Below are 72,089 nucleotides of genomic sequence, written 5' to 3' on the forward strand. Positions count from 1 at the left end.
TTGGCTCGCTCCTGAAAGGTTTCATCAGATATGATCGTGGATTAGAACTTGGATGATTGGGACTCCTTGTTCTTTAAATGGACACTCATCACTTGACAGTGTCTAAAAAGGTATTCCGTGCCAGAAAATCTGAAGGCTTTGGAAAGGAAAACAAGAAACACATTTATTCCTATTGTTCCAGTTTGTGCTCCACGCATAGGACAATGCTTGCTTGATATAGCCTGTATCTACAAGACGACGTTTGGAAACTGCGAGTACATGCTTTGGACATCGCGCATTTTGTATGTTTTCCTAGAGATTTAATTTCACAAACTTTAAGGGACAGGGGAAAGGCCAAAGGAAGTTTTAGTTCGACAAAGGAAGTTTAGATCCTGACTTCGACGTCATTGTAGCCAACCTACCATTATTCAACAAGGTTACACAAATTATCTGGAAAATAAAATTTCACTTAGCGTACTTCCATAACTGTTGGTCACTTTCAGACACGCTGTTTCTTATTTCCATTTTATTTTCTTCAATTACATTGTGCTAACATTTAGACTGAGGATAATACAAGTGTTTACATCAGCACCAAATGTTGAAAAGGATATATATATATCTGCGAAATAGAACGATGAAATCTGAGTGACGTTCAACTTATAACATATTGCAAAGTTTCTAGCAGAGTCATGGCGTTCCTAGCTCCGCCTAAAATAGAAATGCCTGCGATCGACTGGTAAGTGGATTTTGCGTTTTCAGAAGTGTGGATTTCTAGGATTGTGTCTGAATGTTTTCTACACATTTCTGAAATTCAAGAATAAATACATTTGACGCGGATTCAAAGAGGGATGAAATCCTCACAAATTGTTGGAAAAATATTGACCTGAACCGGTTACAAAGACGGTCAATCCCATATGAAGTACTGGTACTGTGTCTGAATGTTTTCTACACATTTCTGAAATTCAAGAATAAATATATCTGACGCGGATTCAAAGAGGGATGAAATCCTCAAGAAATATTGAAAAAAATATTGACCTGAACCTGTTACAAAGAAGGTCAATCCCATATGAAGTATTGCTACTGCTCCTACCGTGATTCCCCTCCTCTAAAAATTGAAATGATAACCAACTTGTGAAAAAATGGAGGAATGACAACCTTTTCTAAATGTCGCATTTACCAACTTTAAAATGGTTCCACCCAACACTTAAAATGCAGAATTCAGCTTTATGCAAGATTGCATATTAAATTTGGAAAAGATTGTCACTCCTCCAATCTTTCAAATATTCATTTAACATTTTAATTTTTGGAGTGTTCTTTCTTCAATTTCTCCGCCACTCCAAATATCTTAGGAACTACTCAATGAAATTACTTTTAAAAAATGGACTGAAAAATTGCTGTATCTAACAATCTTGGCCAGTATTGCATTCTAATAAAATTATGTAAAACTGTAAAACATTCACAACTTAGCTTTTGGGCTGCTGTGCAGTGTTGTTTCTAATAAAACCATGATTGATTTGAATTTAATTTTGATAAGTACGACCAGGGAGCCTAGTGCAACCCCCCCAAAAAAAGAAGAAGTTATTTTCAAGATGATAATCCTCACATGTCTGTGTGTAAAACATTTCTTGCTTTATTTGACAATCTTTTTTTTTCGGGATATTCATATCTGCACTTTAAAAACACAAACAGCGAAAAGGGTGGACAATGGCAGAGGAGTGACAAAGTTTTCCACCCTTATAAAACACTTTTACTCCTCGGCCCCTTTCAAAGGGTGATTCACCCATTTTCACCATTTCATTCTATAGAATGTAGCTGTAATATGTAAATGAAAACTCACAATCTGTTTAAATTTTTTTTTCATACTTCATTCTATCATTCAAGGAATATTGATGCTAATTTATTCATTTATTAAAAAACGAATCACAATGACCACATTTTTGTAAAATTTTCATATGAAAGCATGTCAAATATCCTTAACAAAATGTTGTTCTTGACAATTTTAATTCGAAGGTCGGATATAACGGGCGTAGCCAAATTAAGGGGAAGTTCAGCCTGATGAAAAGTTTGTTGTAAAAATGCCAGAAAAAATAACAAAACATATTGGTGAAGGTTGAGAAAAATCCATAAAATCAAATATTAAAAAGTTTTAAGTTTAGATTTGTGACGTCATATACGAGCAGCTGCCTTATGTATGTGTCACGTGCTATAAAATGCATGAAATCCAATTTTTAACGGTTCATGAAGACTAAAATATTTGTTCTTTCAGGAGCGGATGTGAAATGATTTTCTAACAAATACACATTTTTGGAGAAAATTACATTTCATATATATTTTTCATGATTGGTTGGGTAGGTCTATAAGAGCTGAATTTTCTTCTGCACACATCAACATGATCAAGAGTTTAAATAAATCTGCCCCATGACACTTTAGCCTACTACGTTACTGTAGATTTCTTGAGGCCTTTTTTTCGGATAATCAATCTGCTATAATGCCAAAATGTCATCTTCCGTCAATTCGAGTAGTCACCGTCATTCGGCATGTTCAGATTGTGCACAAGGCCAGTAAGTCAAGGCAAGGCCAATGCTGGGCCAGAATGTCAAAGCAAAGGGTCACAGGCCAAGCTACAAAGCGCCAAGTCTGATGCCAAGGACTAGGCAAAGGCGACATAATTGTCTTCGAGCCCGGCCGACCTCGGCCTCGAGACCGACGTCGAAGATCATAACACCACATATGGTATGTTCCCACAAAATATTGTTACCTTTTGATTTATGGAATTTTTCGTGGTCTAGAGGACCTACATGAGGCCATGGTCAAAGGACTCAATGTCAAAGACTATACATATTGGTCCAATTACAAGGCAAGGGTCACATTATTGCTGACAACACTGGACCTATGGTAGCGTATTAGTAAGTCCACATTCATGACATTGGGTGGGAGTATGAGTGCTAAGTTCACCTAAGCTTCTGTATTCATGGTATTCGAGTAGTTCCCTGTGTTAAATCTAGATGCATTTCGATGTCTCAGATGGACTTTGATGATTATTCGTGATGGATCTTAGCTGTTTGAGAACATGGTCACCAAAGATATATAAACATATAAAAGCTACACTGTAATACATCCATGTTTTGTTTTAAACACATTTTAAAGCAGTGTCTTCATGGCTATCGATGTCTTAAACATTTATTTTTCTTTGATGTATGATGGAAAGTAATGCTGATTTTTGTACCACGCTGGGAAACCGTAGAGTCGGGTGACTTAGACCGCTTGTGGATGTCGCGTTTTAAGTACATTTCTTTCCTCTTGATAATGTGACAATAATAACATGAGAACATAATTATGTTCAACATTAACCTTTGGTATAAGCACCCCCGCAACTTGACCATAACACCTGCGAACCTCGACATATCCGTATCATTTTCTTGTCAAGGGACACCATTGCGCCAGCCATTACTTCGCGTTAATGTAAAAATGTTTCTGAGGCCACCATTCAAAAGGATGATATTCATTAACTATTTTCTTAATCTCTGGTTACATTATGCAGCCCTAGATGTCCTTGCTGACATAATGGCAATCTTTGGTGTTCTATAATAAACCTGGAGCTTCGACAAAACGGATGTGTGTTTAGTGCATGAATGTCCCCATCGATTCCCGCCCAGACATGCTCATATTAATGACATGGTCTTTTTTCTGCTAGTCCTCCTGAATGACTGCTGCATTCATAGCGATCTCAAAGAAACGATTGAAATTATGAGAATGGTTATTGGATATGTCGAAATGTCTGCTGCCAACCCCTTCGTGATGGCTAACCAATTAAATGAATTTTAAAGACGTGCTTGCATTGTCCTCTCTTAATCCCTCATGGATGCTAAAGAAGGAACCCGCCTTTTGTGAAGAATTGATTTCACGATCTCGGTAGCTCGAGTATTGATCATATTGTAATCGGTAAGTTTTGAATATGGTTTGAAACGCGAACGAATGTTGGAGGATCGATTGTTACACAAAATAAATTTGGAATGACTTGTAGCCCAGTCCCCCTCGTGGATTTGGATATCACTGATGTAGCCCTGGTATCAATCATGCAAATGATCCCTGTAACAGTACTGTCTGATCAGTGGTTACACTCGTGGTAACATATTTCTCAAAAGCCCATTCGATAAAGGAGCAAATGGAAGTCGAAGTGGTCGGCAATGTATAGAGATAAAAGAAGAACAACAACATCATCAACAACAACAGCAGCAACAACAACAACAAAACACTTCTCTTTGGTTGGCCTATATTGTTTTCTGTCATTATCCTGTAATCAGGCAATGCCTCAATCTTATATAACCAGACCAACTTTATATCTTCATTACTTCTGGCTCGTCTCTTTGTTTTGTCTTGTCTTTGCTTCTTCACTATTCTTGCCTTCTGAGACCAATAATTTAAACTTTTATCTTTGACGAAACTAGCTCTAGATGGGTACATTATGCATGTTATGACAATAACTGCTACTTCGGGCAAGACAAACAAATGAAAATACGTCAAATTGAGTCTAACTGCACGAATTTGGCTAAGGATTCTGTATATAACACTAAAGAAAGTTGTCAGTTAGGTCCCGTTATTATGAAACTTAGCAATTGATTGTGAGATTGATTTTTATGATTGATTGCATTGGTAATTGTGTATAAAAATCGATAAATCTCTCCCATGATTAATCACTGTGCTTTATGTACGGGGTCTGGGAACTCTTTATTGTCATTGTGGGACTGGGTAACTTCTGTTCTAACAGGCATATGCCATTTTGTCACATATGTCACTTGAAAGGTGCGTTGAATTATTCATGCCATTAAGTGGGAAAATACAATGAAGTGGATTTTGAAAAAGAAACACAATAATTCTTTTCTGACTTTAAAACGCTGGCGAACATTTTGGCCTTGTAGTAATTGAAAACAGATGTAATTATCGGATTAAGTCTTGCTCAAGAACTAAACATGCTAAAAGGGGTGTTAAAATATTCATGCCATTTAGTAAGAAAAAATTGAACATACTGGACTTTGAGAAAAACACCTTAATTCTTTCCTGACTTTTAAATGGTGGAAGACATTCTGACCTTGTAATCATTGAAGACAGAAATAATTATAGGATCAAATCTTAGATGGGTCGTATCGGACCGGGATGAGATTGATTAGAATCCTCTAATCATACTTCGATTTGTGACGTATACTTCAACAGTCTTTAGAGTACACATCAAAGAGTTCCGCATCCCGTCTTTGTTGCTGAAGACATGGATAGGTCGTCACATCAACGAGTTTGAGACCTAATCGACAGCGAAAAAAGTCCACCATCTCTACGGGACATGTCGCTGTCAGGTTCAGTCGGTCGGGAGCCAGCTTTGGAAGTATGACTGTGGTCGGTCTGAATTTTCAAGTGTTTTCTTCAAAAGCACACATGGAACTGCTGAGTTGTTGACCATAGATGACGAAGAGGTTCATTTTGTTGGACACCTTAGTTCAGTTAGCACCCTATAATTATTACAGAAGTGCCTTTCAACGATATACTTGAATTTCATCGGAGATATTACGTTTGTCAGGCTTATAGACATAGAGACTATAAGTCTTGATGATGATGTTAGCTTATCATCAAATAATGTTTACCGCTGGGTAGCGAGCTAAGACAAGGACCCTTTCCTCCAACAACAAACCATGGATATCATTCAAAATATTACTTTCTTCGGGTAATGACTTGGTAATCGTGACATTTTGCATCATTATATGAATATAGTCATTATGGAAGTATTAAACTTTTATACCATAACTGTTAAATTCTTCCTTGGAGAAGAACTGTGAGTACAGTACAAAATTATGAACAGTGAACAGTTACGAGCTTAGCATTTTCTCGTCTTTTTGGATTATAAAGATGGAATCTTTTCTTGCCAAGAGAGTGGACTCTTATTTGTAAGTAGTCATTAGAATGTTTAATGTCACAATAATTTAAATATCAACTTGTGATTAGTTAAGGACCTCATGAAAGCAGGCATTACTGATGATAGGGGGAAGGGTTAGACGAATATGAATTATTTATTTTCTGTAAGTAAGAATTAAGGTCTTTAGCTTATAATATGGCCTTCATGAATTAATTGAAATTAACGAGTAATTTGAGATTTTACGGGCACATTCAGATAAAGATTTTATTTTCAACCGAACATAAATAATAACAAATATTCCTTTCATACATTCGTAACAATAACATTGTCATTATAATTATATTCAATAAACTCAATGATAACTAACATAAAAAGATATTTACATGATATGGTACATTTTATCGACAAATTATAAAACATAATTTAGATAGAAAAAAGTATCTGTGGAAATGGGAGATTCACTCAAAAGCATATAGCTTGTATAATTTGAACCTCTCTAAGCACATGTATTGACATGAAAATTATTTCTGAATGGAACCCATTAATAGATATAAGTGATTCGGCGGCCTTTTCAGATAGATGTAAATTAAACACATTACTATAACTTCATTAATAAATCAATAATATTTTTCTAATTAAAAACCCATAAAAATATATTTCAGGTGGTGATTCTTTGTATTAAAAAGTGGCATGCATGATGTTCCTTGGCACCCAACTGAAATAAACCGAAACATCTTCATTTTATTCCAAGTCAAAACATTTTTTGGATTTCAAGTGACTAGCTTTCAGAATGATCAAAATACATGGATGACAACAATACCAGTAGATTACAGTTTCAGTAAACTATTTGACCAGTTTACAAAAGTTAACAAAGATAAGTTTACAGTGGCAAATGAGACTCCATCCAGAAGTCAATTGGCCCATTTCGTCACACCAATGAGAAATCATTTCCTCCTCTTTTATTTTTAACTCGATGGACAAAAAGGACGCATTTATTTCTTTCTGTAAACTGCCCCCAAACCTGGTCGCACGATCGTGTGAAATTTACAAAAGCACTTGTTTAGCATGTAAGGGCACTCTTCTTTCTTCATTCGCTCTCTCAAGAGTTGTCAATTGATGATGGGGGTTAACTAGTAGAAAGGGGATATTCAAATTGATTGCACTCGTTCGGTCGCAAGAGTGGAAGAGGGGAGGGCAAATATTGGAGATAAAAGGCAAGCTGCTTTACGGCTTCAACTCAAGATCATCAACAAGCAACATATAATGAAGAGGACCTCCTTTCTGTTATTGGTAACCAATCTTGGAGATGGGAATTCAATAAACTTAATTCTTGCTTCATCTTAAAAAGAATTAATTGTAATGCAAATGACAGAATAATGGATCATAAATATTTATTACTCTGCCAGCTTATTTTCTGTTATATTACATTCCTATTTTAGTTTACTTTTTTTCGTTTAATTAGTTTATATGGATTCCTTCATATCCTTTCTTTCCTATTACCCCAACCTCTTCCGCGATTTTTATTTTCAAATGACGTTTTTCTACCCCCATTCCGTTTTTGTTTGACTGACATTTTGATGGAATTCATTTCGTACTTGTGGTGAAGGAAATCACCTTTGTGTCATATCCATCACCCCCCTCGCTCTCTCTCACTACCACTACTAAATGCCCCTTACATTTTCTTTAATTCTTATCTGGGGTTACGGGGAGCTCATGTACTTAAACAAATCAAGCCTGTGTATCATCAAACATCCCACTTCACCCCCTCACCTTTCCCCTTCCAACCCCTTCTCACAAACAACTTCAGTGGAGTTACATGTTTGTACTTTCACACATAAGTCAATAAAAGAACAATAATGACGAGAACGCATATTTATTTTGAGGTGAATCTACTTATTTACTTTGTAGGAGATGTAAAGAGCTAGAAAGTGCCTGTCTTATGGAGGCACTGGGAGCACATCCGTGTCTTCCTACATATCAAAGCCTAGTCCTGTTGGCTCGTTCCATAAACATAGGTGTACGGAGTAAACCCGGACGTACGAGATCGTCTGCTTGTGCATGACACCCAAAACGTGTATTATGGGTGGCGCCGCTGCACAGTTTTTGTACACTGCTGTTGCACTATCTTCTACAATCTTAGGTAGACGAGGCTCTTCTTGTTCTGTGAATGTTCAATTGATAAGAGAATATAGTGATAATTGGTTGATAGCTTCGTTGGCAATGAGTTGTAGTCGTGGACATGTTAGCAGATGCCATTTCATTGTCGACAATGAATGAAGTCATACAAGTAAGTGCATTTCTATGTAAGTCATTGCGTTCAAGTAGGCCTAAAAAGGCAAAAGGACGAAAATTAACATAATTTGTTTGTCAATTTTACGTATGAATCCCAGCATTGCTGAGATCACAGAACAGAAGGGTCCATTTCGATTTAAAAGATAACGATTATCATTAAGATTAGAAGGGTCGATTTGTTGTTGTTGTTGTAATATATATTCTTCAGTTCAGAAACTGAAACAGTATACAATTTTCTGTGAAACAAAATTACTTTTGAATATAGACGTTGCGACGTGAATTTCCTTAATACGTTTATTGTTTATATAATATTCATTAACTGACATTATCTATATGATTTTCAATGAAAGTATCCTTTATCTATTTCTTTTTTTATCTCATCTATTGTCATCTGTTTATCTGTTCTATTATTTTATCATACTTTTATATCATTTACAATTTTTGTCCTAAAATGTTTGATATAACTAAATGATATATGCGCAGCAGCTTCTCCATTATAGTATGCCAAATTTTTAGATGGGTTCATGCAACATGTACGATCACTCCTAGGCAAATCATAAACGAAGTTACTGTGAATACGTCACCACGTCATATGAATATGCTGTTAGTCGTGAATTTGTAATTTTTTATAACGCTTTGTCAAAGATTTATGTTATGACCCGGCCCAGAACTTTGGTATATTGACGTTGTTGAATAAAATTTAGAGTTGATAATCAAACACAAGTTTTAAAAAGGACATTGGTTTCACCGATGAATGAGACACCGGGGGTTGTCGTTATTAAACTCATACTTTTCGTAGAACGTTTATGCCTCCGATCGAAGGATGTTCTTTTTGTAGATGACTTGTTTACATTCGCACCTGGCATAATCGTGAATACAGTTTCCCCCATCCCCGAATTGAACTGAACTAAATATCAGTATTGGAACGTGCACAAAACACCATAGTTCATTTCCAAAGAGTATTGAATTTTATTACCAGGTACAATAGATATCTCCCCCCTGTGCGTTGATGACTCGGCTTTGAGAGGTGCTGGAGTTCAAACATAGAGTTGGGGTTGAACTTTAAGAAGTAGCCCTTTTTTCACAGAGAGACTTATCTTCTTGTTTTCAGCTGTGTTCCGCTATAAGATTTGGATGCATTTATGGGTTGCATTTTGAGCCTTTGATAGCGCGTCTATTCCTGCAATGTTTCGTAACCATGGTAACACAAAAAATAAAAACAATTGGTAAAAATACCTAATTACCAACCCTACCTGAAAGGCAAGCAAGCCTTCCTAAAAGAGGATGTGTTTCTATGGGGGGGGGGGGGGGGGTACCTGCCAATGTCCAATTTTGGCAATGGGTATTCAAAGGTCCGATTAAGTTGGGTCAATAGTACCCCTGTATGGGTTCGTATTGAATACGTTTTTTTTTCAATAGTATTAAATAGAACTATATAAAAAGTTACATTAATAGTTACTTTGCCATCTTTTGGTAACTTCTACGGACTCTTTACTGCCTTAGTGGCAATTAGATGCTGGCAATTCAACCATGCCAGATACAGAATTAGATGTCGAAATTGACCCATCATAATACCATGTTCATTCAATGGAGCCCAGAGCAAATTATTTCTCTTTCCAGGCTCTAATAATGGCATGGCGGATAACCTTTATGATGTTTTACTCACTTTATTCAAGATAATTCATTGTCATGTATGAAAATACAAAAAAAGGAAGATTGTTTGCGGGCTTATAAAAAGTGAGTACAACAGTATACATTGACATTCATATTATAGATTAATGTACATGCCTATACCTTCTCCTTCAAATTGACCATCTTTGCGTGGGGATATCACCTTTTGAAGACGAAAAAGATTGGTTATGGTTCTATGGGTGATGCACTCGTAAAGGCCAACCCCAAGGCTTACAACCACCATCATGACCATGATAATGAGTAACGAGTCTTACAAAAGATCCCCTTACTCTGGGGGTGATAACGTGTTCCACATCAGTGCCATAATCATTGTATTATGAGATTCGAAGATCTTTATCTCCTTAATTATCGACGAGATGGAATAAAAGATAGGTGATATAAAAAAATGAAATGAAAAGGAAAATCGATTAAAGTTGGTGTACCGCCTGTAAACAAGCTGATTTACAAAAGATGATCACAGTGAGAGAGGAAGGGTGTTCCTAGATACAAGGGCGGGGGGATATTATCAGTTACTAGTAGCTCATAGAACTTGTTATCATCAACATGTACATGTATGTTGACTTTGTGGCAGGTCTTGATCACAGGGGCATTCCCGCGCCTCCTTCAGCACCCCCCCCTGTTCAATTAAAGAGTGAACCACTTCAGGATGTAAAAATTGATATTGCTCGTCTAAAAATAAAGTAGGAATCGCCCCCTTTTAAGTGACTTCTTTCTCTCTTTGTCAAGATTTTTTTGTTACAAAAGGGTGTTGAAAGATTTTTAAAGATTTTGTATCCCCCTTATTTTTTCTGAAATCATGTATCCGTCCCTGGGTTGAGTATAGCATGAGGTGTATGTGCAAATTCTGCTGATTATTTATCAATTTTTTTTCTCCTTGTTTAGTAAGATAACTAGACTGTTTTCGTACACAGTATTTAGTTGTAAGATTATGGCAAGGGGGGGGGGGGGGTATATGCTCAGCACTGCTTAACCTAACCCATCAGCTATAAAAAAATATATTGAACAAAGACTCCTACTAAATGCATGTGAGGCCATTGTCTTACTTATGCTATATATACCTGTACCTATATTTGGAAAGTGAAACCATTGGCAGAAACAGAAACAGAAAATCAATCCATCGATTTTTAGCGCTATTCTTCCTCAAAATTCGCCTTGGGGTGTGTTGGTAAAATTCAGTTTATTCAGTGGGCTTATTATTTGTTGTCGTCTGAATGAGTTAAATCAATTAGCAATAAAAATATATATAATGTATAGTCACTGACGTTGGGAAAGACAAACCTAATTCGCATAATTTCATATCAATCTTTTATTATTGGGAGTAGCTGAAATGAGAAATTAGGTTGATTTTAGAGTATATCATGAGTATACAGAAAACAGTATTTTCAAGTTATCCGTTTAGGCATGATAAAGACATATATGCTTACCCCTTTCAATCACAATTCTTGTCATTATCATAATCTGTCAAGTTCAAATGCAACCTCCAATTTCTCAATTGGTTTATTTTTGGGGGTTTATGGAACATTCTTTTCTCGCAATTTTCCCACCATTGTCAGTTGAATGAATGAATATCTTCACTTGTACTTTATTTTAAAAAGCACAAACGATCGAAATCACGTCAAACGCTTGTAGTAAAAGGAAATTACACAAATATTTCTTTGAATTGTAATTAGCATTATATAGCTGAGTTTCAATGATATTTATCTACTTCCTGAGTTATATGTTTCACATGCCTTGAAGCGTGACATGTACCATTTTGAAAATTGCCCCGATTGATCGAAGGAACAGACAATTGGCTTTCGTTTGTTATGGTCTATTGTTCTTAGAAGGTCATAGTAATTACATTAAAATAGGTTTACGCGGCCATCATCGTGAGCAAAGTTCACACAAAAGACAATTTTCGTTTTATCCTTTCTTCAAGTATTCTATATTGTTCGAGGAAGCACCAACCAAACAATAAACATAGAAATAACATCAATACGACAGTAATTTTTAAACATTTCCTGTCTGATTTCTCAATTTGAATTCGTGAATGCAGCTGGCCCCATTTAATTATTAGTATGTCGATGTTTGAAGTTCGAAGTTTGCAGATTTGACACGAAGACAATCCCATGTGAACATAGCTTCCTTCATGTTATTTTCATCATGTGTATGATAGACCTCACCTTGCTCGTTGGTGCGATCATTTTGTTTGATGCCCAAGAAGCGTTTCAAACACCAATTTGGGAGTTCATTTTGTGCAAACTTCATCGGAAGAAGACAAAGGAGTGATGATTTATGTTTAGATTATTTTCAATTGTTATCGGCAGTTTAAGAGGTGAAACAGTCAAGTCGGAAGGCAGGGAGAATGTTCCATTTGTGATAATGAGTAGTTTGAACATTCATCAAATATCCCTGGCGTTCTTTTTTCTATGTCTGAACGGTTGAATACAAACTTGTGATACCTCACATTTTTAGACTGACATTCATCATGCACTATGTGTCACCACTAGTTTGTGAAAACTTTGCTGTTGGTTATGCATTTCTACTTTAAGCGTAACCCGTGAAAGATTTGCGATATGAATATCAGTCGAAAGGTAGAAAGAAATTAATTTTGTGAGTATGTATTTTCAACCTTAATGAATATTGAAATATTTTTTTATTTTATCTTATCGTATCTTATTATTATCTTATTATTTTGAGGGTATTTCGAACATTCTGTTTATACAGCATGTACAGTAAAATCGGTGGATCACGCCTGTGTTAAATAAATGCCATCTTGCTAGAAGTTTAGTATAACGTATCAAATACGACCCTTCGCACGATACAGAGTAGAAATAAGAGGACATTTAACAGGTTTCATAACATGGCTTAAAAACCTCCCTGGCGACGACGCGACGCTGAAGTGATGAGGAATGGATGTTGACTGGTATTTGAATGGGCGCCGGATGGATGAACCTGGACCCCGCGGGCCTGAATATGTTAATCAAAAGGGGTATTTTCTCCTGTACCCCTGTATGTGGATGAAGGTTGAGTTTTTGTGTGTGCATCGCGATCGGCTTCTTGGGAAGAAGTGGGTCAAGTAAGCTTGCCACGTCATCCTTGCCAACATCATCCTCATCATCGGTGGATGCAGTTCTCAATCTTTACGCCCTTATCTCGTTCATTCTTGATGCTGCCGTTATAGGTGACGATGTGAGAGAGATGCTAAATTGCGAAGGTTTCGGTGATGCATTCCTTGCAGTGAAAGATGATGTTGTTGTTGTGATCTGCTGGGAATGATTTTTGGCAACTGGTGTATTGGAGATGAATTATTGGTATCACTTTCAGACGTTGGAATGCGTGAGGATCTCTCTTTGTTTCTGTTTTTGATTACACAACAGGTGCGTCCGCATCTTGAATGTTGCGCGACGATGAATACTTCGTATTGATTCTGAAGAGCGAAACAATTTGATCATAAAACAGTACGAGCTTTGTTGGAAGAGTTATTGTTGAATTATAGTTTCAGTTCAATTTGGTTTTCCCAGATATTTAGCAGAATGGTTTAGATAAAGTGAGCTTCGTGGCCTGTGCGATCATCAAAGATGAGTTTTAAATAAGCCTGATACGTCTCGACAGGAAAAAAATATCATGATTATCGGATATCAAAGCGAAAGCGGAACACATACATTTCAGACTGTAGATGGCCGAATAATTTGGATCATTTCAATTGAATGCTTTGAATGATTATGTATAATGTTTGCTCTCGTGCCGAGGTAATATGGTGAATGACAACTGAAACCACAGATCTGCCATTCGATCCTTCGATCTCAATTGAAAATAAAATTCATTTACTCAACATTATAATCACCAAACCACATGAGGGGAAACCCGTTTGTAGTAACTGGGATATTCCATCCAACCCGCACGAATCAGGAAGAACGAGGAGCGTCAAATAAATTTGAAGTTTACAGTCTTTCTCAATTCAGCCACTGGCTGCGATGAAATGATAATAAAACCTTCAATTCAATTAATTGGTCATGCGTCAATTAGGAGAAACAAATTTGACTTGCTACTGGTAGAAGAGCGTTAATTATCAGACGATAAAGGCCCGCCCATTCGATGCGTTCAGACTTTTCGGTGAATTATAATACGTGATTCATTCTTCGATTGCACGCGCTTTGGAATATTGTGTACTCAGCGATGAAAATCAATCGGCGTTATGAAAGCAAACATGAAACACTAATGGAGCCGAAAGCATACAGACTTTCTTTATGAGACCATGCTCCCAGCAGAGAGATGGGGGAAATATGAGTCAGCCGAGTTCTTCTGTGGCCATTATACAGATTGCCTTGGATCAGAATAATTACCCCATCAGCGTCATGGATATAGATAATTGTCGTCATGATGATCATAACAATACTGGAAACATTTTGTAGAATATGTATGTCTTCTTTTCTTACTGACATGACTGAGAAATCAAGGACGATATTTCAATCTAGGAAGAAATTATCGAAATTGTGCCAAGCTGATGATTAGACGGTGAAAGTGGCATTCTTCTTTGGAATCATTGTTCTTCATCGATGGTGAAATTTCTTTTGTCAACGCGTGGACCTATTGTCAAAACTGTTTCCATGGTATTCAACAGTTATTAGTTCGTAGACGTCAGTGGCGTTTTTACATCTTCCATACGTACCTACCATAACTACATTCTTATGCCACGCCGGTCAACATTAACATCGTCGGCTCCAGATGAACTCATCTACTATTATTACAATTGTGAACTATTGCATATTTTGGGATTAAAGTAATATTAGCATCTCGGTGTGTTTTCACACGAAATGGAACCACTGCTTATATAGATGTTACACTGGGTTTAATTACCTGCAACGATTTTGGACAAGACTGATACTATGGAAAATTACCAAACGTGGTAATGAATAGATGATTATTTTTTTAATAAAAAGTGGCCAAGACTCTGCATGATATTAAGATGATTGGTGAAAATATGCATACTTAGCTTTGCTAAGAGTACGATGGTGTCTTATAGCTTTGCTACGAGTACGATGGTGTCTTATTACTGCAGAATTTATTTCTTTTGCCCAAGAGTGGTCGAATTAGTTTCGGATTAATGATACTTTGTTTGGGCTGAGGTGATCGCATGAACGAAAAGCAACACCGATTATGGTTACAACCGTGAAATAGAAATCTGGATGTACGAGATTCAGTTTCAACTTTGAACACCTCGACCACCTTGTTTGTGAAAACAAAGTGGAAAGACACATCGGAAACTAGTTTCCAAAAGACACTAGTGAAACGATCAGGCTGCGAGGAGATGTGGAAATACTGTATAGTTTTTTAGTTACGAATCGAACGATCTTGATCACTGTTGACGAAAGGAGGGTTAGTTTCTATCGTCTCAGCTCTGGAAGATCAAACGAATGCACATTTGGACAATGCAGCAGAACTGTGACTGTGCTTCTTTTTATGTTAGTAAAATGCAGATGAAACACAATATCTTTAGGTCATAATCTTGGATATCTCGAGATAAAACTATTTTGGAATATAGCTCTTGGAGAATCAAGCTGTACTTTTCTTACCATAGAGATCAAGCCTTCGTGTGAGATAAACATCGACCCGATGTAAAACTATCCCCTTTGTAACATTACAATAAAATCATTGTTTTTGTGCAATGTTTAGCATTTACGACTAATATTGATCTTCGAGTGCTCTGACCTGCATGAGGTTAACATAATCGTCAGGATGGTGCAGACTTCCTGTTCATGCTGGATGACCATTGATAGCCATACGTCATCTTGAATCAATGGGCGCCTGAAGTGTACCCTATTGTGAATCCACACCCCACGGATCGATTGATGAGTAGTCCATCTATCTAGCCGCGGGCTATTATTACCATCACCATCAGCGAGTGAAGTAAGAACTCAATAATAACCAATGACTCAACGGTCGTTGTCTCAAACGCAAACCAAAACAAGCATTCCACTTAAACTTGAGGAGGGAGGGAAGCGCTTTAGCGAGAATCTTTTTGTATTCGCAGAGGGTAACCTTAGCTGATGAGATGCGAGAAAGGCCATTCAGGACGTGTCGCCGTCTTGCAAGGCGTTGTTCTCTATTATAGTTTGTAGAACTGTTGGGTGAAAGAGTACTTTCAAATCGGTCAACCATCTAATAGGATAACGTCTTTGAGTATTGATTAAGAAGCCGCCGCATAACATTCACTTGTTTTCTCTACATAGTTTTGAATAAAGCAATTGAAGCGTTGCAAGAACAGTGCCGGCTACATGTGCTTTCGCCTGACGTTATGTTTCTCCTGGGAGCAATCTAGACATGAACTCTTTGGACATACTAGGATACCAATATTTTGCGCACCTGTGTCAGGAGTATCAGCAGACATTCATCAGGATATATACTTGGAGATTCATTATAGGACCTTCAATACCAAAAAACCCAATAGTTTGCACGGCATCTAGACTAATATAATTCGTTTCGGATCAATGTCTGTGGTGCATATGGCTTCTACATGAGTAACATGAACATTGTGAAGGAGTAACACATTCTTTAAACAAAAGGTTCAAGAATCATGAAGGAATTGCCAAAGATTGCAAAGTGCACTCAAGACTACATACCCACATGGTGTGGAGTTTGACATTTTAGAGTAAAGATCACAGGACAGCAGTAACTTACTAAGTGCATTGATTCTTTTCCATTTGGATCTGAGGACATATTTAATCAGCACCAGGACTTCGGAATATTCCACCAAAGACCAAGACTATCTTGGTTCCTTTGAACATTCGTTTTCCAAGATGCCATCGAGGTCAAGACGACTCGAAGAGGAAAAGAGAAGACAGCTTCTCTATGATTACCTTTCATGCTGTAGGAGTGGTTTCTACTCCGTACAACATGCTCAAGATCATCAGTACGTATTAAATTGTATTCATCATTTAAATATTGGAGTTACTATTTAACAACATAGTTTCATCATTATATATTACACGAGCTTTTAACGCACAGGGATAAAACAATTACACTCTCTGAGATAAAGTGCGGAGTTCTCTTGAACATGTGGGTGGTAGGTTACTAATGGGTTGTGCCTGAAATATGAGAATGTATATAAAATATGTCTACATCTTCAAAAGATAATCGCGCAACTATTACTTTTGGCAGTGAACAAACAAAAGTTACCAATCTGCTATTTCATCAGATTCAATATTCACAAAATTTATTTCTTTCCATCACAAATACACATTAAATACAAATACGAATCACATATAATTACAGATCAAGTACCTGTACAATATCATAATTATGAATTAACAAAAGCTTGGGTATAGGACTCTTTGGGAAAAAAATCCTACCTCAAACTTAGATAACAATAACAAAACTCTATTAGTTTGCTATAAGCATTAAGGGGACGAGGTGTTATTTTTCAATCAATTAATACGTATACGACCTCTTTGCGTTGGCCACCATGGCTTTGTTGAAATAATAGATATTGCTTTTCAATAGAAATTTGATTTTTTATATCATTCATTGTCTAGTACACAGATGTCGATGGATTATCCCACACTATGGCCATAAAATATGCAATATGTATTCTGAATTCATATACATGTCCGTGCTTAATTGTGGTTTACAGATGAGGGGCCCGTTTCATAAAGGACTTGGTACTGTTGTAACTTTGCCATTATGGCAACTACCATGGAAACCTTGATTAAGATTGGCTGCTGAGCCCTGTTATCATGGCAGTTGCCATAATGGCAAAGTTACAACAGTTGCAGGTCCTTGATGAAACGGGCCCCAGACTTGGTATAAAGCAGCACTTAGAGAATAAGTTTAATTTGTAACAAATTTATCTTATTTTTAATTTATTAATGAAAAGCAGATGATTACATACAATACAAGAATAAATAATGGGAAATCCCTTCTCAAGCATGGAATAGACATAAAAATTACAGGATATAATCTTGGCCTGTAGCTTCTCTGATATCACATTACTGACTTTGTAAAGTAAGTACTCAAAGAGCTACTAGTATTGGGCATAACAATAATTACATAAGCGAGAAAGGTCGCTAGATGCCAAATTTGAATTTTAATGGCTGAAAGAATTCCAAATTTAAATTCTTACGGCCCGAATGAATAATGAAAACTGAAATGACCATTACATATTTTTAATATTATGATACTCGAGTATAATAAGCTTTATATGGCTTTAAATTTTTATAATTCAGTGTATAGCATAGGGATGATAGCCTATACTAGATGCTGTATTAGACTTGAGGTAAATTGTTTTGCCCAACAAAACATTTCCATGTAATGTGATGTTTATTCGAGTGAAAATATGTATTAAAAAAATTACAGCTCTAAAGCGATTACCACCCAAGACTTGAACATATTTTCTACGTTATCATAATTATATAGTCGGATCGATCCTTCCTCAGAATATTATTGCATTTTTTACAATCATAATTGCAACGCCACGCCGCCTGTTTATGAGAAAGATGCAAGTTTGTGCGACAATCAACAATGCTCATTTTCAGATTTGTCTCCGGCTATTGAAACTAAACTTTTTTGTAAGATAATAGCGAAAAGTAACTTTCCAATAAAGAAATGCATGTTGCACCGTGAAGTGTCTTGCATGTGCATGGTCCCTACTTGGCCAACCCTGAGCAACAAATTCACCGATTCTGTAGGGTTGTCTGGGCCCCGTTGCATAAAATATCGTAACTTTGCCATCCAATGGTAATTACTTTGGTAACCCTGATCAACAGCCAATCAGAATCAAGGATTCCATGCAAGTTACCATTGGATGGCAAAGTTACCATAGTGGTAACTTTTATGCAACAGGGAGCTGCTGAACTGGTTGCAGAGTGCTCAGGCAAGGGATGGAAGATATGTTGCTTGACTTGCTTCCCCTTTGAGGTTGGCTGTCGTTGGTTTGTAGCACAGTCATTGCCAAGGTGGTTCCAGGAGTTAGTAGGGTTTCTCAAATAGAGAGAAGAAGCATGCTTGTATAGGACTGCTTCTTAGGCAGCAGAGAAGAGTTCTACTTGGATTTGGACCAAGTTTGTCCAAAGGAAGAGGGTAACCATAGCAGTTAAGCATTTCCCCTGTTAACAGAGGAGGTGGTGCTTTGCACTGCTGGCCCACCACCAAGAGGAAGTATTGTTCTTATCGGGCTGAAACTCCAAGTGACCGCGGTGAAAGAACAACAGTACTGTTGATTCCTCTGGTAGTGCACGAGGCTATACCTTCTCATGTCTGTTTCACCTAAGGTCGAAGACCCTACAACTGTCATTAGAATCTCCTTAGATTCTATTGATCTGAATTCATCAAGCCGTTAGAGGATTAACAAGTACAATGGAAAGGGGCGTCTTTAATTCTAAGTTTGCAAAGCTCTTGTATTAGAATTATCGACTAAATCTTTATCCTCATTTCATTCGGTCGAACTTGGTTGGCAAACTGCATGGCGTGGAAATAAAGGTAGAAAAGAAGATTAAAGAGACGGTTGATCTAACTCGTCTCTCCCGGGATGGTCCTTATATAACAGCCTTTTAGAGAGTGTAGGCCTTCATGGTCACGGACCTGTGGTTTTTAAGAATTCCCACTGATACAGTTGAAGTGCTTTTGAAGTATAAACGGTCAAAGTCAAGCTCCTTGAAAGTGTGAAGTCAGATTTTACAGATGAGAAGGTTTCAGAACATAATGGTGTTGGTGTTGACAAAACATGAGACCTAAAGACGGTAAGGTTTCTAACTTAAATCCGATTTGAGATCTGTAGGAGATTTGACGCTCCGAGTTCGGGGGGAAGCAGATCCCTAACACGATTCTTTAGGATTAACATTTGGAGTTCCACCATTGCAATTGGACATGTCGGTGATTTGAGAGTTCTTGATTCTTGAAGAATAAGAGAGTATCATCATGGATTTATTTTGCTGCATTAGCTGGTATCTGAACATCTCGGAATTAATATGGGATCTTTGGCACAAACATGGGCGCAGACGATGATGCAGAGTTAAGGATTTCAACTGGAAGTGAGTCCACGGTCTCTCCAAATATTTTAGACGGATTTTCGTATCGATGCTTAGAATTTACAGTTGCGTGTATTTGGACTGTTTTATATAAAGCACCGTATTTAACCCTAAAAGGACTGGGAGTATGATGCCCCCCCCTCAACGCTTCGCGCGATATTTCCGAAAGGCAATGAAATAACTTTTAATAATTTTTACGATTTTTTAAAAAGAAAATTTGAAGTGAAATTTTGTGTTTTATATGCAAATAATGTTTTTCACGAATAAATTTGCATATTTTATTCATAATAAATAAAAATAATAATTTTCAGATTTGTTGATACTGGCTAGTAGTTTATGTGGTAAAGAATGTGCGTGCCAAATGTCGGCGCGATCGCGCGAACGACGGCCGAGATCAGAAGGGGGGGGGGGGAGGCATCATGCCCCCCAGTCCTCAATACATCTCAAATAGGGTTAAACGGAATTATGTTTCCCTGTTTCATATTCAAGATGCTATTAATATTGTTTATGAGGTTACTCCCTAAGTTTTTCCTTGTAAAAAATTGTTTTTCAAACCAGCGCCCTCTCTTTAAAAATTGTTCCCAGGCTCCTGACTGCAAGGTTGTAAATACAGATTAATTTCGTGCAAAAGGATGTTTTATTCTATTTGTAGAGATTCGAAATCGAAATCGCAATCGTTTGTAACTCTTAGGTACCCTTTTTTGTAAAAAGACAGCGTCTAGGTGTCCTTTAAATCAATCATATAATTGTGATAAAATGTACAGTAAATGTAAATCTATGGCAAAAAATTAGATGCAATCAATAATTATAAATTTATATCATATCTAATGTGATGATCTTTGGACAATTCGTTGGTTATGATCATCAGAATATTTCATCATTATTTGGTTGCATAAACATGATAAAAGGAATGATTTTATTGGTTACTCCGTGTTGAAATTTAACTCGGTTGAAGAGAGAGGGGGGGGGGGGAAGTACACCCAAAGAGCAGGAATGAGAACAGACGTCGGGACGGCGCATAGGGCCAGAATCGTCTTTGGCCAGAATCTGTCAAAACCTATACGCATAAGATTGCACATTTTCACTAAAATACACCAAATAAAAGGCGTGGGTGAGCACCATTATCATTCTATTTTTGCAAAGTGCATGCAGAAAATGCCCTGTGATCAGCTCGGTCGCCTTGATCGCTCGTTGCATGTCGTGGGCGTGTTATTATTCTCGTTTCCAGTAATGACCCAAATTATTATGTCCACGCCAGGTTCGGGATTCGAAACAAAAATAATTTTCCCGCGCCCTGTCACCTACACTGCCCAACTTTGGCAAAAGGAAGCAAGTGACACATCAGTCAAATTTGAGTTATTGTTGTTTCTGAAACACCCTCTGTATGTTGCACGTTCAAAGCAAAATTTGGGTAAGAAATGATGATCGTTCTTTGGAAAGATCTTGAAGAAAATATGCTGTTAAATTGCATTGACGCCTATGTAAATGACGAACACACATTGCTCATTTACAACAAATGATACTTTTGTAGCTTCCTTTTGCCAAAGTACGGCAATACTAGTCCTTCAGTCTTGCTTGAGAAGGTGTAAACCTGCGTCATTCATTTTCTACCTTTTTTACAATCAGATTTTCAAAACAATTATTATGTAAGTCAAACATTTTTCGTTCAATGTTTTACTATCATGAATATCCTACACGCTATTGCATACGTCTGTTCTATTATACAATAATGTAATATCCGTGTTTGTAGATACGTCTGCATGACCAGATGACGTTAGTATATTGATCAATTTACATTTACACTGCACCATCTGTCAAGAAATTGACGAGAGAAATTAGTCTAGTTCCCTCTACGGCAGAAAATTAGTATTTTCTTGAATTGTCACGTTGACGATGTCAGAAATGACCGTTAATTCGGAACAAAAGAAAAGGGATAAACATGATATTCATTGCATGTAGGAGAGGAAAAAAGAGCGTAATGTAGAAATTAATGAATGGAGGCAGTGGCGTAATGAGCCAAAAATTTTGAAGGGGCTAGATGTATGGCTTATCGCGTTAAATCTATAAAAAGTTGCAAGCGAGCAAAAATTTCGAAACTTTTACTACAAAATTCAATTTTTTGTGATAGATTTTGACATAATATTCAGAAAATGGTATCATACTTCAGCCTTCTCTCTTTCTTTTATTTCCATCCCTCTTTATTTTTTCTTGGTCCTGATGTTTTTTGTTTGTTTTTTTTTTTGGGAGGGGGGGGGGGAGGGGGCAATTGCCCCCCCGCCCTTATCTGTACGCCACTGAACGAAGGAATTTATTGTCGATGGGGAGAAGGGAATTTTGAACGTGTGTAATTATGAACTTTGGGGACAACTTATTTTTTTAACTTGTGCGCGTTATGTAGGGGATTTCTCTCTCGCCCTCTCTTTTAATTTTTTTTTAGCAATGTTTAGGTAGGACTATAGTCTTCCCCTCTTGGTTTTTATTCTTCATTTTTTTACGATTAACACGACTGTCTCCCAGTTTCCATTATTCTGAATTCGGAAGAATCCACCGATCAGCCTCTTTGCTTTGACCAATCAGATACTCTTCTACCTTACTTATTTGACCAATCAAATCGTGCTTAATTACCATTTCTTTGAAACAAATGTCGAGAACCACGAACATGTTTAATGGCAACATCAACCGAAGGAAATGTCATCGATTTTGTATTGTGCTGCAATAAGAACCGAAGGGTATAATGTCAAGATTCTCTGAAACTTACGTAGCGTCTCTAATGTGTGGTGAAACCTGACCAAAATCAATAAAATCTGTGTGAGGTAGATGGATACAAATATAATATATTGTCTGATGTTTACTTAGTTTTGTCTCGGATTTGGATTAGACGGTTTCAAAGAGTGCTCTTATCAACTTACGAACTTCAAGCAGTTTTTATTTCCTTTTCAAGTACTCGAGTTTGCTGGAAATTTGTGGCATTTATAGTGTGCATCCATGGCCCAAAATCATTACGATTATTGAGCATTAAAAGCTCTGGACGGCATCTATCCATCCAATTGTGTCATCCATGTTTATTTTTCGTATGATAAACTAGTTGCGAAAATTATTTCAAAATAAAAATACCGTGAAGCAACACTGTCGTATTCTTTTCGGAAATGCCACCACAATCCTCTCCAAAAACTTCAAGGTATGGCGGTATTTGTGATTATTCGTTTGTTGTTTTGTTTTCCATTTTTTTCTTTCTTTATGATAACATAAGTACTTTGTTCAAGCCCGTCACTCTATCTACAAGTTGTTTAACCTTTACACAGCAATGCTTAGATTGTTTAAACTGTTTTAAACAACGTGTTTAAAACTGTAAAGAACTTGTTTTACACTTATACACAATATTCTTTACAGTGTCAGGCTTAAAAACAAATTATGCTAAAAGTTTAAACAGCGTTCTTACAGTGTATGTAACGTTGTATGTTGTTAAAATTAAGCAGTGTTGTCTTTGAGGACTGTCACGAATGGACATTTTTTTTATTGAAATTTTATTTATTGATTGAATAGTAGATGGTTTTTATTTTTTATAAATTGACTGTAACTATTATAGATTAGGGTAGTTCCTTAATAAGATTCAGGTGATGGTTGATTTCATTATTTCATAATAATTGTGTTTGTTACATTTGTTTGCTACTTACATGTAGTTTAGGCGAAAGTATAATTAACGAATAATTTTAATGATTGTGTAAAATTAGACAAATATGCATATTTTGTCACTTTCATCATTGACCTAGCTAAGTATACAGGTACGTGTTTTCGTCGTTAATTTCAAGGTACTATCAAGAACATTTTACTAGGCTAGATTAAATCAGTCGGTAAAAATCAAAAGTTGAACTTGTACCGTACACTGTAAAAAAGCCCTGATTTTACAGAAAAAAAAAAAATTGCAGAAAGCAATAACAGAATCATTCTGTGAATTCATAGAACATGAATTTTTCTGCAATTTAACAGAACAGGTCTGTTTAAAAAGGGGAAAAGGGTGTTTTATTAAAGGAAATTTGTAAGGTTCCATACACCAAATACCAATTTCCTGTAAGATTACGCAATCTGGTAAGATTACAGGTGTTCTCGAGACTCTGCTGCAGGAACTTCTTTTATTTTAAGGATAGATTTTCTAACAGTGTACGGTAAACAAACATAAAAAACAAACAAACAAACAAAAACACAATTTTAAAGAGGATTATTAATCAGCTTTAAGACCACAGTCCTGCCATTTTCCAATGTTTGCTTAGTACTTAGGGATCATCAATCTCCCGTCTCCAACTTAAAATCTATTATTCATTTACACCTCAGTTGTTTCGACCAACTTAAAATGCAAAAAGATCGATTTTCTTGAGTATCATTGGTCCTCATATTATGCTCATTAGAGTTAATTCCTTTGTCATACCATGTATGACTTCAGAGTATTAAAGCATGGATGTTGAAAAGAAGGGAGAACGAGAGGGGCGATGGTTGGTCGACCGGAACACGCGAGATGGGGGATGGGTATGGTTTTAATAGGATTAACAAGAAGTATGGATCGAACCTATAGCAGTGGAGGAGGTTTAACAGTCAAGAATCAATAAGATGTGGATCTCCGCTCGGGGTTAGATTTCCAAGGTTATTTCAGCACCTTACACATGCACAGTGTGAAACATAAGATCGTGCAAGGCCGGGCAAGCCATGCATACTTATCGTCATATCGAACAACACGTGTACGAAATTCTAACTGGCAGGGGTTGTCATGGGAGTTACTGAAGCCCGGGAAACTCTTATAGAGATTCGTTACCCCTGGGACCGAGCTTTTCCACTTTTCCTGCCGAGTGAAACAGACATCGTCACGCTCCAATTCCGGCCATTGATCTCAGTTTCAATAAAAACGATTTTTACCCCAAATCCTACAAACCCAAATCCTCATCCCTTAATTCCCCTGTTTCGATACAAGAATACTGAGAAGTTATCGGTGAAAGCTGGCAACAATAGTCCGACCTTATTATTTTTATTGGGTTGTACCAACCGCCATTGTTATGGTTCTGCACAACCCCCATGCCAAGCAGAAGGTACTTCAAGATTTTATCGATGGACAACTCATTGAGCCACCGTGTTAAAGATCCAGCGATTCTGAACTTCGAAGGGGATAATGAAGGAAACTTCCCAAGGGAAATTAATAAAAGAGGAAGGAATAACAATACAAAGAGGAGAAAGGAGATAACTGCATCCTTTTTGTCGATATTTATATTAACTTTTTCTCGGAGGATGCAGGTGCCGCAGTTGCAAAGTTACTGTTTCGAAGATTATGCAGTTATTATTCCTCGACCACTGCACATCATAAGATTGGTCTAAAATCGGTTTCTCTCTTGGAATTTGTCTTGTTGACTCTTTCAACAAATTCCAAGTGATTTTTCAGGTGTATTCGACAGGCTTTGTGTTTGATCGTTTATCTTCAGAGACGTGTTCGTAGTAGTAGTTCCGTGAACCTTGATAATAATTATCTTAAAATGTTAGATGCAAAAGCCACGATGATGGATACGCGATTCTACAACGGCTGCCTCTGGTTTTTTTCTCTCTCAAAGATGTTTGGTTATTGGAATGACGAATTATATCGACAATGAAGTTTTTGGGTGTACCAGATATATCTTCCACCGAAAGCAAAGGCAGCATGTTTTGCCGAGCGCCGCCGAAAAGTGAATTGATTCAGTAAGCGTTTACAATCGAAGACTATTTTTTGTTTACCCATTAACGTCAACATAATTAAGCTCTCATAACCATTAATAATATTACCGATAAACCTATCCCAATTAAGAGAAGATAACGGTTTCCAGTTTACGAATGACTGACGATTGTGACGAACGATTGGAAAATACAACGAAAGTGGCAAAATAACTGACTGAAAAATATAGCAGAAACAATCGCAAGGTTGAAAAAAAGCAAACATTTTGACTGAAAATGTATTGGGTGAGGTTTAAGCTTTCTTATGAACGACTACATTTAATTTTACACGACTTTTCACAAGGAATTTGCATTGCACCTGCTCTGACTTTCACTTTATGGCCTTGTCTGACTTTTTCTTGGCCGTCTCCACTTTTTTTTCTTCTCGACATTCCCTGTGAAAAAGGTGTTCTTAAAAAGGCGATGATATTACAAAATGAATTGATGTGAGACAACAGCGTTTCCTCATGATAAAAAAACCCCACAAACAAACGCCTTTACAACAAACTGCTGATGATTAAACTATATTTCATTTTTTTTAATGTTTCCCGCTTTTTCTGCAGGATGCCGATAATTCATGAAATAAATTGATGTGACACAATGATTTTCCTCCTCATCGAAATACTAATTTTACATCAAAATGATGATAATCATATTTTTAAAAGTTTTATTGTTTTCCCCGTTGTCTTGCAGCTTATATATTGAGGCAACAGTGGATGAAAAATGAGACCGTGATTTTCCATAATTATAAAACTACAAATTTTATACCAAAATGCTGATAATCATGCTAAATTGTTTTATGTTTCTTCTTTTTCTTTCAGGATGCCGATAGATCCGGCTTCACCCCAGTTCGGCATGTCATCCCCATCGGGGTCCAGTGTATCTAGTAAGTAGTGTTATATTTATTTGAACTTGGTTCACTTCTATTCACTTCAGTCCAATTTGGTTAAGTTCGTTTTAATTCTATTCATTTCACTTTAATTAGATTCAGTTCAGTGCAGTTGTATAAAATGAAATAAAATCATAAGATAAAATAAAATTATATAAAAAGAATAAAATTGAATAGAATAAAACAAAATTAGATTAAATGAGATGAAATTTCATTACATAAATTAAATAAAATTCAATTATATTGAATTGAATTGAATTCAATCAAATTAAATTAAATTAAATCATATTGAACTGGAATTTAATGGAATGAATGAAATTTAATAGAATTAAAATAAATCAAAATAAATTACATTAAAATAAATCGATTGAATTGAATTAAATTACATTAAATTAAATCAATGGAATTGAATTAAGCTTAGTTAAATTCACTTCCATAAATTTTAATTCAGATCAATTGAATTGAATTCAGTTTTATTCAGTTTTGTTCTATTCAATTAAATTGAATTCACTTCATCTTTAGTGAATTCATTGTAATTAGATTCGATTTAGTTTATTTATATAGACTCGTTAATGCACTTCAGTTCGATTTAGTGTAATACAAAATAATTTAGTTCAAATTTGAATCGGGTCTCTTTCAGTTCAATTATTTTTTTCTGCAGTAAAGTTTTCTTATACTAGAATCAAAGAAAGCTGATGCTGGTCTAGTGTTCAAATTGTCTCTGTGCAAATATGCGCTTTTTAAGTGTTTGATTCTATCATGATTATCTGTTTACTTTGGTCATTGTTATTAATCCGTAGAGCAGTGGCGTAATGAGCCAACATTTTGAGGGGGCCACCTAAGTATTTGGGGCAATAAAAAGAAACTGCGAGCGAGCGAAGTGACCGAGGAAAAGTTTGACCTTTAGATTAAAAAAAATATAATTTTGTTATAGATTTTTACAATCACCCTTTTTCGTCTCCTTTTCTTTATCTTTCTCCGATTTTTTTTGGTCGTGAATGTTTTTTTTTTGGTCCATGGCCCTCAAGCCCTCCCCAATCTGTACGTCAGTGCCGTAGAGCAATAATTAAGCCGATTTTAGCTTGTTCACTTCGATTCAAATTAATTAGTTATATTTACTATTTACTGTGTTACAATATTTAGTCATCAAAAATTAAACGAAATTAGACAACCTTCATTTCCTTTATATATCTTTCAGGTGATGAATCCAATGATGGAGACTTGACGAAGGATCCTTACGGAATCACACTCCACTTCGTCACCGATCCGGGAGAGAGCATCAAGTTACGGAAACTCATCCACCCTCTCGTGAAACACTTCGACCATTCCTTCAAGATGTTCAACATCGCGGAACGCAGCAGACCCAACGGGCAGTTCAACAAGGCCAATGGCGGCGCCAGAGACATTTTCCCGGCACTGTCCGTCATGTTGTTCCTGCACATCGACGAGGACGTTGACGATAGGAGGATATCCTCAGCGCAGGAATACCTTGCAAGGAAACCTTGGAAGTACCATCACAACTCACGGGTTCCGGGGAAGTTGTACCTCTGTGAACCCAACTTTCAGAACTTCTACACCACCGAACAGGACATGCCACTGTGGGCGGTGCGGCAAGTCCACTACGGCAAAGAACATCTCAGGTTTATGCTCTACGCGAGTCGGGAGAACTGGGAGGACATGATCCGGTTCTACACCTTAGTGCTAAATCGAAAAGTAGAATACCAAAAAGAGGACTTCTGTTACTTTGTAACGCACACAAGAGATTCTTCGGACATCCAGTTCGCGCTCAAGCGGATCCCTGAGGACTATTCGGTCAGACCGCTTTATACGTCGTTCCTGCAGTTCAAAGTGCGCGAGATTGGTGAGCTGGTGCCATTGCTTCCGAACTCGTGCTCGCCGATCAGTCCCCAGAGGTGGCAGACCACAGACCCCGACGGCAATGTGACCTTGATCCTGGTGACCAAGAAGGTTGGGACAAATAACAATAGCGCCCTCACCCCCAGAAGACAGTCTGTGGACGTCCTGCAGCAATTGATTGCCCCAAAGCCATTGAAACCTAAGGCCAAACAAGCCTTGCAGACTGTCCTAGACGAAGAAGAGGAAGACTCACAGTAGCCTAAAACATCCGCCAAACATCAAAGCCTATATAATAAAGTATGAATGGAATGTTATATGATTCAATAAAATGGAAATGTTTAAGTGCTAAAGACATCCTCTCATAGAGTTTGGTGCTTACTTGATGAAACGCTGATTTGCAAATAGGACTGTCATAAAATCTTCAGGAACATTACTTGGGTCCGATAAGTGCATGTGGCATGGAAATTATCCAAGCAAATGTCTTGATATAAGTAATCTTTTTTTTCTTATCCAAATTAAATATCCACTTGAATGTACTCACAAAACGTGGTTCATTGTATAATTTACGAGCAATAATGACTTTAAAAAACCATTTCCAGTAACATTTTAATTATGTATTTAAAGTAACATGATTTATTTTCATGTGAAATATACATGTAATCTGCATGCATGGGTGTCTATACTGCATGATAACTTACACTTTCTTTTATCTCGTGTTTGTCTAATGGGGGCATTTGATGTTTTGTGAATAATTTCGCATGCTTGTATTGATTCTGGTTGAATAGTATACATGTCGTTTCTGCTCTAATGCATGCCACTTGCCACTTTCTTGTTGTAAATCATCGATCCGGTTTGAACAAAGGGGAGAGCAGAAAAGTGCAGTACACCCTTAATGGATTATTCAAATTGGATTATGTCCGACCCAAAAATATGGGGGGGGGGAAACAAGATTGACAATTTGTTGTTTTAAAAGTACCAGCATTTAGATGAATGTCCTACTTGCTTTATACATCATCATTTCGTCACAAAACCAAATCATTAAAGAAATTTGGAGTCAAGCAAAAGGATATTTGACGAAACATAACTGGAGATACCAAATGAAGGCATATACATGAACAGCAACAACAATAGGCCTGTTCACCATACAATGGGAAATGATCGGGGAATGACAAATTGAAAGTTGTATTTTCCAGTTTTTTAAATGTTATTTTCGAGTAGTAAATCGATCGATGATGCCCGATAAGTTTAGTTTACTTCAAAATGGTTCGCATATAAAATAAGAAAATGACGAAATCAGGAAAACTGATGAAGTGAAAACCTTTGAATGATCAAGAACCTCACAATATTTCAAGTCACCATTTGCCTTGTAGAGTATTGCAAATGTTGCAAGAGTGATAGTTGTAAAACCAAGGTAGACCGAAAACATGGTTAAGAAGAACAAAATGAGCATGTCCTGTTTATTATATCTTTACAATGCTGGTCAGTTTATGTTGTGTGTGAAAACAATCTTACATTTTCCTGAGTTAGTCATGCATGTTTTCATATTCATAGAGGTATGTTTTAATATCTGATTAACGTGATGATGAACCAGGGGAGCATTTCAAGTCCCATTTTATCCGACAGTTACCATAGTAACAGTGGCTCTCAGCCAATCAGAATCAAGGAAAGATGTCAGATCTGACAACTTGTGGAACAAAATTGTTGATGAAACGCTCCCCAGGGCTCTGTTACACACAACTGCAAATTTTCAAACAACGATTATGATTGGTCGATAGTGGATGGTATGAACAGCATGCTAATGCAACAATGATCTTGATTGGCCAATGTCATTTTAGGATTGATCACAGACATTGGTGTAACATGGCCCAGATCTCGTTCAGAGAAGCCAAAAAGTAAAGTCATATGCTTTGAATTTACAAACGGAGATGTTTTTGTACGTATTTGATAATAAACGTATTATAACGAATATACTTGCAAATTGTTCCTATCTATTCTGCAGTGGTTTTATTTGTAGTTTGATATCATTTACCAAGCTCTAGTTTCGGTATAAGCAGGTCCTTATGATTATGCAATGAGTAAGCTGATGACGATCCCCACTTATTTTGTTTTGTTTTATAATATGGAATTATACATATTCAAATTTCGTCCTCCAAGAATGAAAATACTTGGATTGACAACTGATTTAATGCATTAGATATTCATTACTGCACCTTGTTCCACTACAAGGGAGACATAATTTATAACATATAAAACAATATTATTTCATGTAATAGCATGATAAAAAAGAAAGTAAAGATATGACATCATCAGCCCATTTCATGAATATTCGTGAGGACGTGTATATAGCTATATTTTCACAAAATATCGCCACACTTTAAGATTCAATTATCATTTTGATTAAATTCTGCTAGGTGATTTTTTAAATGTATTTTCAGTCCGGAGGACCATCTTGCCATCGATTATAGACGATTGTGTTTTTTTTTATTGGTTTCAAACCTTAGGCCTATCATGCATGGATCACAAACGACATGAACGATTCACTGGTTTGGATTATTATTACGATTGTTTTTGATTAATTTCACTTCAGTAACATAGGCAGATAGGTCTGTTCCTGAAGTTAAAAGAAAAGCCGAGGAAAAATTAAGAAAAAGAAAGATTAAGACAGAGACACGAAAATGATAAGAGAGATAATAAGAGAGCGAAATATTTTTTTGTGTATTTTGATAACGAATGTATACAAGTCTAAATATTATTCAACATAATCTGCAAACAATTTTGGTTGTTGTTGCTGAATTACGTAGCTAGGAGCTTGACTCTAATAGAGGTCTAGAAAGGAAAGGGGAGAGAAAACCAGACTGCAGTGCAATGAAAGAGAGGGAGAGAGAGAAGAACAGAAAGAGTGGAGAGACAGAGAGAGGGAGGGAGAGTGGGAGTGATATAGGGGGGGGGGGGGGGGGCAAGGGAGGAAATCTCTCCCCAAAGGTAGGGGGACCAGGGGCAGGAAAATTTGACAAGCAAAAAAAAAAGGTTATCAGGGGAGGCTGAAGGCAGGGAGGGAGGGGTACCCAACATGATCTAGATCCCTGAATGCCATGCCTACCAGAAATGAATTTCATGAACATAATATATTAGGGGAGGGGGCCTCGAATAAGAAAACCTAATAAGCTTTAATACAAGAAGTGTGATCCCCTCCACTGATCTGAGTGCAGTCTTTCAATGTTACAGCTCGGTATTCCAAAAGGTGGTTAATCCAAAAACGAATTAAAGTCCATTATTAAAAAATGTTGTTCATCCGGCCGAAAACGAGTTCGTTATTCTAAAGGTTTGATAAAAAAGTGCCATCGACTTGGCGAGATCTTGCAATGTCGACAAAATAACCTTATTATGTCGACAAGTCGACTTATAAAAAGTTATACGTCGACATGGCGAGATACGTTATCTCGCCAATTCGCCTTATTATAGAAAGTTATATGTCGACATGGCGAGATACGGTATCTTGCCAAGTTGACATATAAAACGTTATATGTCAACATAGCAAGATATTTTATCTTGCCAAGTCGACTTATAAAACATTATATGTCGACATGGCAAGATATGAAGTGTCCAAGGCCCGGCAAGAGTCCAAATATCTCGCCAAGTTGACATATAACTTTTTATAAGTCAACTTGGCAAGATAACGTATCTCACCATGTCGACATATAACCTTTTATAAGTCGACTTGGCGAGATAACGTATCTCGTCATGTCGACATAATTATAACTTCTTATAAGTCGACTTGGCGAGATAACGTATCTCGCCATGTCGACATAATAAGGTTATTATGTCGACATGACAAGATAAAGTATCTCTCCAAGTCGTCAAGTCGATGGCACTTTAAAGGCTCCGTAAAAAAAGAAGAAAAATCGTGATAGTTATTTTTGCTCACAGTTTTACTGAACCATATTTTATGTTCCGAAGATCGATCTATCGTTTGGAATAACGGAGCTTATGTAATCGTCAGATGAACGAATATTCGATGGATGCCACAGTATTCTGATAAACGAACCCTTTTCATTTTCGGAAAATAAACATCTGATTGACTTATTCAATATGCGTGTTTCGTTCTTTACATTGTTACTGCTCGTACAGGCATATAAATTGGGCGGGGAGCTCGGAGCACTTGCCTCCCAAAATTTCCATGAGAAATAAAAAAAAAAAAAAGGAAAGTGTAAAAAATGGTGGAATATGGTAAAATTAATCACAATTTACTTTGTTGAAAATATTGTTTATTTATTTTTTTTACCACTCGTGGAATGGAACACCCTATCAACAATACTGTTTTTCGTAGGGGTCCATAATATATGCCCGTGTTCGCGACTAAGTTGTAGAAATGTAGCCCATGATACGACCATGTTGCCGTCTCAAATATTTTGATCATTACTTTACACCACTGCGGAATGCCTCCTGCTATGCAAAGTGTGGGGGCGCTGCAACGAACATTACACAGCTTGTTACCCCATTTATTGCAACGCCCATCCACCTCTGTACCACATTCAGTGATTGATTGATCATTGATATCTATTACTCAGGGGCCGCGGAAGCGGGGGGGGGGGTTGCTGGGGGCTTCAGCCCCCCACTTTTTTCAAAAACCTTGTACAAAAACGTAAAAATTATCATATATGATTGTGATTTTTTTGCATGGTCAGTCCCCCACTTTTAGCTCAGCCCCCCCCCCCCCCACTTTGAAAACCCCTGTTATTCTGACTATTACATTTTTCTTAGTTCTCGGCTTCGTTATCAGTGTAAGGAAATATGAACATTCAATACCAATTTCTGCTTATCCAATACCAGGTATGTGTGTGGCTTATCCAGTACTGGGTGCCTCATTTCACTTCAGAGAGACCTACCCCTTTATCTTTCGATCCCAAGCCACCAGCAAGGCCATGAAGGCGGGAAGTAAAATAAGTAACAACAGGCAGAGTTTGACTAATGTTTCAGGAATTGAAAATGAAAGATCGCCATCTACGACAATGTGATGTTTACCTTTTTTTTTTTGCTCCGCTGCGATCGCGAGCTTGACGTCTGGCAGACTGTCAAGTCTATTCATAAATTAATGGGGATGTGTACCGGTACGGTATGGTCCTTGTGTACATAATATACCGAAATAGCTTGCATTCATCAACATCATATCATCACGTCGCATACGGTAGTACCGGCCGTGTAAACACGAGTTATCATCGAGATCGAAAGCAAAACCCGCGGCGCCGCATTACATATACAGCCATCGCCAGGCAAAGCCACCGGCCCAGCAGCCGCAGCCCCACAACACAAGTCACAACTTCACAAGGTCTCGTCTTGTTGTAGCTTGGCATAGTTCCAGACTCACGGTTAAAATTGATATCTCCAAATATTGAAATAAGATGGGTGTCTCTCGCTATGTTATCATCGGTGTCCTTATTTTAGGAGCTCTTTCTGGCTACCTCTTCCACCCTCCTGTTCCGAAGGGCCTCGCAGAACCATGGAAATACCGTCTGGTTCTTGGTGTGGCGAAAATTACACGAGTTTTGGTAAGAAAAAAAAAAACTCGTATTTACTGACACTGTTTATGATGACAAGATCAGAAGATGTTCGTGATGTTTGTAAATATTCAATATTGGTGTCAATGACATTTGATGACACTGTCTTGTGTATGTTGGCTGCTGGGCTAATGTGGTGTGCAGGTATTTATCGTTGCGCAATTAATAATCATGGCTAATCAGCTAATGAAGTATCACTGCCAATTTATGCTACATGTAGGACGCTGATGGTATTTGATACATCATGATCTTGTGATGTAAAGATGGGAGTCTAATCACAATTAACTCCACCATCTCCATTAAACATTAGTAAATGATGGTGGTATTAATTGTGATATTGTAGGAAATGATGATGTTCTTCTTCTGGAAACAGTAGGCCTACAGTCCACCGTCTGGTGTATTGTACTGGTGGTGACAATAATGATGATTGGTGTATTTGCTGATGATTGATGATGGTGATGATGATTGGTGATGACAAATAATGATGATGATGATGATAATTGATGAATATGATAATGATTAATGGTAATAATGATGATGCTGATGATGGTGATGATCGGAATGACGATGAAGATAATTATGATGATGATGTTAACATTGGCATTGGTGATGTATAAAGAAAAGATGACAAAATCGATGGTGTCAAAATTGTGATGATGACATTGTGATCGATATTGATGAAGATGATAGTGATATGTCAATGATGATGTTGATGATAATGATAATGTGATTAGTAGGATGTCTGATCATCATCATCATCACCATCACCATCATCACCATCATCATCATCATTATCATCATTATCATCGTCATCATCACCACCATCATCACCACCATCATCATCATCATCATCGTCATCACCACCATCATCATCATCATCACCACCATCATCATCATCATCACCATCATCACCATCATCACCATCATCATTATCATCACCATCATCATCATCATCACCATCATCACCATCATCATCATCATTATCATCATTATCATCATCATCGTCATCATCACCACCATCATCATCACCACCATCATCATCATCATTATCATCATCACCATCATCATCATCATCATCATCATCATCATCATCACGATCACCATCATCATCATCATCATCATAATCGTCATCATCACCACCATCATCATCACCATCATCATCATTATCATCATCACAATCATCATCACGATCACCATCATCATCATCATTATTATAATTAATAATTTAAGATATTATTGTTACTTTTATTGAGGATGATGTACTGTACATGTAGACTCTTGTTTTCATCATTTATTGTTACAGATGCACATGGTCATTATTTTGGTTTATCAAACTAATGTGCAGTACATGTACTATTATTCCTTGTTGTGTTTCTGATTCTTCTTGTCCTCTTCTTTGGCCTTTTCACCTTCCTATTCCATTACTTTGATTACTATCATCGTCATTAATATCCTTATTCTGTTATCAGTAATACATGTACAATTTTTTTATTTTCCAGGCTTTTGTCAAGTACCGGATTGCGAGCAGAAACCAGACATTTATGGATACATACCGGGGGATGTACAGAAAACACAGACCAAAGGAGCTCATCCCGGGGTCGAACATAGGGTCAAAGGTGATGAACTTTGATGGGGTCAGAGTTCGTGTGTACGAGCCGATTGAGAGAAAGGAGGAGGCTACCCCAGCCATGGTTTTCATGCATGGTGGCGGTTTGGCGTTAGCCAATATTGGTAAGTATTTGAAGTTTCTTATGAAGTGATTGTGACCTACATGTGGACTAAGTCAATAAAATGTAATCTAGGCCTAATATATGGTTATGGTATAAACAACAATGATGAGAATGTATAACAACAATATAATTGCATTTTATTTAAGTATTTGCAAGCCATGTGCATTTAGTAAAATAATAACTTTTTCACAGTTAAATATCAAATTAGAATACGTGTATGATCTATATTTGCCTAGAATCAGAAAAGTAATATCATATTCAATGTTTTCAGTAATAAACCTATTTGTTTTTGTATAGTCAAATTATCATTATTAGAAACTGATTAAAAGTAGCTTATTATTACAATTAATGGTACCGGTACATCATCTCTGTTCTATAGTCTCTAATAGTGCAAAATGTTATTTTTTCAAACAAGTAGAGAGGCTACATTAAAATATAACAAAATATGTTTTGAAATATATGATTGATTGATTAATCTAGAAGTTAAGTAATTTCTTGTTAGATTTTTCATGTTGAATATTTACTGCCATAATTATCATTAAAAAAAATTATTTTCTTTTATTCTCTCACCTCACCAATAGATGTGTATGATCGTCTTACTCGGCAGATGGCGGAGAAGTTAGACATTGTCTTGGTGTCAGTTGAGTAAGTTGAAATAATGAATGATATACTTAATCTGAGATAGTCAAAGGGATTATCATTCGATGTCCCATATTGTACAACGCCTACTTACATGTAGCTTGTTGTACGCGAGCAAATGGGAGACTGAATGTCAAACATTCGTACCGTTGCACACAGGATGTACCATCCAAAATGTACCGTCCAAAATATACTGTCCAAAATGTACCGTTGCACGCCTTTAGGAGGTGACGTCACAATACGATTTAATTCATTGCGCTTTAATACATGTAGTAAAAATGAAGGTGCAATACACTCATACATGTAGCCTGCTGGCTATAAAAATGCGCAATGCTTCCCAAGATCATGTGCGCTTGTGGGATTTTGTTTTTCGCTTTCAATATTTTTCTTTTCTTTTCATAGATTACTGCAGGAAAAACTCTTTAAAAAATATTTTCGCTAGATTCCGAGGCGTTTTACAACACAAATAGCGAATATTCCTATTCGTGCTATGGTGCGGCTACACCTCATTGAATAGAGCATCTTTCTTTCACCTCGTGAAATCTCGCACCATCGCACTCATGCCTATTCGCTATTTGTATATTCTGAAGTTTGGTTAGCCATATGAGTCTACAGTAAACTCTGATAGGAAACTGAAAATATTAGAACTTTGTTAACAATACATTTTATGTGTTTACTATGTCATTTCCTAGTGTTCAATGATTAAAAAGAATTGTTTCAGTTTTCATTCTGAGACATTTACTAACATTCGGTTGGAGTGCCAAATATGCTGATAACCAAGTCTCTACTGTTCGAGATAGAGTGTACATGTATTTGGCTGCCCATATACATGTACAGACTGCGGCTTTAGACCAGAGTTACATGTATATGTAACTTCGAATTAACCAGAGTTCGGAATACAGGCCTGTGAGTCTAAAGCTGTGTTCGAATGATAAAAAAAAAGTAATAAATTCTTGAGAATGATTTGGCCAATGTTCAGTTAAATGTCAAGTCATACAGTAAGTCATAAGATTGGCAGGGAGTAATAAAATGTAATAATTTGTAACATAATTTGCTCTCAGTCAGAGCAGTGTTATATTATATTGGTGTCGTTGTTCTGCATTCTGACATAAAACCTGCTTTATTTTTACTACTTCATACATAGACTGGATGTGATTGACGTTACCTGGTAAGCTTGCCATTGGCTAACCAGGTAGCAGCAAGCATGTATAAATGTAGAGTAATGTTTGTAAACTCAGGGATTTTCCATGTTTACATTGAATAGGTTTATAGCGATACAATGATTGCTAGGTTCCCCCCAAAAAAAGAAACATTCATAAATCTGGATATCTTTTTACACTGTAAAACAGGCCTATTGTATATTGCCTACATGTAGTGATATTTTTTAGGGGCAGTGAACCATCAGTTGACCCCCTTTGAGTATTTGTTTGTGCCATCATTTCACAAAGTATCCCTGTGAGGTCAAAATATATAAAATTAAAACTTCATGTTCAGGAATTAAGAAGTGTTCAGAAGTACATTATATATACAGTGCGTATAAAAAAAAACGGGACAGATTTGAAAAGTCTATAAAATTTTAGTTTCAAATTATTATGTCTATATTTTGGTGTTAATCGGTGCTCTAAGGTCTTGTCTTTCAAATGCTATTAAAAAAATTTAGTTTTGTTCATGCTTGAGCGAACACGGGACGTTTTTGTTGGGGGTTCAAAAAGAGGCTTGCGCCAGAATTGCAGAATATGAGTAATATGATGATCGGACTTCTTGCTAATTAGCAGACTTCCTCTTAACCTTTTCATTATCTTTGCCATAATTTTCAAATCATGCGGTCAAAATTCATTTTCAGATCTATTTATTTGATTGAATTATTCTGTTATTTCTTTTTAATATGCTCTCTGTTAGCTTTGAATATTCCTTCTTCAAGCTTAAATTATTTTTTTCAACCGAATTATGGGAGAGCATGGATTTTTTATTCAAATCCTTTCATTATGTGCTACAAAGGTTATGGTGCCTTTTGAACAAAGCCACACAGATGGGCGGGCGCTCGGGGGTTGCTTCCCCCCTCAATTAAAAAAAATCATGACCAAGAAAAAAAGTGGACAGAAAATAAAAGGAAAGATAGAAAGTAAAATATGATATTATTTGCTGAATATTATGTCAAAATCTATCACAAAATTTGATATTGTAATTAAAAAAAGTGGGAATATTTGCGTGCTCACTTCGCTCGCTCACAACTTTTTAATACATTTTACCCGATCTGCCATATCTAGCTCCTTCAAAATTGACTCAATACACCATTGTCATTGAAAGACATGAATCCCTTCCTGTGTTTCCTGTCAAGCAATTAAACTTGGTCAACGAATTAATGACCCATTGAAAAATAGATTCATGTCTTTTAAAGGTACATAACATAATTTGTTTCACATAATAAAACGATTTGAATAATCACAAGTTTTCCCAATTAATAATTCAAATCTTCTTGCTTGGGTTAACAAAAAAAATCTTCTTTTCTCAGTTACTTATGAAGGAAAATTAAAAGGTAAGAGAAGTTTAAATGAAAAAACAAAATAATTCAATTAAATAAATAACTTTGTAAATGAAATTTGACAACATAATTCAAAAATTGTGGCACAGATAATGAAAATAGGTCAAGAGGAAGTCTCCTGATTAGCAAGAAGTCTGATCATTGTATTACATGCACATATTCTGCAATTCTGGCGCAAGCCTCTTTTTGAACCCCCAACAAAAACGTCCCGTGTTCGGTCAAGCATGAATAAAATTTATTTTTTTAAATTGCATTTCAAAGATAAGACCTTAGAGCATCTATTGACACCAAAATATAGACATCATTATTTGAAACAAAAATTTTATAGACTTTTCAAATCTGTCCCGTTTTTTTTGATACGCACTGTAGTTGCATCCATGGGTTCATTATTGACACTGTTCACAGTTTATACTCACTTTTCCTTACTATTGTGGGTTGTGGTATTGAGACCTTATAAAGTTCAGTCATCGCTGTAAACCCGCCAGCCAAACCGTTTAAAAGCTGAACACATTCATCTCAAATATCTTCTGTATCCTGTTGGGATGGTTCATGAAAACAGTAACACATATTGTGGGTCAGGTTGATACATGTACATGTAGGTGTTGTCTACAACTGCATTGAGTATACAGAAAAAAATGGGGCCGGGGGGAGGGACTTCCTAATAAAGAAACACTCCTTACAGTCCCTCTCATAACCTTCATGAAAGGTATGCTAGCTTATCCGTACTTCTATACCACAATCTCAATATTCATTGGCAATTGATCATGTCAATATACATGCCTGGCCATTCTTATTGAATAAATTCCCCAAAACATATCAGCAGTATTTCTTGTCTCACCTCTTTAAAAGAATTCTCTGAAATCCTGGTTATTCAGGCAAGCTTTTAGGTAAATACATTAATAATTCTTACCTGTTTTTAATTAGGTTTCCATTTATTTTCATCTTTTCTTTACTGTGCTTTGAGCATCTTTTTATGATGGATACCCAGCGCATTACAAATGTATTATTATTGATCATAGAGATTTAATTCAATGTGCATAAAAAAGCATGTCATGTACAAAAGTATGGAGTTTGTTTGTACATATGTACTTTGTAGTAAGAAATTGAGTATTTAGAAATCAATGCACAACAATGCTGCATCAATTGGCTGATTACCTTTTAGAAAAATAAATTTGGTACATATCTCTGTGCATCTATGAACATGTACTGTTTGAAAAAAAAACAGATTAGCTAAAAATCTAGATGAACCTCTTCCTCAATGAATCCCTAGTACGATATATACATGTACTTCATTACAGAAGGCCACAGTACATGTATATGGGTATGACATTGTACATATATCGCTGTTGATGAATAAAAACACAAAATAGAATGAATAATATGGTTTCCAGGGGGCCGTTTCATAAAGCTGTAAGTTAAGAGCGACTTTAAGAACGACTGGTGATCCTTTCTTACGTGCTAAACCATCGCCAATGAACATACCATTTACCACAAGAAATGACCACCAGTCTTCTTAAAGTCGCTCTTAATACAAACAGCTTTATGAAACACCCACCAGGGTCCCGTAACACAAAGGTTTATAGCGATTAATCGTACGCTTGATTTTTACGATTGATTGTTCATTGTAGTCAAGGAATCAATCGTAGAGATGTGTTTCTACGATCATTGCTAAGCTTTGTGTTACGGGCTCCTGGTGTTCACACTGAGGGATAAAGTAGAATGTGGGTTTGAGCAGAGAATGCTGATTGGTATTAAACAATAATGCCTTTAGGAATGTAGTTTATTTCCATGAAGGTTAAAGGAGCCAAAAATGCAGGGAATATTATTGTGATTGTCAAATTTCATTTATTTGATTATGGGTTGATTGAGGAAAGATTTGAATTACATGTACATGTACATGTGTGTTTGTGTACTGTCCTGTGATTAACCTGCAACAATAAAAAAAAAAACACAAAACAACAACAGCAACAACAAAAACAACAACAAACATTTTTTTTCAGCAATGACATAAAAAGATACAAGGTCTATCAAAGCGATGTGTAGGAAATGGTATTCCACAAAATGTCTTGCATTTTTTTTTATACTACATAGCAAAAGTGCCATGGCTGGCTTGGGATTGAACATTGGATTTTCTGTAGTCAGGCTCCTATAAACTTGGCCCCATCATCTCCACAAAATGTTCAGAGTACATGTACATGCAGGTTTAGTTTTACCTTATGCACTACCAGTCAGCTTTCTTTCTCACTATTAGTTACCATAAAATACAGTGTCGATACAATAGCAGTCTGGATTGTCATGTTAAAGATGATATGTTTTATGAGAAATATTTAACCAATTACTTGAAAGTGACCAACAAATCAACTTGATGATTAACAGTTATTTTCAACAAGTCTTCCATCTTCCTTTATTGTTTTTTTTTGTGTTCAATAAAGGAATGCAAATCAACTACAGCAGAGAACAATAGATTTGGTTTAACGCTGAATCCATTGATGGGCAGGTCCAAGCTATTTTACTTGTGACGTATGGGACATTTAGAGGCTTTAAAGTTGTGTAACATAAAAAATGAATGCATAACAGAGAATCTTTTATGGATTTTGGGAGGCCAGTCGTGCCCTCTTTATTCATTAAAAAAATTAGTGATCAACAATTCCATTAACGATGTAATATTTTAAGTAATATGCACTGTGACGTACGGGACCAGACAAAAGCAGATTTTTTTTTTTTTAAAGTTCGTCATTAAAACTCTGGGTCATTCCATCTGGATTCACCCAGTGGTTGCACCCGACCGTCTCAGAATTTGTTGTAATTTGGTACACATAAAATTCACCATGGCCCACGTACAAAACAAAAAAATAAGTCCAATTGGTCCGTCGGTTCTCGCGCTATGGCCCGCCCTTTTCTCCTTGTTTTGACAAAAATGGGCGTGACCTTCAACTTTCAATGGCCTCTGCGTCGTAATGTGTTGACCAATTTTCATGAAACAGGTACCATTTATTAGGAAATTCAGAGAGGAATCCAAAACATGCATCAAATAATGTATTGGAGCGATTTATAAGGTCATGACCTTTGACCTTTACTTTGACCTTGAGTTTGACCCCCGGACAAATAATTTTTAACTTTATTTTCGTGTATGTTAATTATTTGTATGATATTGACAAAATATGTTAAAACCAATGATGATATTTTATGTCTTCACCTTTTAAAACTCTTCCAAAGATACCATGAAATTTCACTCTAGTCCCACATACTAATATTCATGTTAGTAAAAGTGTTTACCAGTTACATGATTTCTTCCAATCTTAAGTTACAGTATGCATGCACATGAAAAGAAATTAAGCTCATCAGTTCACAAATGAAACATTAAACATTTATGCTCATGAATAGGTATCTGTTTAGGCAATTTGATGTTCAGCAATATATGTCATATATATACATATATATATATATATTCTTGTTAGTAAATAGGCATATACTCAACAATTTGATGATAAAAGTAAACACTTTACTAACAAGAATATATATATATATATGATATATATTGCTGACAGGCGCGTAGCCAGGGGGGGCGGTGGGGGCAGTCGCCCCCCCCCAAAACGTCCCCAAAAAGAAAAAAGAAGGGAAAAAAGAGAGGAGAAAAGGAAAAGGGAAGGGAGGAAAGGGAAGAAAGGTAGCTTTGTGTTTTTTTTCTTTTTATTATTTTTTTTCTCAAAAGAGAAACTCCTTCACTCTTGCTGTAAATTTATGATTATGAATTTTGCTTCCGCGCTGCGCGCGGTTAAATGAAAATATTGAAGATCTCCATTGTTTCCCCCACCCTTTCTCTAACCCTGTTTTTCTACCTCAGCTATATGTGTTTATTGCCAGTTAAAGTTCAAATGTATACATTAGGGCATGGAATTAGAGTAAGGTTAGGCCGAAGTATATGAAGTTATCTTTTTTTTAATTGATCGCGCAACTCTGGTCGGGTCGGCTCCAGGCGGGTAAAATCTTTATATCAATTTCTGCCGTCACCTCCATAAAGTCAACTTCTCCCGCTTTTCAGCTCATTACTAAACAACCATAATTTTTGGGGCAAACAGGTTCCTAATCCAAAAAGGGTATAAAATTTGTATCGTATAAGGGTATTAAATAAAAAAGTACAATATTTTTTTATCAAATTCTATTCAACTTCATTTCATTTCCCTGTACATTCATCTCCTGTCCTGTTTTTCGCCCTCAGTTTGAAATTTTGAATGACTCTTAAGTTTCTTTATAATTCAAAATGAAGCGCTTCAGGATAAGTCAAAGAAATTAGGCATCCTTTTTATATAATTTCAATAAATCACAGAAGTTTCAACTTCTTGCGCACTATTTTCCTTTTAATGAAGTTCAATAATCTTAGAAAATTAATTTAATTAGAGCCGATGGGGTATTGGAGATCTGCATTATTTTGATGAAACATCCGCCCTTTTAAATTTCAGAGTTTCGTTGCTCTGCGCGGGGAGGAATATCTTCCTCCTGGCATATACACTTCTTCTCCTCTGTTTTGCGAGTTAAAGATATGCACTGTCGCTAATTTGTTTGTAATCAAATCTGATCTTTCCAAGGGAAGTATTCAATATATGTTTGAGAATATCCTTTTCTCGGGACCCTTTTCATGGCAAAAAATTGATGAATCGCTTTAGCTTCCGCACTTCGCGCGGGGTTATTATCATTTTAATTTCCTCCATTGTATTCCTTTTTTGTGCGTTCACAATCTTTTTTGAAAACAAGGTTCATGAAAACCAGGTTCAAAATCACAATGTAGTCAACTGAATTGGAGCTGATATAGATACTAGAGACAAGAGAGACGACTCCTTTTCATTTTAATTTATGAAACACCAAAAGCTTCGCGATTCGCGCCCTCTTTAAGCGTTAGCATGCTTCGCGTGCATTTACCGCCCCCTCCAAAATGAAATCCTGGCTACGCGGTTGATTGCTGAACATCAAAATGCCTAAATAGATACCTATTCATGAGCATAAATGTTTAATGTTTCATTTGTGAACTGATGAGCTTAATTTCTTTTCATGTGCATGCATACTGTAACTTAAGATTGGAAGAAATCATGTAAATGGTTATTAAACACTTTACTAACATGAATTTCAGTATGTAGGACTAGAGTGAAATTTCATGGTATCTTTGGAAGAGTTTTAAAAGGTGAAGAAATAAAATATCATCATTGATTTTAAAATTTTGTCAATATCATACTAATAATTAACATACATAAAAATCAAGTTAAAAAATTATTAGTCCGGGGGTCAAACTCAAGGTCAAAGTAAAGGTCAAAGGTCATGACCTTATAAATTGCTCCAATACATTATTTGATGCATGTTTTGGATTCCTCTCTGAATTTCCTAATAAATGGTACCTGTTTCATGAAAATTGGTCAACACGTTACGACGCAGTGGCCATTGAAAGTTGAGGGTCACGCCCATTTTTGTCAAAACAAGGAGAAAAGGGCGGGCCGTAGCGCGAGAACCGACGGACCAATTGGACTAATTTTTTTTTGTTTTGTGCGTGGGCCATGGTGAATTTTATGTGTACCAATTTACAACGAATTCCGAGAGGGTCGGGTGCAAAATTGCACATTCATTGGGTGAATTGGCATGGAATGACCCCTCTGTGAATTGGAATAAGCTGGAAATCTCCCATTTTCATGTTTCCATCTTGTATCTTATCAAGTTTCATTAGCCATGAATGAAATGATAGAACTCATTGATGTTATTATGTAATAACTCAAAATATGAACATCCGCGCTGTGACGTACGGGACATGTGACGTACGGGACATTTGTCCATGTGTAAAACGAATGGGGAAAGTGAAATTTCATCAAAATTTATAATTAACTTGATGTATAAAACCAAAGTAAGTTAAGTTTTACATGGATTATCATGATTGATATATATTTCTTTAATAGCAAACACTGAAACAAAACATAGCAAACACTTTACGACCTTCTAAATATTATGAAAGATGTCTTGCAAATAATTCCATGTGTTAAACGAATGGGGAAAATGAAATTTCATCAAAATTTATAATTAACTTGATGTATAAAACCAAAGTAAGTTAAGTTTTACATGGATTATCATGATTGATATATATTTCTTTAATAGCAAACACTGAAACAAAACATAGCAAACACTTTACGACCTTCTAAATATTATGAAAGATGTCTTGCAAATAATTCCATGTGTTAAACGAATGGGGAAAATGAAATTTCATCAAAATTCATAATTAACTGGATGTAAAGCAAAGTGAAAAAGTAAATTTTACATGGATTATTATGATTGATATATATTTCTATTATAGTATATGATTAAACAAAACATAACAAACTTTATGACCTTATAATTATGAAAGATTTAATTAATAACTTAATTAATTAATAGTAATGTTATTTATTACAAATCATAACTTTATTATCAGCCTTTTACCAATATTCAACCACTGATGATATTATTTATCCCAATTTTCAATATCTTTGCTCCTTATTGAAAAATAACCCCAATGAGAATTACATAGAAAACCTATGGTGTGTCCCGTACGTCACACATTTGTCCCGTACGTCACAAAGCTTAACTAGCTGATATAATTAAACATGAAATTAATTCAGTAAATTCAATATAATTTTTGGATGTATAGTAATATAAATTAGAACTTTCCAAAGTGTGAAGAAAACTGTTCAACTTTTTCTTAATTAGAATTAAAAAAAACATATGCTAAATTGTGATGTACGGGACACTGCCTGTTGGAGACCAGATGATTAACTTTATAACTAATTAATGTTCAAATCATTTTTTTTCTCAAATGTTTGCAATAGCACAACAAGTCCCCACAGAAATATTTTCAAATTTATAATTTGCATTATCTGCAGATCAAAAAATGTGATGTCCCGTACGTCACGCTAATTAATGATTTCTTGGAATCGTGACCTTGGCATTCATTAACTTTACGTTTTCAGAAGAAAAAAAATATAGGGCAAAAAACTTCAGAGTATAAGCTTTAAAATGACATACGATATGTTAGATTTAGGCAAAGATTTAATTTTGGCTTCAGAGGGGACAATAGCTTGGACCTGCCCTGTTCTATGCGTAAATACTGAAGTCTGTCAGAATGCTGATGGTACTACACGTACATGGAGTTCCCCCTAGATTTTTCTCCATGTACATGTACATGTAGTGTTTCTTTGGTTATTAGCATGTTGGAATGTAATTATGGGTTTTTATTGCTGAAAAGATGGTTAGATTTTAACTAAAAAGCATACAAAAAAGTACTTTAATGAGGAGTGAATAATAGAACTTGTTTAAGGGGTATGTGCTGAATTGCTGTGTTTACAAGTGTATTTAAAGGGGTACTCCAGGCTGAAAATGGTATGATCAGGGGTGTGAGAGTTCAGATTTTTATCTTATTTCAGTTTTTTTCGTTTTGATTTTCAGCTTAATTTCAGCTTATTTTTGGCTTTCCTCTGTACAAAAAGTATGGGAGCTCTTTCTATTTCAGACTTTTTATACAAGTTTCAGCTGTTTTCAGATCTTTAATTTGTGACAACTCACACCCCTGTATGATTGAATAGAAAAAAATTAAAATCAGACAAACAAAACCATGAAAATTTCATTAAAATCAGACAAGGAATGACAAAGTTATGTCATTTTAAAGCTTTGCATTATTTTGGTAAAACATTGTAACAATTACATGTACAGTATGTATTTCTATATGTATTGAGAATGCTGATGATGTACGGTAATATCTCTGATCAATCTTTTGTATTTTATCATATGTTTATGAAATTTCATTTATTCAAATTCTGTCTTATAAGAATGAAAAAAAAAAACTTGGATTGACTACTCACTGTTGCAACTTATTTTGTTGCAAAAGAAACAAACTGTATCATACATGAAAATAAATATGATTTCATGTGATATCATAAGAAACAGGAAAGTGGGGACATGACATCATCAGCCCACCTATTAATGCATTCATGATATAACTTTTCACATAATATTGCTAAAGTTTAAAATGTAATATTTTAGTTTTTTAATAATCAGACTTTGATGAAATTTTAGCCCTTTGTGATTTTTACTCTATTAGATGCAGTATGATTATCTTTAGCCTGGGGTATCCCTTTTAAGATACTAGTAAATGAAAGTAGTTGCAGTACTTAAACACTGATTTCACGAGAAAGTCTGTAAAACCAGGTTTAATTGTCATTATATCATCGAGGATCTAGATCTGGTACAGTTACATAAACTGAACTTTGTGAAATCTTGAAATCTACGCTGAAAAATGTTCACACTGAAGATCACCAACACAGATAAGCGCACGTGGGACAGTGTATTATTAATGTTTTGAATGTCGGCCCGATGCTTGACCCGATTCCCATGCTTATTTGCTACTTTCTCAGCAATTACACAATTTCTTCCAGAATCCTTTGGCACATATTTTTCATTTCAATACAAACAGACACTTTGGTGGTCATTTCATTGGATTCTGTACGAACTCATTTTGAAATCGTTACCACAACTGGCATTTATCTTTAATGCAAAGAGTACTGTACAATTCCACCCTTCCCCCTCCACATCACATATATTTCATCAACACCATAGGCTTTCCACAGTGAAAATATGAACTTTGTAGATTATAAAAAAAAGATTGATGCAATGTTTGAAATACAGGTACAACAAAGTAAATGAATGAAAAATGATTAGGATTACAATATAAATTTTATTTGTCATAATTTGTAAAAGATCAAGCTATCAGTCAATGTTTTGATTTGATCAATATCAATGAATTTTATTTATTTGCATTATAGTCTTGTTAAAATCCCGATGAAAAGATGAACTCTGTGTCAGTCCGGTGGAGTAGTTTAAAAAAATATTTTTTTTAGTTTGTTCTTGCAAGAATTATAATGATTTTTTTTTTCCACTTTTTTTTTCAGGTACCGAAAGATCCCCGAACATCAGTTCCCTGCTCAGATAGAAGACTCGATGATAGCAACCAGATATTTATTGACTCATGCGAGCGATTTCAAAGTCGATGCTAGTCGGGTGGCTGTATCGGGTGATAGCGCTGGCGGTTACCTCGCAACAGTTATAGCCCAGCAGGTGTACGACGACCCGGACCTGCCTAACATAAAGGTCCAGGTCTTGTTTTACCCCGGGACGCAGATGTTCGACTTCCAAACACCTTCCCACCAGAAGTGTTCGGCGCTTTTCGGCAACAATGGGATGCTGACGCATCAGACGCTGGCGTGGTTGGGAAGCATGTACCACTTTGGGAAGGCGGACTTCGAGTTCATGGGTCAAGTGATGTCCAATAATCACACAGCGCCCTCGTTTAAGAAGACCAAGCGCTACCAGAGAAACATTAATCATAGCCTGGTCCCGAAAGAGCTTATCCCGGACTTTTACAAGCCGCCGCCCAACAACACGGGCAGCGACGCGTTGTGGGAGAAGCTGAAGGATGTGTACATGGATCCGAGGCACGATCCCCTCATGCGGGACGACCTCCGCGGGATGCCAGACAGTTTCATCGCGACCTGTGGGTTCGATTGCATCCGGGACGATGGGATCATGTACGCAAAGCGTTTAGAACAAGCCGGGAACCACGTGGAGTGGGTGAATTATAACGGATGCTTTCATGGTGTCCTCTGGCAAGGCTGGATAAACTTCAAGAATGGCCGAAAGATGCTTGAAGATGGTCTTGCCTATGCAAAGGAGCATCTTTGAGTCAGAAATCCACCTTATTTCAAGTCACCGTTATTCGCCATCTTGCAACATGGATACAAGTATGAATTATTAAATTACATGTATATGAAAGCTCCAAAACCAGTTGCAGCATACTGAAAAGTGAAAACCATCCTCAAAAGGGGTTGTACATACATGTTAATTGTGCATGTATTTTGCAAGTAAGTGGTCATATATGTTGTATACAGTGCACAAAACTATTTGCCAGCTCACATAATTTTTTTTTCCAAATAATCTCTTGCCATCAATTATCACCTGTCTTTTCCTTTGGTGGTTCAGTGTAAAAAGAACAAACCCAAAGCACATTCTCCAGTTATTCAACTATTAATGGAAAAAAGGGGTTTAGGTATTTAATGGTTGCTTTGTGTCTAACATTAATGAGAAACATCGTAGAAAGTTGAATTCTCAATCTTTTAAAAATCTAATTTGCCAAAAATCAAATTCCAGATCTGTTGTTGGTCCGTGAAGACCGTGATGGGTACAGATCACAAAAAGAAGTCAAATGCCCTTTTCCCTTTTAACTGATTGACTACTGAATTCCATCATTCCATACAGGTTCCAGGAAGCCATGGGTTAACCAATCGTGAATAGTGCCATACATGTACATGTAGATAATTAGAAAATTGAGATGGCTATTTTACATGTTGACTGTATGTACATGCATATCTTACAAATATTGATATAAAATATTTATTGGCTTTACGAATGATTTATTTATAAAGCAAAATGATTCTGTGGTCTAATTAATAGTGTTTTAATCAAAATGAAATATTCAATGCACCTTGCTTTTCAATGCAATCTCTATGTAGTCTTTATCTCAGCATCATGATTGACTCTTGATTGTAACTTGTACAGATTATACATTTACCACATGTTTATAGATTTTAGATTATAGCAGGTTTTATAATAGAATTTGATCGGCTGCAGAGCTGTTCAATTTTCAAAGGATTTTGAATAGTTTTCCTGATCAATTCGGTCTTTTTATATAAAAAAAAAAAGCCAGCCAGACTGACTTGGAAGCCAGGGCCTTCAGGGCCTTCAAGGCCAATCGAAGGTTCAGTGCATATATACAATATGCAAAATATTTATAGAATGTTGTATGATTTTCCATCAGAACAATTCATTCATGTTATTGTTGTCTTTGGTTGGGTTTGAAAAGCTGATGTACATGTATGGTGCCATGTACTGTATGTATGTATACTCTGAAATATTGGGAGTTTTGGGGACTTAATCATGCTTGAGAAATTGTAAATTGTTATATTCTTCTAGTTCAATGAGATGTTGTGTTGATTTTAATATGTACGGAAATACGGATAAGGCCTTGTTATTTTGAGGTAAGTGTGGTATTTACATGGACATGAGTGATCTCACCCTCATTTCTGACTTCACCCTAGAGCTCCAAAATCACCATAAAAATTCTCCAAATGGACTTAGAATGCTTTTTGATGACCATTTTTTTTTCAGAGTTATCCCAAGATCGCCACAAACAATATTCAAGAATAGAAATTGGATAACATCAGGGTGGCAAAATCAGAATATTTGCAAATTTACTGCATCATTGCTTGTTATGCAAAATATGTTAACCTTGAAGCGGGCGAAATAGCCTCCAAAATTCAGCAATCGCCCCAGTGAGGAAGACCCAAATAGCACTCAAAAATGAAAATTATATTGTACAATACCTGAACCCTGTTTGAGGAAGTTATTATCTTTTTGGTAATTTTGTTGCTACATGTAGGGATGAAAAACTCACGATGTCTGAATGTCATGTCATGTGTCAAAATGTCAAGATAAAGTCACTCTCTCTTGGAGCAAGTGAAGGTAATAGATCTATGGGGGGGGGGGGGGTAATCTACAGTACATAAAAAACAGTGTATGAACAGACGGATCCATATTCAGCACAAGTTGAGAATGCTTGCTTGACCGAGGAATATGCCTTTTGCTACAGCTGTATATTGCTGGTTCACACTGGGCTATTATCGATAACTTCATGAACAAAGGAGTCTAAATGGCTCATATCCAGTAACATGTATGATCTCAATACAAAAGTCTACACATGTACAAACAGTAATAGCACTATTAGTATTGGGTTCTGCTGATATGTCACAATCCGCACATCAAAACGTAATAGACTATACATGTAATGCTATAAAGATATGTATGTACTGTATGAATAGAATTAATCAATAATGCATCCATGTGGAATGAAATTAATCAATAATGTATGTTTGTGTAGTCAGGTGCACAAACTATTGACCTGTACCGACCGCACAGAAACGTTGTTAGCGCTAACAGAGCACTAACAGCACTGTTAGCGAGGTTTTGCCCGCACAGAAGCAAAGTGTTAGCCCAATCACTAGCTAGCGCTGTTAGACTAACATTACAAGGTCGCACAGAAGCTAACATTAGCGCTAATGTTTGAACTATTCACTAACAGTGCCAAGGGCACCGATAGTGACAATGTTAGTGAATATCTATTGCGTGTCTTGCGTAAAACTTGTATATCAAGTGCTTTAAAATAGACCTAGATAGAATTAAAAGGGTACTCCAGTCCAGGGGCGGATCTAGTTTCTTACAAAAGGGGCCCGAGAAAGAGTATGGCAAGCAAAAAAAAAGGTTTACGTCTAAAATTGAAGGTATTGTTGTCCCAACAAAAACTGACGCGCAAAAAAAGGATATTTTATTGCTTCAAAGGGGGGGGGGGGGCTGTCTTGGGTAAAAATGGCTGGCATGTTTACATAAAAAAAATTGATTATTGCTTTGGATCCGCCAATGCTCCAATCACCAATACGTGTGGGAGAAAACATAATGAAATTAGATGAGAAGACTGTAATTACAATCAACATAATTCTTAAATGGAAAATAATGAAGAATGATAAATAAAATATGAATTGAATGAAGGGAATACTGTACAGTATTTTTGAAAACATTGATGCCTATCATGCCACCATGAATATCCTAGAATAGAATTACGAAGCCAAGTCCGATTTTCTTATTTCATGATTATTATTACTGTTGTTATTACCTTGTTTCCCCCCATTATGTACATGTTGTGATTATGATTGTGATTGCAAAACCAATATAAGTCATATCCCCTTTTCCTGATTTGACCGTGAACTGGTAAATTTATGTTTCAACACTACACGTAGGCCATTGTAAAACTTGTCAATGGTCATGATGATTACTGAAGCAGTGGTCATATTTACTTTCAACTGTAAGGACAAATTCAGTTTAAATGAACACGATTTCATATACAAACATGGACCTATGAAGAGATGGACATTCATCGCTTAGATAATGAATTCACTAACAGGTGACTGTAATTGTCATCTGAATAACATTCTCTTCATACTAGTCTTCTTAGGTCCTATGATGGTCACCGTGAGAAGGGACTGAAGCAGTTAGTGATTGGACATTTATATTTCACAAATTATATGCGCAGTTGATAACAAATCAATGAAATAATGGAAAATTGATGTGCAGTTTTTGTTAACCTTTGGTAATCTTAGTTCCATGTTTGGGGAAATGTCCGCATATTTTAATATAGAGGCAATATTGTGATTGATTGTTTACCATTTAAAATTCAATTTCCCAAGTTTCTCCATAATATTCCAGATATAGATGTCCCCCCAAACACAAACAAATAATCCTCTGCTCCGCCGCCTCTGGGCACATAACATTTATAGATCGTGTATCTCTCAGTGTTATTGAGGTCCTTATGTGTGAGCGGTAGTTAGCGGATCGAATAATATCATATTTTATATCATAAAAATCGTCTGCTCCTCAAGTTTGCTGCTCCATTATTATGAAGCATGTTGACTGAAAGGCAAATGCTGAAACAGGGTATCAGCCAACAGAAATCAGGACCGGGAAACTGTTCCGTATTTGAGTGATCAGATACCCTTGGTAGTCATGGTAATTGCTAATGTAACAGCACATGTATGTTCTCATTAAGATGCACATAACCAGATGACGGTGACTATCATTGGATCAAAGAAATGTTCGCGTTAATCGTCCATCTTTTTCATTGGTCCATGATACAAATTAATAAGTGGGGAAATGACAAATGACATCATCAGCTCGCCTATAGTAAATATAATATCATTTTTACGTAAGTTATGCAAAACTATATCACATATTTATAAATGCCTTTTTTATTTGATTAATGTTCAATTGTTTGTATGACTATATACTCCACATCCTGCTTCCCTTTATACACCTCCATAGACGGAAGTCATTCTTCCACTCTCCGAGCAAACCTATACAGCCCCCTTCCCCTATCAAACAATTATTGACTTTTGCCGTTAATATATCATTTTTTCATCGATGTTAAGGTCTATGTATTATGTTAAACCATGGACCTACTATGGTTAAAATAATAAGAATTCAGTAATTAACACCGCGGTACAATGTCATCACAAAGTAAGAATCAATGGTGCAAATCCGAGCCCCGGTTTAATGATAATACATACATTTAGCATATGGGATAAAGGCCCTTACATTGTATCAATCCGCACATCATCACTATAGTACGTCATAGATTTTGCCTAACTATAAGGCTCAAACCCACTAACAACACTTGGGCCTAACAGTGCTTTCTGTGCGTTCATTCTGCTCATGGTGTTAGTGGCTGATTTGTTAGTGACTTGTTAGCACTAACAACACCTTCACTAACAGTGTTTCTGTGCGGTCGCTACTGGACTTGGTACACAAAGCGTGGTAATTAATTGTAGGATAATGATTGAATGCTTTGATCAAATCATTACTTGCAAGTAATCAATCATAACATCAATCATAGTTTACAATATCTGCCTGTTGTGAAAGCGCACAAAAAACATTTTGGAAAAGAACTTAGTAACAAATCCTGTTTATTTTTTTTACACCATGCTTGACCTGTCAGTGATGTGACAAAGCACTATACACATATTATATCAGTAGATTCTACCACTCTGTTCATGCACATTGTCCACTCTCTGGGGAGTAATTCCAGCTTGGCTCTATGGCACTTTCCTTGTCTAGCAAACCCCATTGCTGATTTAATCCTAGTAACAGGCCTGGAACATATAAAACACCTGGACGGAGAGAGGCAAACTCAGATTAATTGTCTTGCCAGAGACTGCTTGAATATACGTACCATGTTATTTCTGCACTCCATGGGGAGTATTCATGCATGGCACTGTGACTCTATCATTGCCAAGCAAACCCCTTTTTGTTTTTACCATACCAGGTACACATAAAAACAGCTAGGTGGAGGGAGGCAAACATATGTATTTCTTGTCTTGCCAGAGTCTGCTTGATTCTACCACACTGTTTATGCACATTATCCACTCTCTGGGGAGTATTCCAGAATGGCGCTGTGGCACTATCCTTGCCAAGGAAATACCAGTTTTGCTTTCACCCAACCAGGTACCTGGATGGAGAGAGGCAAATGCATATTACTGCCATACCATTGTGCACATTATCCACTCATTAGGGAGTATTCCAGCACAACACTGGAACTTTCCTTGCCAAACAAAGTCCTTTGACTTTTCCACAGTGCCATATATTTGGCAAATGTAAGTTAATTTTATTTTACCACGATAAAGCTTGCAATATGGTGGGATTTGAACCCCTGACCTTGCAATTTGCATGTCCATGGAATATTATCATATAAACAATATGAGAGTAGGAAAAATCTGCCAAATATGATGAAAATGTGAATGATTTACTGGTATTGTAGGCATTTATCACCATGATAAGCTTTTTTTTTTCTCCATAAGTGATGTTTGCAATCAGTTCAAGTGTGTACAAATAGACATCTTCATAATTTGATGTCAGTGTATCATTTGGTGGAGTCATTGTATCATTGCTTTTAAGTGTTGTACACTATATGTATGTGATTCAGTGTGGAAATAGCTCATATCTTCCTCATATCTCACGTGGAAGTGTTTGCGTATGCACTCTCTTACCGATAGCGGTATTCTCTTGACAGTGCAAACACAGACTTTGATCTGTTCTCACAAATTTGTAGAGCGATACCTTTGCCACACTTTTGCTCTGAAACTGAATCTATTATTGAAATTAAGAGTCGTTCTCCAACCCCTCATTGACAAGTATCAAGTGTCTCCTTGATACTGGGAATCAGGAATGAAATATGATATTCAAGATAAATACCAGTAGTGGTAGCGACCTCAAAATGAGTTCAAACAGAATCCAGTAACACATGGACCTACCCAGTGAATAAAGTAACCACCCAAGTTTTTGTATGTATAAAAATAAAGAATATGTACCAAATGGCTGTGGAAGAAAATGCGTAATTGCTGCGAAATGAGCAAAATAAGTACGGAATTTCATCTAATGTCTGGTATTTTCCCATGAAATATTAATACACTGTCCCACATGTATATGCTTTTCTGTGTTAGTGATCATCTGAATTATCAGTTTTGAGCTAAGATTTCATAATTTCACAAAGATAACTTTAGATTAATATACCAGATCTAGATGTATGATAATATGGTGACAATCAATCTTGATTTAAAAGACTTTCTCATGAAATAAATATTTGATGCAACTTCTTTCATTCCATGTTTTTTTTTCACCAATGCACTAATTTTAAAACCAGGAAATGAATCTCAAGAGTGGACTAAATCTTGTTTTCAAGGAGAATGAAAGCAATATTAAAGCCTATCTTTTTCCCAGAATAATTTTTGTTCATTTATTGCTTTAAAAACCCTGAACCACATCCTTCTGTAGATGCTCCATATTGAAACATATGGGCCGGTATTCTGAAGTCAGGTTTAAAGCTAAATTACAGTAGTTGCAGTAAAACACTAATTTCGTGAGAAAGTCTGTAAAACCAAGGTTAAGTATGACTATATCATCGTGGATCTAGATCTGGTACAGAATACATAAACTGAACTTTGTGAAATCATAAAATCTAAGCTGAAATACGATCACACTGAAGATCGCCAACACAGATAGGCACACATGGGACAGTGTATTATTATTGCTGGAATAAAGACCCGATGGAAGTGACCGAATCCGCGCTTATTTTGCTTATTTCTCAGCAATTACACTGTTTCTTCCAGAATCCTTTGGCACATATTTTTTATTCATACAAACAGACACTTGGGTGGTCATTATATTAGATTCTGTAAGTCATTTTGAGATCGTTACCAGAAATGGAATTAACCTTTAACTTAGACCATGGTCTAACTCTGTGCTTGAATTATGGGGAGCCAAAAACTAAAAAATATATGCTTTCTTGAATATTTCTTACATTTACTATTTGTTCCTCTTTGCTTTCATAATGAAGACAATATTTCAGATATCATTCTGAGACAGTTATAAATGATATGAGTGTCATAAGAGTTTGGGAAGGCGGGACTTCGAGTTCATGGGTCAGGTGATGACCAATAATCACACGGCGCCCTCGTTTAAAGCGCTACCAGAGAAACATTAATCATAGCCTTGTCCCGAAAGAACTTATCCCGGACTTTTATTCAACATGTACTCATAGAGATTAGAGATTTGTGCCGCAATTGGCTCTCCATGGTTTAACTACAACTTTAAACCAGGGTTTCATTTAAACCCGAGTTCAGAATACGGGCCATGGTGTTTTTTTGTTCTGTTCACACTCTTAACAATTACCTATGTTAACATGTGTGGAGAGTGGCAGGTATAGATAAATGCCGACAAAGGACGCTGGTGTTGTAGTGGGAATCGATTCTGGATCCCTACGGTTCGATCATAGTCCAGAGGCTTTTCCACTAGTCCACGCAAGGGCCCTGTTGCGTTAAGATTAAAATTACGCTGCTATCAGTTGTGATTACCATGGTAACCAGGGCTCAGCAACTAATTAACATCAAGGATTGCTGGTACATGTAGTTATCATTGGCCAAGTTATTGTGAATACATGTTAGACAGGAATAACCATCTTTTCTGGGGATTTATTCAACAAGTTCTGACATTTTACTAGTGCAGCCAATGTAGTTTAGCAGAGACTGAAGCTTTTGGTGTACCTACATGTACATGTGTAGTAGGATCCTGCTGACATTCATTTATCTTTTAAGAAATCTAAGTTATGATATTTGAGGTTGCATGTTCAAGAACTCTCGTGTCAATCAATCTTATGCAATTGAGCACTGGTACAATGTGCAGGTAGGATGGGTGTATATTGTCATGTTCACACGGTACATTTTTCATTTACATGTATAGGTTAACATGGTAATCTGATACTCTGTATGTACCTTTAACTTGCAGCTTGCTTGAGAAAGCTGTCTTCAACTTGTATGAACTTCTACATGTGGTGTGTGGTATCAGTTGGCAAAGTTTGCATTTTAAGAGTTATCAGTAATTCCTGATTTGATTTGCATGACCTTTGCAGATTCATGTAGGTTTAAAACTTTTTATGTGAACCTAGCTTTATTGCTTGATGGATATGTTGGTATCATGATACATACAAATCTCTCTTCCTGAAATTGAAACAATTAGAATCTCTTCTCTGAAACTCTTGTATTTTCGGTCCCAGTTTTCCAATGCCAACCTAGTTTGGAGGGTCTAGTTCAGCACTTTTCCAAAGAACAGATTTCTGGTGCCACACAATCGTACAAAAGTTATATCTACATGTCTGTATGAAATGCTGTAAGAACAGTTTTATAAACTGATGAAATAGCTACTGTGTAATAATTCTGATCATTATTTTTAGACACCTCAGGCATAACTTCAGGTTATCAGTTAAATTATTCAGTCATTTTACAGGTCTATTCTATTTTGTACATAGCTTTAGCGCCTATTTTTACCCTGATATCAGTTTTATTCTCGAGTAAGAATGGGGCAAACTTCCATAGCATAGCTCCATCGGTTTACTGTGTCCAAGTATCTTGCTTTTGTTGGATCATCTAGACTAGGATAATTTCCTGTTTGGAATTATAATTTCATACATTCTTTGACTACCTCCCTGCAGAGTATCATCTCTTTATCATAATATTCTGTAGTCATTCTTTATCATATTATGTTTGGGAGATGCTGGTGTTACCACAGTACATGTGAAGCCTATATTGTTATGTAAATATGCATGTGGAGCGTTGTGGCCCAGTGGATTAGTCTCCGGACTTTGAAACAGAGGGTCGTGGGTTCGAATCCCAGCCATGGCGTAATTTCCTTCAGCAAGAAACTGATCCACAATGTGCTGCACTCAACCCAGGTGAGGTAAATATGTACCGGTAGGAAATAATTCCTTAAGAAGCTGTGTGCGCTGTGAACGCCTAGCTTAGCCGGGTAATATAGGAGCGCCTTGAGCACCTAACAAGGTGGATATGTGCGCAATATAAATACCCTATATTATTATTATTATACATGTATGTGCATTATAAAGTTGTACTTTAAATCTATAGATTTCTGTACATTTTTTCTGGTATATACCTTCCAGATACTTGATTTATTACTGATGGAGTCTTCATAAGACCAAGCACTCAGACATTTTATCTATTTTAGTATTTTTCACAAACATGTAGATTCTGCTATAGCACATTATGACTTTGTCAAAAACCCATATTTGGTGTGTTCTCTTCAGTATTTTTTGCTTGTTAAGATTGAGTTATTTTTTGTGTATTTCCAGGTACCATTACAATTCTGGTTATCATATTTGAAAATGATTTTGCATTCTGGTGGCAAATTTTCCAAATTTGTTTTCCATACTTTATGGATCCCTTGGTTTAGTTTGTTTTATTTTGAAAGGAAAGGAATTTGATGTTTTTTTTAAAGAGGATGGGTAAGACTACATGTATAATTACTGAAATGAATTTTGAAGTGGCATTGCCAGTTGGTATTAAATATGAAACACGTGGGCCTTGTTTCATGATTCAACCAGTTATATCGAACCCTAAACAATTTCACAACAGCCAATCAACTTGCATAATTGTAACACCTCAGATGATAACATGTGACTAAATTGTTGATAAAAAGTTTTATTAAATATGGTCCTAATGCGAAATAGGGGAAAATTGATAAGAGTCCCATGCCACAAACTTGCAACTCCTTGCACTTGCACAGTAACAATGATGTTAATAATGGTAATACAACGCTGTTTACTATACATGTATGTGCCGTACTGTAGTTGTTTAAACAGTTTAAAAGAAGTGTTTAAAGTCTTAAAGAGCAAAGTTTAAATTTTGATATTTCTCAATAGATTAAGCATTTAAAATTTTTTTTTTAAACAACTACTGTTAGGTTCATGTATTAAACAGAACTGGGTAAATTTTAAACAACGTTTTACTATTTACAGTCGATTAATAATTGGTAATGACAATCAAAATCCTTATTCCATGCGCTTAAGTGTATAATCAATCAATCAATCAATATACTATCAATTAATGGGAATAGTTGTTGAAATATGTAATCGATTGCAAATCTTTTTACTTTTGTGTATATATTTCAGAATTATATCGTCAGACATTATTATGTACATGCCAATGTTTTGGGGTGAGAATGCGGAATAATTTAAACTTGCAGTCAGCCAATTTGTCTTTCCATTACATCAACTGATATATGTAATTGCAATCCATTTTTTCTTGAATTTTATTTTTGATGTGTTATTAATGGTGGCGGGATTTGCAATATATTTGAGTGATCATGCGATTGATTATTGATAAAGTAAGTATTCTGAATGTAAGGTACATGTATAGGAAAAGGTTTTGCAAAGGTATAGGCGCACAAAGTCAACATGTTTTCATAATCCACGCATGTGATTTCTCTCTTGTCATCATTTGTCCTTAAAAAGGAGTTTAGTCTGACTCATTTCCTTCGCTAAGCTTGTTGAATTTAGCCTTATCAGCAATGTGGTGGCAATTACCTGTAGCAGATGATGCTGGTATGCCTGTTTTGGTTGACAGAATTTCCTCTAAATTACATGGATAAAAGGATTACAAAATATATTGATTATAATGCTTGGTTTAGACATAAACACCAAATACGAATGTATTCAGTTCCCTGTGCAACAATGATTGACTTAACTTGAATGCATTGCCATTTTCATTTCAATACTAATATATTTTTTAATAGCATTATTCTAATTTTATTTTCTTGCATAGAATACAGAGAGATATATTTTTTTAAGGGTTTGGAAAATCCCCTAGTGATTTCAGAAATTAAGTCGGTTTGCATATCATTCCTGTGCAATATTTGGATAAAAGTCCCGCTTTGAATTGAGATGTATTAAAGTCCTTTTAAGTTTAATTTCATTCGATCTGCCAAGACAGAAAACAGGAACGATTTTGATATACTTCATATTATAGTCAATCGACACTATGAGTTCCTACAATTTTGTAGCATGATGATTGCATTAATTAATTCTTTGTTAAAATAATCTCGGCTTAGAAATCTGTGAAATGACCTAAGAAATGTCAAGATGATATATCCATGAGCCTACAATTCATACGAAAAACATTGTGGCAAGAATTTTTGTTTGCAGTTATCACTGTTAATATTATTTGTTTCAACTCGAGGAAATTGAAAGTGAAGACATGCATGCAGCTGGGGCCCTGTGTAGACTGTAGGTATCCCTTTATGTTGAGATACAGGTGTTATGTACAGGATATAAAATGGGAATCACTTTCCATTTGTGAAAGAAAATGAAATTGGAAATGAGGAATCAATGACCAAGTGGTTACCATCATATATCCTATTGTACTGTTGATTTTAAAGGAAATTGATTGAATTTGAAGGAAGTTGGTTTGATAAGGTATTCCTTGTTTCCATCACGTCGCATAATTTACTTCCTTGAATTCTTAGTAAATATGACATGAAATGACGTAATGTTTTCTAGAGTCTGTCTTAATGAGAACAGAACAGTGTGATGAATAAATGGAACACATCGGGACAGAAATCTAGGGCATAATTTTTTTATTTTTAACATACTAGTTGGTTCAATCATATTATATTTCGACTATTTTTACTTACTTTCAACTAAAACAGCCATTTCTGAGGGATCACAGTAAGGTGTACGTTTCAATGCCTCAGTTGCATCCATTATCCTGTAATGTAGTGAATTTAACTTGTTTTCTGGGTGTATTTTTGTTTGTATTTTATATTGAAGAATTGTGATAATCTTTTTTGTGTGTTTTTCATATTTGTAAAAGACCTACATGCAATGCCTTTTACTTATGTACAAGTAATTATGCAGGCACTTTTATGAACAGGGTTGTCTGAATACAGACTAGAATTGTAGGGATTCAATCTTTTCATCTATGAAATAGAAGCTATAAATAGAAATGATGCTCTTAGATGAGTCTGAAAGATGAATATTTGAAAAAAAATGTCCCCAGCCAACAATTAAAAAGAAAAAGCTCAGTTAGAAATAGCTCTGACAACATAGCAGTATCTGTATGAAGAAATTGATACTGAAATTGAATGGCCAACCACTTCATATTGCATTTATTCTGTCCACTTCTAATGTTGGTCTAAATTATTGAAATACTGTGTGGTTGATTCAACTTGATACTGGAGGAAAATTGAGGGCAATGTCCAAGGTTTGTGTTATTTTATATGGTTCTCATTCAGGGAAAAAGACATGGGGCCCAGGGCAATTATCCCCCAATTTGGGCAAGAGCCGCCTGAAAAAAAAAGAGCCCTGGAATGTATTGTCACTGTAATGTTGCAGTTTTAGACAATAGGTTTGGAAAAGTAGCCCCTAGAAATCAACAATTAATTTTTGCTTGCTTGCATTGTTTTCAAGTATTTGCCTGAATGTACAGTAAGTTGCATCAATTGTGTTGTAGTGGTCGTTCACAGTATTGTTCAAGTTCAACACTAAACACTGACACCAGTTGTGGTCTGTAGATGACCACCGCTGAGGTGTTGAAATTACACCCTAGAGATTGAATAAATAGCCTCAAAAAGTGTTTAAAGTAACACCAAAGGTGTTGTTACTATACCATGGGTGTTGAACTACATGTACCACTGTAAATCTAACACCGGACTAAAGTACACTGGTTAACAGCACCGTTTTTGCCTATTGCCACATCCCTCTTAAATCTTATAGAAGGGTGAAAACAACATTTCACAAAATAAAGACAGGGCATAACAATTAAAACTTGTAATAAATGCAATTATCACAAACTCAAAGAGATATCTGTAACTGTACGTCCATGCACTGCTAGAATATTTTTCCGGTTCCATTTGAAGTTGATAAGTTCCCTCTCAACGGATCTCCATTATTCTTTTCACCCTCCTTTATTATTTTTGGACCACAAAACACGTTTTCATTGTACTCTTAATCATAGCAGCTGATTTTCTTTCACCTCGCCACCGGGAACAGCTTTTATTCCCATTTTCAAAATCATTATTGAGTAATTTTAACCTTTATACAGTATGATATTTATTGTATTTATTATGCAACAGTGGTATGTCTCCTAGAATGATATAAACAACTTTACCTTGCACATTGCATGCATGATGATTTAACTTTATCATTGTTTTATTTGATAGTTATGATTTTGTTTCAAAATTGATTTCAATTTTTTTTATTATACATGTATACTATTTGATCATTTGTTTGAACAATTATTTTTGTGATTAATATGAGATCAGCTAAGAGCAGTACCTCTTTTGCTTTTCAGTTATTACAGCAGCTTGTTAAATTTCTTCCCCATTAAAATATATTGGATGTAAAATTATAGTACAATAAAGATGGGAGAACATGATGAAACGTTCACCAGTGACGTTTATCATTAAAATGTTTATAGATCAATAGGCGTTTAAGCATTTTCATTTCTTTTACGAACATAATCGTAAACTGAACAGGTAATAGAAATCATCATTTTAGTCATGTCAATATTGAGTGTTATTTCTGTCAATGGTATATGTCTTGCAATGAATATTATTTTACCACTTGTGTTTTCTTGTCTTACCCGATCTTGCTTGAAACAACAAATTGCTTCCACTTTACTTTGCTGTAAGTATATAGCCGAACTATTTCCGTTAGGGCTAAATTAACATATTTTATATTTCTAAAATTTGAATCGTGTCAGATTGTGAATTTACTTGATGTGCTCAAATAAACTTCACTGGTATCAATGCAATTTTACGTGTATGTTGCTTTTGCTGTTTCACTGTTTGTTGGTTTTAAAACAGATTAACGACATACAAAATTAAGAAAATCTGACTGTGTGGTTGAGTGTAGAATAAAAAAAAATGAACTCGTAATGTAACCAAGAAGAGAAGAAAATTACAAGAGAATTAATAATATTGATCTTTGTACACTCTTAAAATGCTGGGCAATATACTGTCAACACAACAATTGGTTAAAACTTTATCAAATTCTGGGTAGTTTTAAACCAATAGAGTGTGTTTTGGGTGAATACTACTCAGTATTGGTTGAAAACTACCCAGAGTTGGATACATTTTTTAACCAAATGTTTGGACAGTATGTTGCCCAACAAGATTGTAATATAAAAAAGACTAAGTGACTTTATGTACCGTTCATTGAGTTTCGATCATGTGCTATTTCGGGATACCCTGTCTGGAATGGGGGAAAGAAATGAAGGGGGGAGGGGTGGTGCATGGGAGGGATTCAGGGGACACTGCCCCTTTGTGACTCAAAGTCGTGCGCAAGTCGTACCCCACGTACAATACCCTCTTGTGCCCCCCTGACAAAGAGGACAGAAATACAATTTATGTCTATTGTTGCTGTGGAAACCTTTTACTTCATTGATTTTGCTTGCAAGACTTTTGGGGAAAGTTTAAGCATCCGGCCATACCTAGGCAGTGATCTGTACCACATGCACGTTTAAGATTTTGTTTTTGTTGGAAACCGGGTATAGCTTAGGGGCTCAGTTCGGGGGAAAAATATCCCCCAAATCGTTGAAAATGGGAGTCTTTTGGCATTTTCCCCACTCTTTTCCGGGTTGTCTACAAAATCCCCCCCAAGTAATCCAGAAATGTGGTTCCGAATAGGATTTAAATTTTTACGTTGGTTCCTTTGTTTCATTACGGGATAAATTACTTTTCCCTTCCCAAAACCTGTAATTTTGCTTGACCCCCCCCCCCCCTTCTTAAAGCCAGTGATCACGATAGAGGATACCAACACAATTTCCATCCTTACGGGAGGGTACGTATCTCTTAAATCTGGAACAAGGCATTAGCATAAGTGTTCGCTTCAACCAGCTGAGTGAGCGGGGGGGGGGGGGGAGGGGGGTAGCTATCATCTTTACGCCCCCCTCGAATTCAGTGGACATATCAGCTGTTTCTTTACCTTACGGGACGATCACGTTCTTTCCCTCATTAAACATGTGTTAAACAGGATTACCTAACAAAATGGGTTCATTATTTCTCTGCTTTCCCCCTCCCCGACTATGAAATCCTAGATCCAACCCTGGATATGCATACTTGAGGGTTATGATGCTGAATGTTGGGCTTGTTGGCCCATGTGTGTCATGAGCTAATAACAGCACACTACACAAACATACCGGCGCACTAATCGATCATCACTTTGATCATGTGCATTGTAAACAGGTAATTCGAGTATATCTTCACGCTCATGTTTCGGATATATCACATTAGCTCCATGATGTTTCGTAGGCTGGGTTCGAAACCGCGCTCTTTCCCTTGGAAGGAGGGGGGTGGGGTGTAGTTAGCGTGCCTTTAAATCGCCCACTAAATATTAGGGGTCAACAATATTATGCACATTAAGAATAGGGTTCAAGTTTGAGCATAAGATGTAACATTCGCAGCACCAGTTTGGACGAAGGCTGGCACACAAGGTGAAAATGTAAAAATGAAAATAAATATTTTTTGTCTTCTTTGCACCCAGAAGTTGGCCATTTGCATCCTCAAAGATATACCATTGCACATTTTACGTTGCGTACATTTCAGTGTTCAAAATGTGCAGATTTGCACCTTCCCTAAAACTAAAGGATAGGCCCACAACTCTTAAAAAAGATGAATAATGGATCTAACTGCGCTCTTAAAGGATCACCCCCCCCCCCTTCTTCGGAAGCAAAGTTGCACCGCAGAAGGAGCTCCCGGTGGTGCACGATTTTGAATGGCGCAAGCTTATATCCTTTTCTTACATGTAGTTTGTGGTAGGATGTGTTTTATAATCAGAGGGAATGTGTCATTTCACTTTATTTTTTTCATTAGCCATTATCGCTTAAGAACATGGTGCAGAATTTTATCCCAAGGGACGAGAATAGAAGATATCGAAGAACATTAAAAGCTACCAAGCTGGCAAGTTAATTGACATTCAAAGAATAGAGCACGCTTTGAAATGAATTAAAATAATATATCAATAATATTTTCTCGGGGGCGTTAAGGATTAAGTTTTTAGATCAAGGCATGGGCAGTATATAGCTAGGTGGGGATGAGGGGGGGGGGGGCTGTGACCCTGTTACACGACTTTTCGTATCGGAAAGCGATATGATTACGAAGGGTTTATTACTACTGCCCCAATATTTGGATAAAGTAACATATCGTCTGCAGGGCTACGTGTCTCTTGTACGTGAATTATGTCAGCAAAATTGCATCCCGACTTACATACCAGTCTCAAAAACTCTGCATTGTGTTGATCTGGAGCAACATAGGCTATAGCTAAATTAAGGGTGAGCCCCTCGACCGCTACACGCCGGCTAGCTGGGCCCCATATACTCCACGATCACTCTAACATGCCTACACTGTCACCATCTTAGATTTTGATTTGGGACAAAGTCCTATTTTCCGTTTCAAGCCTTGGATATTATAAAAATAAAGCTTATAGATAAAGGGCAACCGTGTTTCAATGTTATATTCTCATAACGGCAAAGACAGAGTATTTCTGGATCTATACACATGAAAATCAGCTGATGTAAGTGAAATATTGGAGCAGAATCTTAACTCCTGGGTCGCCAGGACCGTTATCGATACAAAATCGTCTGCGGGATCAGAGCGAAAATTCACCATGAAGTATCTCCTGTTTGCGTGCACTCTTTTTGGCGCCATTTTAGCCTTCATTTTCCGCACACCTGTCCCCGATGGGCTGACGGAACCATGGAAATATCGTCTGCTGATAGCTACCACGTCAGTACAGGCTCTATTGGTAAGGAATCGATAGGGGCGTGTTTCTTATTTTCCACTTATAATGATATGAACAAAGAAAGAGAAAAGAAAGGAAAGGAATAGGGCTATAGTATTAACAAATATGTCCATTGTTTCAGAAAATCTTACACAGAAAAAAGCACATCGTTTAGGCCGGTCACTCTAACAACAAGTTGTTTAAACTTTTAATTGTTTGAACTAAAAAAAATGTTCAAAAAGTTTAAACAGTATAAACAATAGTTGTTAGAGTGATGGAATTAAACAGCGTTTTACAGTGTATACGAGTTAATCAACCGAACAAAATAAAAACAGACTTACAGAAGAAAATCAGATATAAAAAATCATTCGGTAATTTTTGTTATGTATTTTATGAAAACAGAGACCATGCAAGCAAGAAGAATAAAAAGAATGATTAAACTCAAAAGGCGAAAGGGTGCGGGAAAAGGGGCTGAGGAGTAACAGCGTTTTCCACCCTTATACCGAATCGGTGTTTCTACTCGGCCATTTTAAGGGGTGATTTACCCCGAATTCACACCCTTTTATTTTTGAGAGTGTAGACTGTGTAGTCCTATATGAAGACTACATTTAAATACTTTTTACTTGTATTAATACAAACAAGATTAGGTATCTCATAAATGAGCGAGTAAGGCCAATCACGAGCTGATATTTTTCTTCAATATATACATCGCACTGAAAACGGGACACCTTATCACAGTTTGAATTCAAGAACAAGATAAGCGTCTGACTTAACAACCAAATGCATCATTTCCGGTATAAAATATACTGACGTGAACAGGAGATTTTAAGGACTGTTTCTACGAATTTATGGAAAGGATAGTAAAAAATGCGAGATCACGATACTCTCAAATTATTTGATAAAAACAAATCTTAATGAATAATTTGACAATAATATTATGATAATATATACAACGTGTACAAAATATGTATAGATGTAATGTATAAAAATGAAAAGATAGATAAACTGGCATAAATACTATACTGAACATAAATTATTCTAATACATGTAGCTAGTTCCAATTATGAATCTTACGAGTAGAATCCATGTTCCAATGGTGCATCTCATAATTCTAAAATAGCGTCTGAAATATATATGAGCTACGACCCCGTTCTCAATGTGCATGCGATCCTTTATGATCACCAAGGTAACCCGTTCGTATCTGATCGCGAAAAACTTTGAACCATTAAAAAATGTTACGATCAAGACGATTGCCACGACCCATCTGATATGATATGATTCGATCGGATACGATCCGGTACGATCATGACGATTACTCCACGAGTAAGACCACCGTTTCAATCGTGGCCCAAATCATGACAGTGGGAAGATTAGGTACACGCCTATGTAATATAACATCATACGACTCGTGGTATCAATTGGCAATTCAAAGCATACCAGTATACTAGCCTAAATCCAAAGCACGTGCGATGACACAGTTTTAATTCAGAGGACTTTGGAATTGGAACTATAATCTGTTCGTTTGAACCTGATGGATGCTTTGATTGAGTAATACCACGTGATACAAGTTTACTGGGCTTTACAAACAGATATAGAGAGTAAATTAGTTTGTTTATGTATAAAATACGATCACAGAATTATCTGTAATGTAGATGCAAATCTCATACTACCACTGAAGTTAAGGAAGAGAAGAGCAAATATATCAGATAAGTTTAAGCTACTCGTAACCTTTTGAGATGTTATCTCTATGAGATTGTGCCTCATCAGTTTATATGCAAACATCTCGATTGGAAGATGATTGTGATGATGTGAAGACAAAGATTGCATTAAGAAAAAAAAAGGTAGTTTTAAAAGCAGCTGCAAGAAACGAGGACAAGGAGGATGATGAAAGGGGTAGGGGAGTTGGGGTTACACCCTCAAAACAAACCATTCAAAATGACTAGTTAATCGGGTCAGCTGGGTGCAACTGCTATTCTAGTTGTATTTTAGAAGAACAGAGTTGTTTTTTTAACCAAAAAAATACGTCAGAAATGTCACTAGACATCATCTGACTACTGAATTAGTCAGTTTGACTTATTTGTTTTGAGAGTGTAGAATGCGGTGGTGGTGCCACAGAGGGTATTGGCGAGCGCTCCTATAATTTATTTTAATAGTGAAAAAACGGTAACAAGAAAAAAAAGAGGGATGAAGGAAAAGAAAGAAGGAAGAATAGCATAAAAATGTGAGGTATATTCAAACTCAATTCAATTCAAATAAACATATTTATTCTTTCATTTTCACAAGATAACAATTTACAATTTAATCCATACAAAATCATTTATCATAAAAGACTGTAAATATATAAAGATTTGTTAACAGAAGAAGGCATAATTCCATAAAAGAGCGTAACACTACAATACCTTTAGTATTCTACCGAGATTCTACCGAAAAAAAAAAAATGACGTCTCCCTTAGATCGCCTTGCCCGTCCCCATAAAAACATCATGGCATTGTAACTGCCCCTGATACGAGGTAGCCAAGAGGACCTCCCCATCTTTTGCGACGATGAGCTAACATGGCTAAAATCTTGCCAATGGGAATATATTCTGTGTGTGTTACCAGAAAAACAAACAAAGGCAAAATCAAACGGGTTTTTATTTTTTTATAGGCCCAGCACTTCTTAAGTTTTGGATTCGCCACTTGCATCATAAAAACATGACTTTAATTTTGGAAACCATCATGCTAAGCTATTGCTGATGATCGTGACCAGAGAGAAGAATCTGAAATCATACACCGATAGATGGCGTTATGTTATGTTAATCCATTTGCCTACTTAGATACATGCTTATTGGGAGAGCAGCAATGTAAGAGGGGAAGGGGTGACGTACGTGGGAGGACTGGGGGAGGGGGGATGGGTAGATATACCCCCATCGAAATCCACTCCTCTATAATTTGATATTTATATACCTTTAATGTATTTGTATATTAAAAATAATGTCTATATTATCTAAAGATATTTATTTGTTTTAATTTTTAGATTCAATTCATCTGTTATTTCGTTCAAGTTCATTTTTAAAATGATGGTCATTTTTTTGTATGACCTATCCTCAGTTACATAATTAATTTCACTTATTACTGGATTAACTGAGTACAAATTTGCATATAAATTTTCCCAACATTTTTATCAACCTGCATTTTGGGGTCGGGGCTTATTTTATTCATACATTTTTTTTTCATTCTCTTCTCTCTGTCCAGGCTAAGATAAGTGCCTACTTTCAAACGGATAATCCACACGCGTACATCCAAGCATACAGGTCAATCCGGGACCTGACCAACGTACCTTCACCTACAGAGGTCAAGGGGTCAAACATCAGGTCAAAGGTCACGACATTCGATGGAGTCAGGGTACGCCTCTACGAACTGGTCAAGAAGAAAGAATTTCTTCAGCCGGCTTTAATATACATTCACGGGGGAGGATATGCTTTGGGGTCACCTGGTAAGTTTAATATATAAAAAAACATAAAAAAAAACAAAATGGGACAAGTTAATGTTTCAGGCCCGTATTCTGAAGTTTGGTTTCAAGTTAGGCCATTGTCTAACTCTGGTGACACGACATTTTCCCCGGCGACAATTTTTCCTGGCTTTATTTCGTCTAAGATATAGGCCCGGGATATAGGGTTATCGTTAGGTTTAGGATAGGGTGTATTGTTAAATCCAGGGATGAAGTTGGTCATTCCATTAATTTGTGAAATTTGCAGCGGAGCAGCTATCGCCGGAGCAAATGTCATGGAGCCCTAACTCTAAAAGTACTAAAATTAGTTAGAAAGGGAAATGAAGTTGGGGGGGGGGGGGGGTATGCCCAACACGACCCCCTTTCTGATATTAGCAGACTATCCTCTGCCATAGATCGTTCTTATCTTGTTGGTATTAATCCAAAACTTTCACCCATGCACAAACAATTCTTCCATATAACAGAACCATCTACTTGGAGAGATTTCTTTTTTTGTTTAAATGGCAGATGGATACGACAGACTGACAAGAGACTTGGCAGAGCGTCTCAACATGGTCGTAGTCTCAATCGAGTAAGTATGTAGTGCAGTTGCTCAATTTATTATCTTGTTTAGGAAACAAGCTTGGAATAATGAACGTATTATCCGGCTAGATTACGAGAAAAAGCAGATGTATATGGCAAAAGTCATTGATCTTTCAAAAGTTTCAAAAACATGAATTAGATATGTATTCATGAAATCATGATGTAATATTTTTTAATATCTTCCATCAATGCTTCGGATGGCAGAAAATAATCAAATTCAGAGACCACTGACGGAATAACGCTATTTTGATTGAAATATAACAAAAACCCGATAAGATGTAGTGCTGCAACGTTCTTAGGCATAAGACACGAAACAAGTTGCAGCCAATTAAGAAGGTGCGTGTTCTATTTTATAGACGCCTAATACCGTAGTTCATAAACTACAATGACTCAATGTTTTCAAATGTGATTGTGCCATGGGCACCCTCAAAACCTAAGGGAGATAATTTTAGTAATTAATATATCTCATTTTCGTGATTATTTTGATCTATACTGCAGCTATCGTTTGGCCCCTGAGCATCCTTTCCCTGCTGGGCACCTAGATTGTCTTCATGCCACGTCTTGGTTCCTGCGCAACGCTCAAGACTTCGGCGTAGATGCCAACAGAGTAGCCATCTCTGGAGACAGCGGTGGGGGCCACTTCAGCGCTACTGTGTCTCATGTTATCAACGATGACCCGTCACTTCCCAATCTGAAACTTCAGATCTTGATTTACCCTGCTACTCAGACCTTGGATCTTCTGACCCCATCTTACCAGAAGTACGACCAGGACTTCGGTGATGAGGGTATTCTACCTAGGAAGCGCGTAGGGGCATTCATCAGCATGTACGACCTTGGACGGTCGGATCCACTCTACATGCAGCAGATACTGTCCAATGAGCATATCATCAGGGAATTCAGGTTGAACTCTCCTTATATGAACTACGTGGATCACAGTGTCATCCCGTCTGAGCTGCGCAAGGAGACACGACTTTATCGACCTCCAAAACATGGACCAGGAAACGAGTCACTATGGCGTCAGGTCGAAAGCAAATATCTTGATCCACGCTGGGCACCCTTGCTTCGTCAAGACCTGTCAGGACTTCCGCAAGCATTTGTTTCAACGTGTGGTTTTGATAGCATTCGAGATGATGGAATCTTCTACGCGAAGCGACTGGAGGATGCGGGTGTGAAAACTCAATGGAAACATTACCCTTCGGCTTTTCATGGTGTGATGTTCATAAACAATTTCTTTTGGTTTCAGGTTGGGGAAGAAATGACGAAGGATATTGTGGAGTTTGTTCAAAAGAATATCTAGCAAATTACTCTTGCTTGAGAAGAGTGTACGCGAAGTATAATGGCTATGACATGTATAAGCAGGGGCGGCGATTTCTTTTTGCTACCATCGAGATGGGATGCTATCCCCGAATAAAAAAAATTATACTCGTTTTCTTCACAGCAGTATGAAACACTTGACGAATCCGATTTTATATATCATGTATATATGTCTTGTATATTTTTTAAACGTAAGATTTAGAAAAGAGGAAATTCAATTCAAAATAAAATTCTACGTGTTTGCACGTTTATATATAATTATATATATATATATATATATATATGAAAAATCAGCGATTATCTATCGTCGGGGGTTCCCCCATTATGTCAAATATACATACATACAGTACTCCTGATGCTCGTAATGTCCATGTCGGATCCAGAGGTTGTGTGGGGGTGATCATTTGCTTCGTTCTTAATATCTCAGAAGGCATGTAGGGTTAGAGTTAGGATTGTAATAGAGCTTTTTGGTTCAGAATGAGTTAATGATAAGGATTAGGGTTTATTTAGTTTTGGAGTTTGGGTTTTATGTTTGGCTTAACGTGCAGATTTTTCTATCATAGCAATTGTCCCCGGAGCAAATATGGAACCTGAGTTGGGAGGGGGGAGTTGGACACCAACCCGCCCTGCTTGATCCAAAATTGCATTTGGTATTCAAGAGAAGACACTGCATGTGCAGCCCCACTCCTGGATCTAAGGAGCTCCACCCCCTGCTATTCAGATTTTTGTGGAAAATATATGGCAATCTTTATGGCAATGTTCAGTGCTGTCTTTTTTTTAAATATGCGAGTATTTTTTTTGCGACAATTAGTATGTGTTTCATGCATGCTCAATACACAGCCGTGCTTTTGTCTTATGATACCATATGAAATGCAAGATACTATCATGTAAATGAATATTGTCTAACATCAGTGACTTCTGAAAGACCAGCTAGTCCCTGCATTAAAATTACAGAGGATTTGTAAAAAAAAATAGCTGAGAAGAATCGTCAAGTGTGTTGTGTTTTTTTCGTTGAATCGGTTTCTGTTTAAAAACAATTATAAAAAAATTATATACGGCAAAATACAGATAAGTTAAAAATGCATCCTTTATTTGATTTGACTCACAGGCCTATCAT

The 72,089-nt window shown here is 36.4% G+C and overlaps 4 protein-coding genes across 10 annotated transcripts; all 4 read left to right on the forward strand.

The window, feature by feature from the left end:
- The first annotated feature begins 13,005 nt into the window (after positions 1-13,005).
- Positions 13,006-30,317, forward strand: LOC129278472 (protein FAM124A-like). Of its 7 annotated transcripts, none has more exons than XR_010296169.1 (4): positions 14,080-16,757; positions 26,415-26,479; positions 27,681-29,874; positions 29,931-30,317. XR_010296169.1 is itself a non-coding variant. In XM_064111734.1 (3 exons), exons 1-3 carry the CDS (start codon positions 16,645-16,647, stop codon positions 28,595-28,597), a joined length of 1,095 nt encoding a protein of 364 aa, XP_063967804.1. In that variant the 5' UTR covers positions 13,006-16,644; the 3' UTR covers positions 28,598-30,317. The 7 variants fall into 7 exon arrangements, 4 of the variants coding, with proteins under 4 accessions (XP_063967804.1, XP_054770596.2, XP_054770595.2 ...); XR_010296171.1 differs by lacking the exon at positions 14,080-16,757 and adding an exon at positions 22,686-23,047; XR_010296170.1 differs by lacking the exon at positions 14,080-16,757 and adding an exon at positions 24,420-25,581.
- A 3,187-nt stretch (positions 30,318-33,504) lies between these two features.
- On the forward strand, positions 33,505-38,363 carry LOC129279156 (arylacetamide deacetylase-like). Its single transcript, XM_064111735.1, has 3 exons — positions 33,505-33,885; positions 35,394-35,625; positions 36,206-38,363. Exons 1-3 carry the CDS (start codon positions 33,739-33,741, stop codon positions 36,271-36,273), a joined length of 447 nt encoding a protein of 148 aa, XP_063967805.1. The 5' UTR covers positions 33,505-33,738; the 3' UTR covers positions 36,274-38,363.
- An 8,549-nt stretch (positions 38,364-46,912) lies between these two features.
- LOC135157108 (neutral cholesterol ester hydrolase 1-like) lies at positions 46,913-49,579 on the forward strand. The gene is made up of 2 exons (XM_064111620.1): positions 46,913-46,917; positions 47,760-49,579. The coding sequence occupies exons 1-2, from the start codon at positions 46,913-46,915 to the stop codon at positions 48,547-48,549; spliced, it is 795 nt and encodes a 264-aa protein (XP_063967690.1). The 3' UTR covers positions 48,550-49,579.
- Positions 49,580-65,288: 15,709 nt separating this feature from the next.
- Positions 65,289-71,114, forward strand: LOC129278639 (arylacetamide deacetylase-like). Its single transcript, XM_054914784.2, has 4 exons — positions 65,289-65,611; positions 68,821-69,061; positions 69,584-69,647; positions 70,157-71,114. The coding sequence occupies exons 1-4, from the start codon at positions 65,474-65,476 to the stop codon at positions 70,953-70,955; spliced, it is 1,242 nt and encodes a 413-aa protein (XP_054770759.2). The 5' UTR covers positions 65,289-65,473; the 3' UTR covers positions 70,956-71,114.
- Positions 71,115-72,089: the final 975 nt, after the last annotated feature.

This window comes from Lytechinus pictus, chromosome 16 (genome assembly GCF_037042905.1).
Source record: "Lytechinus pictus isolate F3 Inbred chromosome 16, Lp3.0, whole genome shotgun sequence".
NCBI classification, from domain to species: Eukaryota; Metazoa; Echinodermata; class Echinoidea; order Temnopleuroida; family Toxopneustidae; genus Lytechinus; species Lytechinus pictus.

Coding starts and splice junctions, on each gene's coding strand:
- LOC129278639 (XM_054914784.2), top strand. CDS start 65,474: ATGAAGTATCTCCTGTTTGCGTGCACTCTTTTTGGCGCCATTTTAGCC. Junction 69,062..69,583: donor ATATGCTTTGGGGTCACCTG/GTAAGTTTAATA, acceptor TTTAAATGGCAG/ATGGATACGACAGACTGACA. Junction 69,648..70,156: donor ATGGTCGTAGTCTCAATCGA/GTAAGTATGTAG, acceptor TCTATACTGCAG/CTATCGTTTGGCCCCTGAGC.
- LOC129279156 (XM_064111735.1), top strand. CDS start 33,739: ATGGGTGTCTCTCGCTATGTTATCATCGGTGTCCTTATTTTAGGAGCT. Junction 33,886..35,393: donor CGAAAATTACACGAGTTTTG/GTAAGAAAAAAA, acceptor TTTATTTTCCAG/GCTTTTGTCAAGTACCGGAT. Junction 35,626..36,205: donor TTTGGCGTTAGCCAATATTG/GTAAGTATTTGA, acceptor CCTCACCAATAG/ATGTGTATGATCGTCTTACT.
- LOC129278472 (XM_064111734.1), top strand. CDS start 16,645: ATGCCATCGAGGTCAAGACGACTCGAAGAGGAAAAGAGAAGACAGCTT. Junction 16,758..26,414: donor CAACATGCTCAAGATCATCA/GTACGTATTAAA, acceptor TTTTTCTTTCAG/GATGCCGATAGATCCGGCTT. Junction 26,480..27,680: donor ATCGGGGTCCAGTGTATCTA/GTAAGTAGTGTT, acceptor TATATCTTTCAG/GTGATGAATCCAATGATGGA.